This window comes from Nicotiana attenuata, unplaced genomic scaffold, assembly GCF_001879085.1.
Source record: "Nicotiana attenuata strain UT unplaced genomic scaffold, NIATTr2, whole genome shotgun sequence".
NCBI lineage: Eukaryota > Viridiplantae > Streptophyta > Magnoliopsida > Solanales > Solanaceae > Nicotiana > Nicotiana attenuata.
In genome coordinates this window covers 232,736-304,824 of record NW_017671303.1, presented here as the reverse complement: position 1 = coordinate 304,824, position 72,089 = coordinate 232,736, and the positions used below count along the sequence as shown (strand labels likewise).

Here is a 72,089-nt window from a genome sequence, read left to right as displayed (position 1 = left end):
GGTCTGCGATCAAAATTAGGTCGGGTTCTAGGAAAATTTTGGCGTGCAGGGGGTGATTGATAATGGGATGGTTGAGCATTATAAGTTTGGTAGACATGAGCGGGTTGGGAGTATCTGGATGAAGTAGGTTAATATGTAGGAGGTGGAGATGACTGATAAGTTGGTGGTGGGATGAGGGTGCTTGGTAGTTTAGGGTTGGCTGGTATGTGAGTGGGGGTGTTGGGTAGGCTTGGTATTTAAGGGGAGACTTGGTCCTTTGTGCAACCATCACGGCCCCTATGTCCCTTTTCTTGGACACACCACCGGACTGTAAAGCCTTATTCTTAGCTTGCAAGGCTTCGAAATTTGTAACCATTCCACTTTTAATACCTTCTTCAATTCTTTCACCTAATTTGATAATGTCGGAGAACTTGTGGTTCTCAATCATCATCAGCCATTCATAGTACTGCGGGTCCTGAGCCCGGACAAAGAACAAGTTCATTTGCTCCTCTCCTAAGGCGGGTCTGACCTTAGCAGCCTCGGACCTCCAGCGGTAGCATACTCGCGAAATGTCTCCGTAGGCTTCTTCTTTAGATTCTGGATATAGAACACGTTTGGTGCGTTCTCTGTATTAAACCTGAATCTGTCCATGAAGTTAGATGCCAGGCCTACCCAGCTTGACCACTTCTTGGGATCTTGGCTGATGTACCAAGACAGTGCATCTCCCTTCAAACTCCTCATGAACAGCTTCATGCGGATCCTTTCATCCTTCCCTACTCCAACCAGCTTGTTGCAATATGTCCTCAGATGGACCCTTGGGTCACCCGTACCATCAAACACTTCGAACTTAGGAGGTTTGTACCCCTCAGGCAGTTCGACATCAGGTTGTATGCAAAGGTCCTCATAGTTCAGCCCCTCGATTCCTTTGCTTCCCTCAACGCCCTGAATCCGGCTGGTTAATTTCTTAAATTCCTTGGCCAAGTTCCTGATAAGCAGATCCTTTTCATCAGACTCAGGTGTACATGAGATAGGTTGGGTGGAGTGTGGCATGGTCTCCACGTAGATAGGATTGTTATGGTGGCCTGGTGTATGGGTGTGGAAATGGTCGTTTGCGGAGTTTTGAGGTTCTGGGATGAGTAGTGGAGTGTTGTTTGGGGTATGACAGGTGTTACATTGGTTCTTTGGTGGAGCAGTGGGGTGATTCTGTTGTTTTGGGATATTTTGAGGAGGTGTAGGGTTTTGAACATTGGGGGTGCTGAGGGAAAATGATAGGTTTGCTAGGTTCCGAACCTGATCGAGCTCTTCCTGGAATTTCAACAGTTTTTGTTCAAGTTGTGACACATTCTCGTTAGGAACCTGAATACCATGGCCATCAGTGGTCTCTACCCATTTAGCTGTGTTCTCCTTCCAGATGTTGTTCAAATCTTCCATTTTATTCTTGCCTTTGTCCTTGCCTTTAATGGGACTAAGAGGAGGAGTGGGTGGAGGGACCCTGGATCTTGTGAAATAAGATGATGATGCTAGAGTGCACGAACTAACCTTTGGGGAGGGGCATAATAAAAACAAAACAAAAGGTAATCAAGTCAATGAGGATTATATTAAAAAAATATTGCAATATTTAAACACATAGTGCGGGAATGTAAAGCGTGTCCTAATTTGAGAACCTCTTTGTGCCCGAGGTAGGCCTAGCGACAAATAGACTTGGAGAACCTTTAATGCTAAATGCCTCATTTTATTGATAAAAATAGGCGAATCCCAAAATGACACTAATAAGCAATAAAAGTCACTAATGGCCATTGTCCTTATTACATTCATAAGGCGAAAAGGTAAATTCCTATCTATTTGGTCCCAGAAGGACCTTCCCCAGATTCGGCATCCTTGGCTCTGTCGAACAGCTTCCCCAATTCACGACGTCCAAGCAACAGGTATGCTCTGGCTAGACGTCCACCTTCAGTCCCTTCAGCCTTTTGACAGTCTTCAGCCCTTTTGAGAAATTTCCCCTCCAGTTCGTCGCTCCAAGTATCCTAGCCTTTTGTTGGCACTGATAGCCATGTCTTTCCATTCCTCAATCAGCTTCTGGTTGGACTCTTGTATCTCACGGTGTTCGCTCTCGCATTCACGGATCCTTTTGCGCAGCTGGTTGTACTTGACTTGCGCCTCGGCCTTTTCATCTATAATTCTGTGACCTCGAACGAACCCTGGCTGGCCCAGACCATCCCAATTGTCTTCCAACCAACCCGAATAGAAAGGGGTACAACCGGCATGATATCTGTCTGGCTCGATGGTGTCTTTCCCCATTACGATCTTGCAGTGCCACATGTGTTGGGCTTGGCACTTGTAGGGACTATCATCATTTTGGAAGTCAGCTCGGAAGTGGCTCATCTTGTCGACCCTGGGTATGACTTGATTCCTACCTGCTTGCCTCATAACTCGAAGAGGGACGTAAAGGTATGTTCCTCTTAGACCAATCAGTATTAGGAAAGGTGCATCTCTGGATCGGGCCAAGAACTCTTTTGTCGGAAACCACTCGAACACCCATTGAACCTGTTCTTCAGTCAGATTATCAAAAAGCTCAACCCATTCCTTGGCATTATCAGGCTGAGCGAACATGTCGGGGATGTAATTCATTCGCTTTGGATGGTGGAAAGCGATGTGATCATCCCAGACCCTTCGCTGAATTTCTTGTCGGTATTCGCCCTTTTGGAGATGTTCCTTGAGCCAAAGTTGAAGTAGTAGATTGCAGCCTTCGAAGTGTTTCGCTCCTTGTTGACACTTCTCTAAGGCTCGGTATATGTCTGCAATGATCATGGGTACAATGCTGAATGTCTACCCACCAATCCCCTCCATTAGGGTCTTGGCTACCATAGCCAGCCTAGTATGGATTCTCCCTTTCTTCATTGGAAACACAATCAGACCCAGGAAGCAAAACATAAAGACGAAAACCCTACGATGGATATGTCCCAAGGATGTGATGGCAAACTCGCCATGGTAGGTATGGTATGATTTGCTGTAACCGTACCTTTCATACAGGTCATCAAAAAGGATATACGATTCAATAACCAATTCTGCATTCTTCTTCAAACCCATCATTTTAAAGAAACCCTTGCCTGTGCGGTTCTCAGGCATTAGCAAACCTGGGGTTTCCCACATTAGACGGGCCAGTCCTCCTATCTCCTCTGGCAAAGGTGTCATTTCGATGTTCCCAAAGCGGAACACGGCCCTTTCACAATCCCAAAATAAGGTAGCAGCTTCTATTATCATGTTGCTAGGCTGGATCTCCAGGAGGGATGGTAGATTGCCCAGATATTTTCTGACGAGAGTTTTGTCACTAGAATGTAGATCTTCCCACCAACTTAGCAATCTTTGGTGGATATTGGTGACCATGCCGAATCTGGGGACTTCATGCCTCATATTTCTGCAAGGCAAACAAGGTTAGGCCCATACCCCCACCAGACTCGACTATTTAGCATCAACAATCAGCATGAAGCATTTAGTTCTCCAAATAAATGCACAGAACGTGATGATGTCCGTTTGGGTTTAGGGAAACCCAGTGGACTTTTGGACAAGGCTATCTTAAAAGATCATTATGTGGACAACATAACTGACCCGGCTAGGTTTGACCATGATGCATGCACAATTTAAACAGAGTGAGGTTTCTATGGGGTTTTAGACTGGTACCCTTGAGCAAACAACTCAAGGGGGAAGGCACGGAACTGTCGACTGCACCACTGATCGACTAGTTTTACCGCAAATAAGCCTTTCCGAATTAGGGGGTAACGATATAAGAAGGGCGCAACCACTCATCAAGCGTTGCTATAGTATTTTGTTTGGCTAGAGTGGAGTATGATGTTGAGCATGATTATGCAATAATTAAAAGCATGTTGACATGTATTTGCACGTAAAGAAAGCGATGAATACAGCAGTTTTGAAAATTTAAAGCAGCAGTAAAGGAAGGAAACAAGAAAGACATGTCAGTTTTGCTTTTGAAGAAGAAATTAAATGCTTAAAGAAATTAAACAAATAATTGCACATAGGGAGGGTACAAATTCACATAAACGGTATGAAATGGTAAAAGCCTAAATATCCCCAGCAGAGTCGCCATGCTATCGCGCCCTCTTTTTTTCCTCGCGGAATCGGGTTTATGACATCTTGGTATGGGACAACTCTTTCCTTTTGGGAAAGGGGTATTTTTTGAAGAGTCGCCACCTAACGATTTAAGGTGCGTTAGGGCACCTATAGGGTTCATCTATAACTACGTTTGGTAACCAGAGATAGGGCAAGGGCTTGAAATTATCCTAAGGGGAAGGTGTTAGGCACCCCTCAGGATCCACTAGTGTGGTTCTCGGCCAGATAATTTTTGTGAATTTGTACAGGTAGCAAACAAACAAGTATGGCTAAAATAGTAGGGGATTTAAGTTTAAACACACAAGTGTAAGAAAACAACTAATGAAAAACTAGATTTTTGAAAAGGACTAAAATCTAAGCATATTTGTAATATAAAGGGGTGTCCTAGGTTTGTTTATAATATGGATCGCATCAATGCAATACCCGGTATGACACTCCTCAAAGAGGGGCTACGCGTGGTATTAATGCACCGGTCATCATATCCATATCTACCCTTTCCCACCCCGTGAAGGTAATTAAAGCGAAGGATTGGTCTCGACCCCTATTGCATGTTGTTACCCGACCCTTCCTATCAGTCCCGATCCTGCCCTATAAGAAGGAGGTTCTAGGCAAACCCTCAGGTTTAAAGCCAAAATACTAAGGCGACATACAATAACAAGTAGGACTTCAATTAAGGGGAGCATGTAAGACAAACGAAAGGCTCAAATATACCTCCACGGGTAATACACATAGACAAACATCATACACAATTAAAGTCTGAATTTAAATCCTATGCATGGTATCTAAGTGATAACAGCAGAACAAGATTTATCACATGACTCAGAAAAGAAGTCCGAATCAGGTTTGCCTACTGATTTTAACAGTTGATAATTAGACACTAATCACAGAGATGATTCTGGTTTTATTTAAAGTTGATTACCTAAGGCTTGCCTAGGCGTAAAATAATGTGCAGCAGTTAAGAATTATTAAAATAGTGTGGAAATTATTTTACCCTAAGAGCATGCTGTTCTAGTTGATTTGATACGAATGCAGAGATCATTACCAACTTTATTCAGAAAACATCACAGTGTGAGATTATTTTATTACCTTTTCATGAATCAGTAATTAACTAGGCGTCTTAAACAAAGTGCAATCAAGATCCAAGAACTGATATCTAATATGCACATGCAAATGGTGGGATTGTTCAAAAACAGAATCCCTAAGGCATGATTTCTAAATGCGCACAAGAGTTGCGGAATTATTGAAATATGACTTCTGAAAGTACGAGAGTAACAGCTTTTATGCCAATGTTTTTATTGTCCTAGGAGCAGGATTTCTAAGTGATAGACATAAAACGTGGATTAGTGATAGATGAGATGCTGAAGCAAGAAAACATGGGTCCTAAGAACATGATTTCTAATGCATGTATGAACCCTAAACATGGTTTCTATTGCACAATTAGGAATATAACCCTAATAATATGTTTTCTACCCTTAACAACTATAGCATGCATATTTACCCCACCCCTTTCACTAGCCACCCCAATGTTTATTTACAACAGGTTATTACAGACCAACATTGAATTGAATTACATAAGTAGAAATGAAAATAAGAAGTTACACTACAGGGAGCCCGATTAGGACTTCCTCCCTGAGTTATGTAATAAATCATTCCAAGTGCCCATTGTTCCATAGCCTTTCTCATATCTGGGTGTGTCAGAGTTCCCTAAGGACCTCAAGGGATCCCGGGTAGTGCTCACACCCAGATTGCATAACCATGACAGAGTAAGTGCAGTGTGGAAAGGCCAGCTTTTATTTGTCTAAGTTCAGAGGGAGCTCAAGGGTCCCAAGGCAAGGTTCACATAAAAGGGGCAGAACCTAGTGGTCTAAGAGTATATGTGAGAGTGCTTGACATAGATTTAAAAGAGTTGAGTTGGAAAAACAGTTTTGAAACAGCATGTTTGAAATAAGTTTAACAGAAGAGTTGCTTAGGGAAGAACAGTTTGGAAAGGAGAAGGGGATAGGGCAACAACAACTTGGAACAAGCCAGCACACACACAGAACAAGTTCAACGAATAGTATCATTCCAACATTCACAGGCAGGGAAATAAGGGGTTGGGGACATAGAGGACCCAAATCAGAAACACATAAACATGGCTGAGAAGAGATGCATATAGACCAGCAAATACAAAGAACAAGTAGGGACTGATTGGCCTTTAGAACACAAACAATTACTTCAAAGAGTTAACAAGGGAATCATGCTTAAAATTAGAATAGTAATAAGACATAGGGACAGGGTATGGGAGTAGTCATGCAGGGGTTTATTACACATAATTAGTCATGACTTAGTGTTAATCAAGTACATTAGGAAACATACTAGTTGAGGGACATAAACAGGAACTCAAGTAGACATGCTGATTGCATTTGAACAAGAGAGGGCAGAATTTAAGCATGCTGAGTAAAGCAGTAAACAAGAAGTGCAATTAAATAACATGGGCCATTAAGTCAGTGCAGAAAGATACAGGGATTGGCAAACAATGGAGCACATAGAGTTGAGCTTCAGAATTGAACTAGGAACATACCAGTTAAGGAAGCGAAGTGCAGAAAAGTAAAGCGAGTAGAGTTCCACAGTCTAGCCTTGGCTTTCAGCCGGCTAGACAAGCAGTAGCACAAGTAGTAGAGAAAGAAGAGAGAGTTTGAGTGTATGTGTGTGTGTTCTGAACTATGTTCGTGTCTTGAGAGGTAAAACAAGAGTGTATATATAGCACTTTAGGAGCAGAACTAATAAGGTAAAGAGAATCAGAGTTCAATCAATTAAGGATCAATCAACCAATCACAGAATCAATTTCTATAGAGAAGTCCGGGAAAGACCCCTTTAATTGGGGAATAGTCAATTAACAGTCATAACAAGGTTCAATTAAGGTAATAAATCAAAACCATACCATATAGGGAGTCAGTAAGATCCCCAAATTACTGTAACTAATTAAGGCAAGTATAACCAATCAGGGTCACAAATAAGGAAACAAGTAAAATCCCAGCACACACTGATTTTAACAGGACAGTCATTTGAATCAGTAAAAAAAATCTTAGTGAATACTGATTTAAACAAGAAAGATTTCTCAAAACCCTAATAGAAATTAATCACGCAAGGATCCCGAAGAATACTGATTTTTTAATAGGGAAGATTGTTCAGATCCCAAATAGAATCAGTTAATACATTGGATTGACAGAAAATAAACAAGTAACAGAGAACAGGTGAAAGAAAATCAGTGCAACAGACAGAAGCATCCAGAATTCACGCATATATAAGAGAATCATTCAAGATAGTGAAGAATACTTAGCTTAAACACCGAAAAGTTATAAAATCTATGAAGAAAAGACTGATATGAACCCTAATTTCAAAAAGAGTAAACGAAGTCGAAACAATTAATCAAACCAAGAGATTTTAAAGGAAAACACCCAATGATACTCGAATAACTACAGATCTATAAAGATCTGAGAAGATTCGAACAATAGTGAAACTAGGGTTTTCAGAAAAATAGTAGAGATGAAGAAAAATCGGTTAAAAACTCATGGATATACCTAGATCTAAGGCAGATCTAAAGAAAAGTGGAAAATCTTAAGAGTTAGGGTTTCAGAGAACCCAGAGAAGATGAGAAAACCTTAGAACGTTACCGGTTTTAGCCGGAAAAAGTCATGGACCTTACTCGAACAACCATGGATGGTCGGAAAATGGCATGAAAGACCATGGATAGACTCTTAGAGAGTTTTGAACAAGACCTGGACTAGATCTCTTCGAGATCCTTCCATGAAATCACAAAACGAGCAACCAGGATACGTAGGAGACAAGTATACGTCTCAAACAGCCATGGGAATCCATGGATCGAGTGAGGATTAAAGGGATTAGGGCTGGTTTTGGGTGGCGGCGGCTAGGATTTGGTCTAGGTCTCAGAGAGAATTGGAGAGGAAAGGGTTTTTCAGGGCAGCTGTTTGGTGAAAATGACTTAGGGTTTCGGGGGTTAGGTTAGATAAAAAAGGAAGGTTTGTTTTGGACCGTTGATCTCTTGAGATCAAGGGCCAAGATTGGTTCCGGGCTAGCGGGTTATAAAAGTGGGTTGGGTTAATTGGGTCGGGGTTTTAATTGGGCCAGGGGTATATTTGGTTATAATTGAAATACAAATGGGGCTATTATTTAAATAGCCAGTTTTCCCTTTTTTTAATTTGTAAAAAATAGTAGGTAATTTCTGAAAATAATTTAAAAATGCTAAAATGATTTAGAATACATAGTTAGCAATTTAAAAATACAGGATCTAATTTTATGCATATAAAACATAATTAAATTTTAAAAAGGCTAATATTACAACTATGTGCAATTTGACTTTAAAAATACTAAATATAATTGCAAAAAAAATATATAAAAATTACTTTAGCCATATTTTGGCATAAATATAGAAATTCAATAGATGAATTATCAAAACATTAATTTTTGGAAATAATTTTTTGGGATTTTAAGGATAAAAGGGGAGAAAATAAATTAATTTAAAACCTTAAAATTATGGAAAAAATAATAAAAACCTTGGGCATGCTTATGTATGCATATATATGCTATTTTTAAGGTATTTTGCATATTTAAAAATATATAGGGAAAAATTGGGTATCAACAACATTGTGTCGTGCAAGTTAAGCGGCCGGTTGTGCCATTTCATCCCTTGGAAAGAAAAGGGGATGAAGTGCCACACCAGGCCGGTGTAGGGAGGTGAGCAGCGGTGTATAGTCCGAACGCCCTCCCGAGCAGCGGTGTAGATTCCAAACATCCTCCTAAGTCGGAAGAAGTTGGCCCCCTATCTCATCACCTCGAGCCAATGACAATAGTAGTAGCAGCAGCAGCAGCAACAACAACAACAACGAGCCGATATAACCTCGTTCGGTATGGGAAAGCCCTAGGAAAAGGCCGCGGAGCTCAAACATGGAAAATAACAATGGATGGGGATGAAGAGAAGAAAGGGGTGAGAGGCTATTAGAAAGCACTTGAACGAAGAATTGATTCGAGAAAGCTCTCATTTATAAAAAGGGGAGCATAACCTACAAGCACAATCAATACTCTCTGGAAAACGTAACCGACGGCGCCATCAATGTCCTTGAAAGACGTATCGGCATGCACAATCAATGCATTTTTAAAAAATGGACTGACGGCGATATTATGGCTATGAGGAATAAAAACCGACAGTGCAGTGAATAATTCTAGAAAAGTGGACCGACGGGACGTCTCGGTTATCACAAAGGCTTATGTCATAAGTATGACATCATCAACATGACATCATCGCGGGAAGTTCGGAGAGATGGATATCAAAGTCATTTCTTATCGTTCCACTCTAAGAAACGTGTGGACTATCTGTATGCGGCAAAATCAGAGGGTCCAATTTCCCGTCATTACGACACCTTGTAAGCACGTCTCGAAGGCTCGAGACTACGGCCGAGCTTCCTCCCTCGAGGGTCATCGACGCTCGACCTCAGGGTAGTACAGACCAACGGTTACGGTGAAAGCGGGGAGTTCCCAAGACACGTGACTAGGGCTGACAAAGCCTAGTGGACTAGTCCAAAAACGAATCAAGGCATTAACTAGCTGTAACATCTCCATATCTTGGTAATTAATGATTTTTGTACTATGTTAGGATTCCCCTCATATATAAAGGGGATCCTTGTCAATTTGTAAACATCTGTTGCTCCATACTAAATATACAAGAGCATTCTCTCTGCTCTCTAACACTTTCTCTTGGTCTCATTATTTCATTTATTGCTTACAGTCATTGCTTACGTTCATTGTTCATCATTTATTGCTTATTATTGCCATAAAGAGCCGTCATTGATTTTGTTCTAACTGTTAGTCGCCCATCGATTACCCCCGATAGCTCCCAGCTGAGTTTCAGACTCGACCTCGAGGCCCTCGAATAAGCAAGCTCGAGGCCCCGACTATTAATCATTCGGTTTAGTTATCACCTTGTTCTCAAACTTCTATCTCGTTTCTAAGTCTTTCACATGGCATCAACTGTCTAAACTAGTATAAAAATAGATCACATAATTTTTAGAATCCCATAATTAAATTTAATTGTTATAATCATTTTTAGGGTAAACAGAATTCATATAAACTAAGTGGCAGATTTGTGTCTTTATGTCAATGTCCAAGTACTTTGATCCTCGATTTGAAAGGCGCGAGCAAGATGTTAGTTGTGGAACATTGATTACCTTTGACACTCAATTTTTAACATTCTCTTATTAGGAACATTTCTACAATTAATAAGTCAAAATTGTTGACGCCATATATACATTGATATCATAAAAAAATTACACATTTAGTGTAATTTAACTTATTTTGGTTTGTTAGTCATTATTTTTATCAAATTATTATACAAATTTATCTGTAAATAATTATTTTAGAAGGGAGCCTTGGAGCAACAGTAAAATTGTCCCCGTGTGACCTATAGGTCACAGGTTTGATCCATGAAATACTTTATAAGTTGACATCATCAATTTATAAAACTAAATTAACTCATACAATAATTGACGTTCAAAAGCTCTTCCACATGGACGTGTTTCAAGTTACGATGATGCAAGAAAAATGAAAAAATAAATGAGAAACAAAAGAACAAAGGAATAAAAATATCATAAACTATAAAGAAAAAAGGTGATGGGAAACCTTGGACAATTGACAAAGAAATGGAGGTTGTGGTGGTCTAGTGGCCGAAGGGGATTAGCTTGGTGCATGCATGGGCTTTCAAAGGAGTAAAATATCCCCATTTGCTCGATACTGACATTTTTGGACTATCTTGTTAACTTAATTCTATTCAATTTTTTTTTTTCTCACACGATATTCGGTATTTTTATTGAGGTCTGACTAAATCAAATTCGTACAGCAAAATTTTATTTTGGGGTAAAATTATTCTCTACCAAAAATGATTCTATATTCAGAATTTAGACTTGAGATTGCTGATTAAAGATGAATGAATACTTATTGATCTGCCGCAAGTGAACACAACCTTTGATGGTACTTAATTGCTAATCAATTTGTTTTGGTTCTTCTTTTCCTTTTTAACGGCTAATGTTTCGTTCGAAATCTCTCGACTCTCTTAGAAAGGACGAAGTCTTTTTATAAAGAACTCTTGGATAAGATCAAACTTTTAGTTCAATGAATAATGTATTTGCATTTTTCGTTCACTTCGAAATTGCTTTTGGAGATGACGATCGAAGCTCAAGATTGAGGCAAAGAGCACGTACAAGGTAAAATATAGTAGTACTTTTAATATTGAGCTATTTTCGATTCTAACATTACTAAGATACAATGTATTCGATCATGTTTTCTTCGTGAACGAAAGTGAAAATAATGTATGTATACTACAATGTCTACATTAAATCATTGAATATAAAATAGTTTGTATTATACCTATACTTAAGCCACTTAATTAATCAACATGTGTCAAACAATATGAATAATTAGGAGTGGTAATGGGCGGGTCGGATATAGGCGGGTCGAAATGGATAATGTAAAAACAAATTAAAATATCCGATCCGACTCATATTAATGCGGATAGAAAATAGGTTAATCGGCAGATAATACGGATATATCTAGAGGTGTACATAGGTCGGGTTGGTTCGGATTTTCTAATTACCAAATCAAACCAGTTGTGTCGGGTTACTAAATCTAAAGACTAAATCAAACCATTAAAGCGAAAAAATGACTTTCCTCGCTTATGCACGGAAGTCATTTGTCGTAGAATTATATTGACCTTTAACTTCATATTACTTCTTTTAACTAATATTGAGACATTATTATTGATCTTTTTGAATAGTACTAAAAGATTTTACCAAATGACATTATTAATTTTTAATATCATATGTTGTTCGAAAATATCTTTCACTCTTCAAAAAGAGAAGCGGAAAATATTTTCCATGGCAAAATAATTTCCATGAAAAATGATTTTTGTCATACCATGCAAACACGTCAATAATATACAGTCCTAGCTAGACGTAGTAATTCTATTAAACTCACTGTGTCTAATCTAAACCCGCCACTGACCTGGAGTTGAAGAGTTACCAAACCGCTGCCAAACATGAACTGATTCATGGAAAATGATTCCAGTGAGCTCAGTTTTGATGTTTCCGGAATAAGATTGTATGTAACTTGTGCCTAGGTGAATTTCATTGCCAGTGGTATAGGCAATATATCCATTAGTGGTGTTCTCAATATTAACTTACTTTTGTTAGCATTAATATTGATTTGATTTTGGCTTGGAATTTTTTTGAGTTACTAACATTTATGGACTATAAAACTTATCGGAGCATTCAAAAATTATAAGTCCAATTTTGAAATAATACGTTAAAAGATAAAATTATGAAAAAGTTTAAGAAACTACAATAGAATATATAAATATTTGTATGTATTAAATATATATTTAAAATTTCTACACATCATGTAATGTCGGGTTGGTCTGGTTTCAGTTTGACTTTTTTTAGTTAAAACCAAATCAAATCAATTATGATCAGGTTTTTCCCAACACCAAATCAAATCAAACCAAATCAAACCATAATCGAATTTTTTTCTCGATTTGACTCGGATTATCGGTTTGGTGCGGTTTTCGGTTTTCAAAAACATATTTCACTTTTCTTATGAAAGAACATGATATGTGACTTATACCCACAAGTTTTAAAAACTATCAAAAATACCCAACAACTCTGAAGAAAATACATACAAAACAAGCAAAACAAATGAAGAAAATTCATACAAAACAAGCGAAACAAATTTGAAGAAAATTGCTTGTCTTCTTTAGTGCTGGGCTATTCTTAGGTGATTTGGTTGGTCCCTCAAAATTAGTTGTCTTCGTTTCATTTACGTTTGGTCCATAACATAGAGTAGGGCTAATTTAACGGGGAATTTTCGTAACTACAAGTCCTAAGAGATCAATTAACATTAATTAAAACAAATTTTATTATTACGTTTAGTACAACAAATACAAAAAAGGAACTTGCTCCTCTATCCATGCGAAAATCAAGGAGTTGACATAAAAATCTCTAAATTTTAGCTTACCAATTAATTATATCTTTTTTAGATACAATAATAACTTTCTTGCAAAACACAAATGAAGCTAAGAAAAATATCTCACCGTCGGATCTAAAAGGCATATATGCATTTGTTTCAATAATATGAATAATCTTTTACTCAAAAAATAAAAAAATAAAATAAATTAAATTAAGAAATATCATCTTCATTATACTTTATTAGGTGAAATTAAAGTGGATATTATAATGAGAACCAATAACAATCCTTTGAAAAACATTATCTCAAAATTATATTTGTTATAGCCTTTTTAATACTGGTATGTTAATGGTATGTATATGTTTGATATAGTATACTTTATATATATAATTAATTATCGTTTTAGCTAATTCGAGATCTTCCCATTCCAATAGGTCTTCATCGAATAATTATATTATTTTACACAAAAAACATACGCACCTTCTGAACCTAGATTGGCATCGAACTTTTTTATGCAATGCATTCCATATCTTATATACTTCATAACACTATAATTATTATGAAAATTATTATGGAAAAGTAAACCTTAAATATGTGTAATATTTGTATACTGCTACTGTATACATTGGTTATCATATAGTCAGAGTACACATTCGTACTTATACAATTTACCTATATGAACTATATATTATATAATTATATAAATATACAATAATATATTATATAATTTATATAATATAATATAAATTATATTATATAATATATATATATATATAAAAAAAAATTGTAAAGTATAAAAACATTGATTAACACTTTACAAAAATCCAGCATAGAACAATTTTACTATAATCTACCTTTATAATATACTGTATACACATATAAGACATAATGCATAAAACTAGAAAGAAAGAAAGTATTAATGAATATATTATACACAGTATAATATATACAAAATAATGTATATTTTGTGTCAATTACAACAAACAAACAAAAAATATAGTGTATATTCCACTATTTTGCCCTTTGGGTTTTCTCGTAGCAATAAAAATGGATTTTCTATCCATTTTTGTATCAGATGGAGTTATCAACCGAAATTAAAAAAATCTAAATTTACTGGAATCAAAGTATGGAGAAGTATTGGATGATATAAGGAGACTAGAAAGAACAGATTAGTGGAGACTGAAAACTAAGTTCGTGATTAGGCAATTTTGGCAAAGAAAAAGGTTTAGTAAAAAAAAAAAATATTATGCCTATGAACTTGTGGAAGAGAATGATAAAAATGATTTCTCCACTCAAGCATGGCAAAACAACGTATATTGGAGGGAGAGAGAGAGTATTTGATAAGTTTGAAATAGGTTGGATACTCAAAATGATTTGAGTTTCCTATTTAAGTGGCTTTAATGGAGATATTTAAGGGATATGAAAAGTTGTATATGATTTAATTAAAAATTTAAAAAGTTGTAATAAATTATATTTTATGTAATTTTCTGAAAGCAGTTGTAATTCTTTTAAATTAGTTTTAAGAAGTTTGTATTATGTGTAAATTCCTCATTTGACAAGTGGATTAATGGTCCAATTCAATCAAGACTTCAAGTTGACAAACAGTTCGTCTTCAGCTTCTTCGTTTTTTAGGAAAAAAGAAAAAAGAAACTCTTCGAAGGTAAGTGCAGTTAATTTTCAGTTACTATGTCAACTAAAGCTCAGCTCAAATTTTTTTAAATATTTTTTTTCTTAGGAATATACTAATCGTTCACTTTTCTTGGACTCTGTTGAATGGACAAACCATGTTTCTGGCCCGTGAAGATTCTTTTGGCCCAAATCCAAGTAAGATAGATCTGAGGCCCAAAGCCTAAGCTTACTTCTAAAAGGGTGATAAGAGAAACTACCGTTTATGTCTATTTATAAGTAGTTTATTACAAAAATTTGGCAATTCATAAAATTTCAATTATTACCAATATTAGCCAATTAGCTATTTGTAGCCAAAAGAGATCAAAATTTTGCTTTCTTTGGAGTGGGTGTTATTAGAATAGATTGGGTACATCTTAAAGAGCTTGAATCTCAGTTTTGGGATGATTTGGTGGAATTTTGAGGTGGTTTGAATTGAAAATTCGAATTAGAAGATGAACATGAAAAAATAATATGTGTATCACACTGTGTATCACATATATATCATATTTGTATCAAATGTGTATCACATGTATATCTATGTATGTATGTGTGTGAGATACATGTGTGATACATGTTTGATACATGTTTCGCACAAGAATTTTTTGAACTCGATTTTAACTACGAGTTTTGATACCAAATTAGTCCAAAACTCCAAATGACATCCAATCTTCCTTAAATTTTACATATAAACTCATCTATATGTTTTCAAGGAATTTTAACCATATCCATTGAAAAGGTCATTTTTGCTTAGATTTTTGGAATCTTGTATATAATTTTTTTGTATTTCATCACCTTATTTGCTATCTCATCCATGAATTTTCCTTTCTGTCTTGCATCTAATGTTGCTAATCACGCTTAAAAATATGGAAGGAGATCTTTGCGTGTGATTCCTGGAGAGAAAGAACCTTATTGATTTGGATTTTAAAATTTTTATATGTGTTTGGCTAGTTTTGGTAAGTCTATGATTAATGGCTAGAGGTTGGTAAGTTGGGACTTATTTGGGACATTTGTGTAAGATTCCCTTTTTAAAAGTACTGATACTCTTGCTTGGTAACTAAGTTTGTTTTATCAATCATAACATATAGTATAACATTTTCGACTCATTTGAACGAGTAATTTTCACCTCCAATTTTAGTTGAATTAAATAAATCTTCAGATGTAACAATTTTAGTGTCAACAAGGCTCGTTAATCAAACGTATTCTACTATTGACATAAAAAAGTAGAGGGAATAATATCAAGCTCGAAATATGAATTTTGATAAAACTATTCACTTTTCTTACTTGAAAAAGAACAACATCAAATTGATTTTGTCAAAGATGTAACTTTTTTCCGGTAAAATCAAAGTTAGAACTTGTAAGGCTGGCAACACTTTGGCGGAAACCATTTATATAAAAGTTATGTCAAAATATTGACAAGGTTACCTACACTCTGCATGCCTTGACTCGGGACTATTCATTCTTTAATTTTATGATGATGCCCAACTAAGTTAAAATTTCATTATTATAACTTTTGTAGAATTTCATCATGAATAACAATTTTGATATATTTATATAAAAGAATTTGGTGCGAATGCATGAGTACCTCATGTTGTTGCACTTCTTTAATTTTCATGCCACAGCCTACAAGTTCTCAAATTTAAACTGATTAAAGTCTTGAATTTTTTAACAGAAGCAGAGAGAGATATATAATCAATAACAAGTTGGAAACGAGAAAGTAACTCTGTTAGATTATATTAGAATATCTATGTTTTACGTACATTGAACCCTCCAACTGTAATAAATGTATAAGAACCAAAACAAAAAAATTAATCAAACAGCAACAGCCAAAATTTTTAGTCAAAGAAATGAATAAATATATATGTGCCCCTATCTCTTGGGATTTCAGGCAACTCCATGAGATGTTTTCCCATCCAAAAGTTTTGGATATGTGATATTTGGAATAGAGGAAAGAAACTTGAAGCTAGTGACCTCGTCCACGATGATTTGGCCCAGAATATGCTCTCTGTATCACTAAATTCTCTACCACTGATGAGAAAGAATAATGTAATTCCTTAAGGTTTCTTGATCCTTCCACCTGCATGGAATTCGAAAGCCACACAAAAACCAGGATCATTGCCAAGGCTTTTAGAGCCGCTAGAAAAGAGTTGAAACACTTCATTTTACGCGTTGTTACTTCTTGTGCTGTTTTTGGGTTTAAGACGAACACTTGTAAGACAGTGCAAGTCTAAATTTGGTGTAGAAAAATAGAACGGAAGCACCTCCCTAAATTCTAATTTTTCTTGTTGTTTGCGTTTCAGAAAGAAATAGTTAGTATATAAAGGTGATAAAGTAGCAGGGAGTTGGTTACGTAGAAGTGCAAGAAAGGTATGTTTCTTTGACTTTGGTTATCGTAGTACTTTGACTCATGCCAAGGCGGAGAAGACCTTTTTTCATAAGTTTGAATTCTTGGTTTCAAACGATAAACCATACTTGGATTTGAATGCGGGCATGTCAAACAATGGGACATTAAATAATATGAGAAAATCTTACTTTATACCCGTTAATTTCAAACTATTTACCCTTTAATGTCCAGACCCAAACTATTTACTACTCCTACCCATACTCCCCAAACTATTTACCCGCTAGTTTCACTTCCTATATATCTGTCAGAACATTCCCTTCGTGTTGGAATTAATAGTTTGGAACTTTTTCTTCTGTTAGACATTTTGTAGTGCAATAAAATGAGAAAGAACTAAATAATGGCAGTACCACCTAGCTAAGATGAGGTTCTCAACGGAAGAAAAAGTTCATCTTCTTTCGTTTTCCTGAACTAAACAAAACTTTCTTTTGGATCTTTCATTTTCTTCGCAATTTCTTTTTCCAAAATTCCCAAAATTTTCTTTGCTAAAAGAGCTGGGACTCAACTCTGCAAAACCCCCAAATGGACGAGGTGGTGGAGGAAGTAGAAAAGTAAAAAAAGATTTTGAAGAAACATACAAACAGACACAACAACACATCAATTCCATTCAGGAATATGGCAAATCGACAAGATTAATTTCAGAAGAGAAAAGTTCACTCCCAAGATTGAATATCCACCATTATTGGGCTTAAAGCTCAATTTTATTTTTGAAGATTTCTTGTTTGATTCAAAGTGGGTGCTGTTAAATATTGCTTATAGTACCCTCTGAAAGTTCATACTGAAATTTGATAGCATTTGGACCTGATTTGAGGTGATTGAGATCGAAATTTTCAGTTGAAAATCGAAGAAGAACACAGCTACAGTATATCGCTACGGTATACAATATGTTGTAGGAGTATATAGCTATACTGCAACAGTACACTATTATAATTTACAAAACAGTATACCGCTATAGTATATTAATATACTATAGGAGTATATAGTTATACTGCAACAATATACTATTATAGTATACAATATATTGTTATGGTATACTGTAATAATATGCAAGATACTGTAACAATATGTTGTAATAGTATACAATATACTATAATAGTATACTTATTACCCTTAAATTCACTTGCCTTTTCCCTTTTAATTTGTTTTAAGCTTTTACCCAGCGTGAAGGGCAAATTGAAAATGAAAAAAAAAAATAAAAAAATTATGGTATGCTATAAGATGTAACGACATAATCTTACAATTAGATCCTTTTAGAATTTTTTATTGACAACTGATATTATTTTAGTTTAATAATTGAATTATTTTTTTTAACTCATTGCGTATAATTGTATACCCTGTTGGTATAGCTATATACTATACTAGTATCATATGTTAGTTAATATTTTTTTGGTTTTATTAGCTACATTTTTAATTGGTACATAATTTGATTTTTCTTTAGTAATAATATAAAAAAAAGACTAATAAAAAATAGTGAAAACAGTAAATGAAATTAGATTATGAAGAGAAAAAGAATATAAAAAAAAGTTAAATGAAATTAGAAAAGGAAAAAATAAAAAAATAAGAAGAAAACGAGAAAAAAGAAAAAAGAAAAGAAAATAAGCATAGAAATAAAAAAGAATTGGAAAATAAAGAAAAAATTCCCCACAAAACCTACTATGGGTAGGAAATATAATTAGTTTATGGGTAGGAAAACAAATGGGTAGATAAGGATAAATAGATTTGTTTTTTGGGTAACTGTGTCAAAACCCCAAATAATATTCCTCCACGGCGGTGTTCCAAGGTTACAAGAAGTAGGGTATACTATGGAACGAGGTTACAAAATTTATTCACACTCCGTATCTATGCAAATCAAATACTCCCTCCATTCACTTTTACTTGTCAACTATGGATTTTGCACGCCCCTTAACAAATAATAAATGAAGTGCATAATTTACCATGATACCCATATTAATTGATGCATCTTTTTAATGGATTTGAGAAAATGAGTAATTAATACTGTGAGTATAATAGAAAAAAAGAAATTGTCTTCTCTTGATATGCTAAAAGTGAGAAGTAAAAATAAAAATTTATTTTTAGAATATTAGACGAGTAAAAGTGAACGGTGGGAGTAGATTATGACCTTACTATATATAATTGGTCAAATTCTTTTGAAAAGGATTTGCCGTTAGCTCAGCTACAAGATTTAGCTTTTTCAAGTGGGTCTTTCACATTGGCTTTTTCAGACCAAAGAATGATCAATAACCTATAAAGACTTTCATGACCTAATCCCAGGAATACATTGGTTGAGCCGTGCTTCCTTTCTTCCTATCCTATCTACTTTTCAAAGGCAAAACTCATATTTTCCAGCGCCACATAAATTGGTTTTCTCACTTTTCCCTCTCTTTCTTATGTAACATGGATTCCTACAGAAAAGGTCCTTGTCACTACATTCTTGCCTTTTACAAAGTCCAATTCTTAATAAGCTGTACACTTTTTTCACCAGTCACGACAGAAGCCGGTGGATCGCAAGTCAGATACGTGAACTTTGACCAGAGAATTAGGATCCTCACTCGCCTACTTTTTTAGCTTTTACTGAAGTCCCGTTTAGGGGTCTTTGGATAATAATCCCAGGATGAATGTGGTATTGTTCATCTTTCATTTAGAGCTCTTATTTGTATTAACTATTAACCAACAACCTCATTTCAATTTGGCAGCAAGGATTTAACTTATTGCTCTCTGGTCTTCGATCTTGCTGACGTGCAGCTCACCAAAAATGACTAGGGAAAATTACCCCACTATAAGAAAATAAAACAGAAATGGCGTTGCCGGTAGGGGTTTTCAAATACCACGAAACGCTAACAATACTTGATAGTTTGAGTTGGGACAGGAATGCTTTAACGACGTGTTAAGACACAATCTAAAATTCAACCAATACGACTAACAAATCCATGAAAGTGAGATATGCAAAAAATTTACAAATCGCAAGATTTTGAACACCAATTCTGCGATTTCAACTTTTAACTGGGTCAACAGTCCACGTATTTCAACTTTAAACTGGGTCGACAGTCCCACATATATTGCACGCTGTTTGAAAAATGCCATTGAAAAAGGTGCAAAACCATGACTGACTACAAGATCACCTACACCAATTTGGAGCAAACCATCTCAGCTTTAGTTTTGGGCAAGGTGGAGAATGAAACATTACATGTTGTTCACCCGGTACATTTAATAACTTCAACGAAAAAGAAAAATTAAATGTTTCGTACTTAATAACTTACTACCTGTCTGCATCAACATTGCATCAGCGCAGTCCACAACCACTGAAACTGCTCCACTCCAATCAGCATTCATAGTGCAATGAGGCATGACCATCTCATCTAAAAATTTAAATTATTAAAGAGAGTATTGAACCAAATCCTTATCTGCCACAATCATATGTGAACACTAAGGAGAAGGGATAGATTAGGAGTATTCTTGAGTTTGTATTCTTATGATATGGAACTACACCACTTATGTATATCCCTAGGTTGCCCATCAACTATGTATATATGTATAAATAGTCAGCCGTGTACATGATGTAACAGAGAAATAAGAGAAATATCTGTGCAGTCCCAAACAATGCTCTGGTATCCTCTTTGTGTGGTTTAACACAGAGGATATCGTACTAATTTATTTGATTCTGTACCTACTCCCTTATTCCTAATACTTGTCTGTTAACGGGTGATAATGAGACTTAAATCCAAAGCTTCTGCCTATTTGGATACTATGTTAAATTGCGTGAGCACAACATATAAAAGCTTAAGCTTCTAGCTGAAGGAAATTTTTATTTATTTATTTATTTAATTGTTGTTAACACTTCCCATTTACTGAATTCCCTCTAGGAAAAGATAACTTTCAAAAGCTTTCGCATCAACCATGGGAAAGTGAAAAATAACATTCATGTTCCACTATTCAGTCAGATAAATTACAAATATCAAGGATGTGTTGAACTTCCATACAGGACTCCAGAAAGTAGCATGTGACAAAATGCATAGAGATTCAAGCATTTCATACCACCTTATGGCATCCATCCAAAGAAGCCCCACTTGACTTCAAGCAAAGAGGAAAGACAAATGTATACCTACAAGAATTGGGATGTATACCTACAAGAATTGGAAGCAACACACTCAAAGCACACAGGTACCTACCATGATATCCAGCTCGGTCAGCTTAACCTGGGGAGACGTCTTTCGGACCCAATATACCCCAATATACCCCCACTCTGTATGATTAGGACTTCAACTCTCTGTTTTGAAGCATAAAATTGAAATTGGTGAAAGATGTAAGTGCTTGAAGTAACATATGAAATGAAATGAAGATACAGAATATGACAAATGGGATGTGGATTACAAATAACCGTCTCTATCAGATCTTGCATTACAATGACCACAGAAGGTTACAAAATCCTCGACAAAAAATGACATGCTTCAGAGCTTCAGAAATCTTAATAGGAAGAATCATAGAGGTAATGACAGATCTAGGTCCTTTCGAGCCATATGAGGAGGGGAAGAAGATAAATCAAGAAAAGGAGAACATACGTGTTCAATAAGTGAATTGCCAGGGAAGTCAAAGCAAGATTGCTAATATAGAGTGTTCACATTTTCATTAAACGCTCATGAATAAACTAGTCATACTTCAGGAAATTCAAAAGCAAGATTGCTAGTGTAGAATGAATAAGTGCTCACCTGCATGACCGAAGCCACTATCTTGGAAGAGAGAACGTCAAAGATAACAGGGCTCTACTAACTTCATGTTATGCCGATAAAAAATTGCATGATCCTCTGTTAGACCAGGTGTGACTTCTTATACCAGAGGTCCTTTGCAACTATATCCAATTTACAAGCAGAGCAAGTGAGGGAACAGCATGCAGACTTGTAGACGTAGAGCACCTGAGACTTTTACTTGGCAAAGAAGGCATGCACGCATCACTCCATCACAGGGGCTATACAAAAGCAGCCACCATAGTTCTCACTAACCGATGCCTAGAAGTTGAGATAAAAACTTGATCAGGCTAGCTCAAGAATTCACTGTTAAAACAGAATCTAAACTTGAATTTACTAGTGAAATAGAATGCGATGCATCTAAACCGATGGTTTCAAAAACTTTATCAGGCTAGCTCCCGAATTCACTGTTAAAACTGTGAAAACAAATTCTAAACCTGAATTTACCAGTGAAAAAGAATGTGATGCATCAAACCGATGGTTTCAAATTCAGAGACTTTTTAAGATGTCACTCTCATTTTATCGTATTGCTATTCCACACTTTCAATCTTCCAGATTTTATAACAATAGGCTCCGATCAGAAAGATTCCCTCACTTTATATTTTAACCTTTTTATGCAAGTCTTCTGATTCCAATATCAGAACAGAGATTCTACCGATAGTTGAAAGTTCAGTATCATTTATGTTTAACTGGTTTGCAACAAAAAAGCCTGCAGCCCTGTACTTGCTAGTTTTAAAGGAGGAACAAAAGAAGCTATTTTGCTGCAAAGAACAACTTCAACCAGAATAGCCCAAAATCAATATCAATGCAGCATTTAAACTACTTAAGTTGACGCCCTTATATTACAAGGGGAAAGGAAGACACAACTTAACGCACAGTGAGACCATTACAGGCTTAAGAAGAAGAACAGAAACACCTCTGACACTGCTTGTTAACTGAAAGATACATGGGAACAATTTCCATGCAAAATCTGTCTGCAGACCAACTAACAAGGTACTTCCCATTTACAGACTTGATGGAGTTTTTGATAGGTGTGGCAACACAGTTACCAGATATGCTGGGAAGTTTTGACCCCTATAACAACCTAGATGGGTAGACCTTAATAACATTTTCTAATATTCGTAAATGAGGTATCATTATTATTATGTGGTTATTACTGTAAGATTGCCATCGCACACAATATGCTTACGAAATACCATCACCCTCGTATATTATTATTTTGTATACAAAAGAAAACATGTTTTGGAATTATTTACATGAGAACCAAAAGACAGCACTTAGTTATTCATTAAAGTCATGCTCCACAGACCCTGAACAACACATCCACATAGTAGAATCTTACACCATTAAGGAGTAAACTAACCTTAGAACGATAGAAAGAAATCTAGAAGAAACCAGATCAATTAATGTGTTAACGAGATCAGGACAGCCCAGTTTTTAAGGAAATATAGTCAAATCAATATCTAGTAGAAATCCTTTCAAAAATGCAAACAAGTCTATATCATTCTTTTGGTGCATGTCATAAACAAGGGAAAATAGTTTACAATTTGATACCATAGCAGACTGTAACACATAAGCAGAAACCATAACGGGACCGAAATGAGTATCATGTAACAAAATCTTCCAAGGCCAAAATCCAGAAGACATTTATCCTTTCCTGCATGTATAGCTACATTTCATGATTTCCACTGAGAGTCAGAAAGATAAGACTGAGAAGAAGATTATCCTAATCATATTTTCTTTAAAACACAATAATGACGGATACACCTATCTCAACAAGAAAAACAAAATGGAACTACTTATGGTACCTGAAAATGAGGAAGCAAGTTGTTGTAAACTTCTACGAAAATTTTTGACCTTGCAGTCAACCTGATTTCACAATTCCAATAACGTTAGACCGGCCCTTCATTCATAATAAAAATAAGAAATGTATTAGCCCCATTGCAGTTTCCAACCATGTTTACTTGTGCTGCTACTCACAGTAAAACAGGTAAATATTATCAAAACAATGTAAAAGATTTCCAAAATATCCAAACCAGTGGCGGAATTAGGTGGAGGGGAGGGGGTTCAACAGAATCCTCGTCGTTGAAAAATTATACTGTGTAAATAGGGTAAAAACGAATTTTTTGGTTATATATAAGCAATAAAGGAGCACCCAAAAGTGTGGCCTAGTGGTCAATAAAGTGGATTAGAATCATGAGGTCTCAGGTTCAGTTCCCCGCGGAAACAAAAAACACTAGGTGATTTCTTCCCATCTATCCAAGCCTTGGTGGATAGAGTTACCTGGTACCTGTTGCTAGTGGGAGGTAGCAGGTACCCTGTGGAATTAGTCGAGGTGCGCGCAAGCTAGCCCGGACACCACGGTTATATAAAAAAAACAATAAAGGGGGTGCAAAAGTTGCTTTAGGTCTCAAATTCAAAAATCAAAAGTCACATTCAACTATTTTTTTAATCCCCTTATATACATTTCTGCCTCCACTACCACTGATCCAAACAACAAAGATCATCTTATGAGGCGTATGAAGGCTTATTTCATCATTGTGCTAGACAATGTATTACCAAAAGCACCCAAAAAAGGACAAAGAAGAAAGAAGTAGAAAAGACAGCTCTCAAGAGTCCCTTTAGTTATTATCTAAGAACTTAGTCACCAGCTGTTGTGGGGAATGTCACAAAGTTAAAGGTTAATGACAGGAGAAGCCTATATGAATCTTCGAAGACCTAGTACTCTATCCTAAGTTTCTCTTGGACAGTCAGCTCTTCCTCCCGTATTTATAATTAAACCTTTCCAAAAATAACAGCACTATATTTCTTTTTTTATTATGAAAGGGCAAGACCACAAGTCTGCCATTCTGTGTCCTTCAAATTTTACTTGAAAAGCTACATTAAGTGGCTGTCTAACTGTCTCGTCACCCTGGATTCTGCATGAGTTACAATAACATCAAGAAAAAAATTTAAAACAACACTGAGGAAGAGAAATACAGAAGCAAGTGCCAATAAAAGAAATGTGCTGAAGAAAATGAACATATATACTGCAGATAAGTCAGATGTATGCGTCAGTGGTCTCTGGTATATACCTTCTTAAAAGGCAAGAACAAATGTAAACCTCTTCAATATCTTTTGAAATTTTTAATTTTAAATACTGCTTGATAAGCTCGCATAAGCAATTAACAGCCTCAGCCCATCCATCAGTGCCCACATCCGGGACAATATAAATCTGAGACATAGTCCTTTGCAATACAGAAGATAACTGTTTTTTTGCCCCTGCTCTTTGATACATCTCTGCCAAAATCCACAAAATCTGACAGTTGCTGGCTTTGAATATGTCAATCCATTCTGGTGGATCTCCAACCCACAAGTCAATGCTTGAAATAGAAGGACCTGTACTGATCTGATTATTAACACATACCAACGATGCATCAAGTGAAGATTCCGCGTTCCTGTGTGCAGGAAGGAGTTCAAGAATATCTGTCCTCAAGTCCTCAGGCAATTCTTGAAAAACCGAGGTGTCTACTTGACTTAGAGAAGAGGGCATTAGACCGTTGTCTCCTGAGACGGGAGCGCTACTTAAGTCCAGATTTGGTACACTAACATCAGAAACTGGCTCACTTTTCATATCAACAAAAAGCTTATTAGGATAAGAGACCACCACTTGGATTTCCTCTTCATTATACTGCTGCTCCTGTGATAGCCACCAGAAATCAACACTATTAAGTTGTAGAAACAAGATAACCATCACTGAAATTAAACTAGGAAATACTAAGCCACCCCAAGAAAAGAAAAAATGGAGAAGATACCTCACATGCAGCAAAAGCTTCACCTGATGCAGCAGGGCAAGCAAAAGAAACGTTTTCTTTTTCTGATACACCAAATTTAAAAAATATGAGAATTGAGGCAAAAGCTTACAACAACATGATATATACATAAGCTAATTGGGTAAACAGACTTCTGTAATTTTATGGAATGTATCTTCACCTTTGCTTCTCTTTTCAGTAATAAAATGAGCCAATTTTCCATCATACATGTCATTAATATCTGAAAAGACCTCAGGAGGAAGAGACTCTATAACTCCCATGTCAAGCTCGTTCATGGGAGGAAGAGTTCCCCTCTGTCCAGAACCAGCAGTACCAGAGGGTGACGCTGTAGTCATTTCAGTAAAAGGTGTACTTGAATCACCGTGCAACTGAGCCTGACGTTCATCAACACCGTTTTTACAATTATCTGCAGTATCAGAGAAGTAGATTGAATCCAAAGATTAGTCCAGCATGTCATCAGTGGAGCATGAATTCAATACATGTTTGGTGATACTTTTTAGTTAAATTTGTTGAAAACAAAGAAACCGATGTTGGAATAAGTTGAAATGAAACAACATAAACTATCATACTGAACTCTTTAACAGAAGCATTAAATAATAGATTTCAATCCATCAGAGCTGCAGCGATAAAAATCCTATTAAGTTTCTCTTGTGTGGCCAGAGAAAGGAGCAAAACAATCTAAGACAACAAATTATGATGTCCTCAAGTATTTCTAGGACACGCAAATTAAAGAGATTCCTATAAAAACCTTTCATGAGCTAGAACACAGCCAATGCAACCACCATGGAGTTTCAGTACCAGTTTAATTAACAATACTTCAATCATACAATTGGCATGATCAGAGGCAATAGATATCTGGACAGAAGCAAAGAAAGCAAGTAGGGAAGTCAAACCTGCATCAGCACCTTTCTCATGACTACTACTCCTTTTTTTGTGGCCGGTCTTAGCAGAGGCAGCAGTGAGCCAAGATCTGATGGAATATCTCTCTTTCCCTGGATATACGTCAATGAAAGTAGTAAAAAACCAGTTCATAAATGGCATACGGTCATCATCAAAACTTCATAACTGGCCTAGAGATAGATATATGAAACACAAAGAAAATCCCAAGCATTTTTACAGGAAAGGGAAAGTAACTAGAAAGACAATTCTTGTCAGAACAAAAACCTTGCTTGGAACTATCCGCAGTTTCAAGCTTTGAGACCTGCAATCCCATGCCTCTTATGTCCTCCGCATCTGCACAGCAACAGTTAAACCAGCAGTCATATTAGAAGCAGAAACAGGGTAACCTACAAGTCATAGCATTTGGCTTATTTATGAAACAAAGATATTATTAATTTTCTTTCTCTTACATTGAACAAAAAACCTATATGAACATCATAGAGTTCTATTTTTCGCATTTCATATGGCAAAAAAGCTTATTTAAAAATTACACTCAAAAACTATTTGTTTGACTCTCATAGCAAATCGATAATCACTCTGGTTCAGATGTATCAAGATGGAAAACCAAAACTAGGAAGCAACAAGAAGGATAAACCAGACTAAAATGACAACAAAGCCCAAAACTTTGAAGTTAATTGGTCCCTAGAACATAGCTAAACACGCTATTTATACTGAATGACACTGAGATCAACTAAAATTTTATAAGATAATCTATTCCCATTCTGGCATTCGCCCTAGAATGATGTTAACTAAGCATAATTGAATTACATTTGAAATATCGAGGCCTTCTTTAACCATAGATGGATTGAAGCAAGAGCACCCTCTTTTTTATTGTTTCAACTGCCATGACTCACATTCATTCTCAGTTCAAATTAATACAAACAAATTAACGTAATGATTGTTCTTGCATCCATTTATCCCTATAATTTGATCTCCTTTCAATCTTGCTTTACGAAAAGGCAGGAAAAACTCATACATACATATTTAATGAAACTTACTTATTTATTTCAAGGACTTAAGTTACATGCAGTGCCAAAGTGAAAACAAGTACACCATCGTTTCATTTTATAATCAGGTTACTCACCATAAATCAAATTAACGGTCACTTATCCACACTAGCTGTAGATGTTTCACAGGTAACCTTATAATTATTGTTTGAACTGGTATGATTCACATTCATTCTCCCAAGTAAATACAATCGAATTAGAGGCATATTGGTTACTCTTGCATTCATTAACCTTAATAAAAAATTTCGCTTCGATGCTCTAAGAAAAAAGGGTATAAGCAACTCATACATAGACATCTGATTTAAAATATACATTTATTTCAATTATTTAATTTATACACACTAGCAGTGTTATTAGCGTAGTTTTACCGGTTGTCCAGAGGTTACTTAAATTTTATCAAGTTACCAATCGACACTTAATAAAGTAAATTACCTAAGAGAAGCCCAAAAGTACAAAAACTTTCAAGTTATCAGTGCATATAACTTAAACCCTTGTGTTTTGGTGTGTTTGCTGATAGTTGTGTCTAAGCCAACTTGCAATTCACCTCCACTACACCCGCCACACAGGCACCGAACTTTGCAAATCAAGGCTTAGGCATATGTGAAGAAATCACTAGTGTTTTCTTTCTCTCCGTTGGAATTTGAACCCTGATCTCCAGGGTTCGCGCGCAGTTCACAGACCACTAGGTCAGAGCCATGGGTGCAAACTTAAACCCTTATGTTGAAATATAACATTGACTTCGGCAAAGCAGTTACCTATGTGTGAAGTCATAAAAAGCTGTGAAACGACTCTCTCAAGCACATCAACACTATCCGTAGCCATTGGCACCTACAATAGCCACAATGCAATTAAAACTAGGAAGTAAATAGAAATTTCTCCCGTTAGATAACATAGATCACAAGGTTATCACAGAAATACTAATACCGTGACAGAATGGCTCAAGTTATCACAAACGCCACAGCCCAAATACTTTACTGGCTCCCCTGCATCACTCCTCCTTTTTTTTATCTGTATTGATAGATTAGGTGCAAACACAGCATGAACATCCAACCATACAACACATTCAAAACCCCAGTAAGAATGCAATCTAGTTTCAGCTAAAAGAGCTCTATCGGATCTAAATAAGAATAATCAGCTTCATAGGGAAAGAAAAGAAAGAGAGAGAGAGAGAGAGAGAGAGAGAGAGAGAGAGAGAGAGAGAGAGAGAGAGAGAGAGAGAGAGAGAGAGAGAGAGAGAGAGAGAGAGAGNTAGGAAAATGGTTTGGTTGTTTGATAAAAGAAGAGTCATTTATGAGCTATATACGAGGCTAAATGACAAGATTGAGTTAATACTGAGGACAATGAAAGAAAAAAGACACTGAGGAGACAGACAAACTAAGGGAGTAGTCGTTTCAGCTTTTGAAATTGTCTGTTCCTGATAAAATTCAGATGCAGGAATTCTATTTAAATTCAATTAATCCACCCTGACTAAAAATTATATAGAGGGGTACCAATTTTAGGTGAATGATATTTTTGAGGGAGTCTTTGTTTATCACTTGATTTAGTTTAAAAATTATATAGCTTTTAAACATGTCAATTCCTCTCTCAGAAAAGACAAGGTGGCCAACATTTGATTCAGTAAGCGCGTACCGAATTAGAACAATAACCAGACAATTTGTTATTCTTGACATTTTACTAGGAAGAACATGAACTAACTAGGACGATGGAACGAGAAGTAGAGAAAATGTCTGCTTTCATATTGGGATAAGTTCACTCGTAATGCTTGATGTAATGTTTCTAATCCCTATTTGGTGCGAACTTTTAAGGAATGTGGGGATGAACAAGATCCAAAACCTTTAATCAGGGGTCTCGGATTCGAGTATTGGATAGAAGCTTTTTTTGTAGAAAGTGTTTTTTCTTTAATGAGCCCTACGTAGTGCAAATCCAAAGTAGTTGGTCCATCGTGCGGGTGTCAATGAAAATTTAAAAATCGACGAAATAGACCGAACCAATTTTTAGGTTTCTTTTAATAAAACCAAAAGTTTTTATATAAATCTATAATCGTACCGATAATTAGAGTAGATTTTTTATTGGCGTAATGGCTTCCTGGCCACTTAAACTTGTACCCGATTTTAAAGCCGATATACAAACTTACATGATTCCCATTTTAACACTCGAACATGACGGAATGAGTACAAATAAATACATCCATTAGTACGTGTATATCAATTGCGCTGACATGTACAACACATCATATACTAGACTATTTATTACTTGACATGTGTTATTTGTGGGTCCTATTCTTAAATACTAAATAAGCAAAAAAGAAGTCACAAATTTATAAAGAGAGAGAGAGAGAGAGAGAGAGAGAGAGAGAGAGAGAGAGAGACCTTCAAGGTAAATTTGCGGCCTTTCACTCCACACCCCTGCAAACGTAATGAAACCTCCTTGCAAAGGTTTAAAAGAAAATGATGTACCTGAATTCAGAAGGCGTTTAGTTCCTATAAGCATTAGCATAAAGGGTAAACAAGCAAAGATTGTTTGTGGAGATCTAACGTCTTTCAGATCCTTGAACCTTACGCCCCAGTTAACGTCTGCACCAATGGATTTGCTTTCCTGCAAAAGGTTCTAGAGAGCTTTAATATATTTGGCTTGAAACTGCATGACTGATTCAAAACAAAAATGACAAACTTTATGATGCAGATTTGCAAGATGTAAAACATGTAACTAGCTTTTGCTTCCTTTGGACAGGCACTAGAAAAGCTTTTAATATCTCTACAGAAATCTTGTGCAAGTCTTTACGTACTACTTAGTATTTTCAACCCTAAAGCAGAATTTTGCTCTGTAAATATCACACACATACACACACACACCCCAATACCACTTGTGCCTCTGCTTATATTGGCACCAGAATGCAAGGTAGTAGCAGCAACAAGCACAGGAGGCAAAAAAGTACTCATCAATCATTAAGCAAGTCTCGAATATTCAAAACAACAAGAAACAGCAGAATAAAGGAGTTAACGGGAATTCGTGAATCAGTTGTGTGACTATGACACAATCCAAAAAGAAATGCATACAAACTAGAGGGTTATATACAGTAAGATAATCTGTGTCGTCCTAACCTGTATCATGCCAACCAACCGATCATCTATCCCTCTACTATAGTTCCATAGCATACTTCCAGTTTTATAACCAAAGTCCTTCTGAAGAGTTTCCTGGAAACACAACAAATAAGTGGGAGATTTCATATACAAACAAACACACGCACAACTTTTTTTTAATAAAGAAAGAAGTTTCAACAAGTGCTGTAATGTGAAAAGAAGTCCTGAGCAATTCCAAGAGAAGATAACTAACCAGCGATCTAACAAGTTCTGCAATGTTTATGACATACTTTTTTTTCTCAAAAGAACATCCTCCATATGAATAAGGGATTTCTTAAGCACTGCAATGTTTATGACATACTTTTTTTTCTCAAAAGAACATCCTCCATATGAATAAGGGATTTCTTAAGCACTGATTAGTTTTCACAATTAGTAAGGCAAGATACACTCATTTTACATTTGAAAACATCTATAAATGATGAGTTTAACAAAACATCGCTAGCAGAAATAAACTCCAGGAGCTGAAAAAGCTAAATAGCCATAAATGCAGCCTTAAATAAACAATGTATCTCCTATTTATCTCCTATCTCATCAGCTCTGTAGCTAACGACAATTCCAACGATTCTTGACTTTACATGGGCGGGAATGTGCACATGAAACTGGGGGGATAAGTGGCAAAGAGGACTCTGACTCAAGGAGGCAGCATGAATAACAAGCCTCACTTTTGTTTGATAGCTATCCAGTTGAGATTGCCTGTTAAACATGAAATATTCATGGAGGGCTATGGATAGAGAAGGCACATAAACAAGTAAATTTAACATAACATTGCTCTTTTGTAACGAATGATAGTATCTGTCCAGATGGTGCGCATCTCGAATAGTCCACCGTGTACCTGCTACCTCCATTGGCAGTATCAAATAACTCTATCTACCCCCCCCCCCCCCCCAATAGCTTAAAGGCAAATCGTAAAGAATTCAACAAGTGTCATCTCAGCTGGAATTCAAACCTTGGTTCCCAAAGTTGTCACTCCAGCGCTTCAACTGCTAGGCCACCCATTTGGGCGGAACTCTACATACAAACTCTTACAAATATAGCAAACATACCCTTTAGTACTTTTGCAGTACCTTCTTGGTACTACCTTTAATAAAATACCATTTATCAAGAACAAATATAACAAACATAACTGAACAAGAAGACTCCATCATCTATCTTTGTAGCACGAAATTTAATGATTCATGAAGTCCTCTTATAGTTTTTCTTTCAGTGCAATAAAAAAGAACGTATATGAGAGAAACCAGATCAAAAGAGATGCAAAAAAGTGCTTGCTCTGCACATATTGAAGTGTGTGACCATCTCATCTAAACACTTAAGCTGTTAGAGAGAGCACACTTTTATTTACTTAATTATCTCTTTGACATGCCCCCTCACGTGCAGGCTTCATTCATTTTTTTTCATTGGCCAAGCACGTGGAAATCCATTATAATGGTAGCGGTGAGACTTGAACCCAGGACCTTTGTCTGCTCTGATACCATATTGAAGTGTATGACCATCTCATCTAAAAGCTTAAGCTGTAGAGCACACTTTTATTTACTTAATTATCTCTTCAACAGCACAAACTATAAGTAGATAGGAAAATCTACATCATGAGAGCAGTCACCAAATTATTTCAGGAAGAAACAAATACTAAACAATGAAAACCTTGGAAAGCATACGCAGCTGCCCGCAAGTTGTGATTTGTCTCCTGTTCAACTTCTCTTCCAACACATGACCAATTCCAGGAAGTGATTTTACGGGAAGTTCACACAGGTGCTCCTCCACCTGATATAGCCAACAAGATAAATCAGCACTGTATATCACAATGATTATTTTACTTCTCCAAAATGATCTTCAAGTCTTTGTTTTCCTCTTTTTCCACTACATATATTAGACACTAGAATATAAGATGATATGAAAAACGGAAGTTAATCAACAACGATCTAACCAAGAGAACTACATGTTTGCTACAGAATAGTATCGGTGACGGGGCAAAATTATGTGATCAAAAAAGCCATTCTCGGTGACTTATCCTTTGAGAAAATAATTCAAGGATTCTGTTCCTTTTTTTTTGGATAAGTTGATAAAAAGATTAACTTCTTTTCTAATTAAAAAAATCAAGGATTCATGTCGATTTCCATCTAAAATCCAGATTTAGTAGGTTATGCTTGAACAGGATGAGACATAAACAAAGTGAAGCAAAAACAGCCCAACATCTCATGTAGCAATAGGATGACGAAGCCTTGCAAAAAATCCACTTTTCAACAGTGGAGCCTATAAAATCTGATTGACTTGTGGCATGTCCTTTTTAGAAGTACGTGGCAATTCAAAATGCATTGGGCAAGAAGAGATTAACTTCACATAGTTAAAGAGAAAGCAATGACATGTAACCAATAAATATGTAGCTACAAAATAGAGTTTGTAATATAGTAAAAAAAAGATGACAGAAATCAAGATATAAGCCCTTCCCATTTTATAAATGAAAAAGACAGCTAGAACAGAAGCTACCATCTCAGCAGGGATGTAACATTGCCCATCAGGTTTTGCAGTCCTAGTAGCAAGACGTGCCATAAGCATATTCCCACCAATACCAGCACTAGCACTACAGCCTGTCGCATCAAGAATCTCCTTTCTGATCATTGAGACAAAAGCTTGAATGTCCTCTACTCCAGAATCAGTGGCATCTAAAAATGCTTCATCACAACTTACGGCCTGCATTCAGTAGCTATTGCCAATCAAGAGATACAAACATAGCAAAGTTGTTCAAAAAAGAGTTCTGAGGCCATACCTGCACTTTGTTGCAGTACTTGTGCAAGATGTTATAAAAGCTATCAGCAACCTGCAAGCCAAATCAGATTCTATAGGATCCAATTCCAAATATAGGAAGAATTTAATTAAAAGGGGAAAAAAGAACAAGAAGAAGAAACTGAATAGCATTCCCACCTCCTCATAAGCTTCAAAGTCGTAAGAAAGAATGACAAGGTGAGGGCAACGTGACTTGGCATCTCTGACAAACATTCCAGCCTTTACTCCTATGAGACAAAACTATGAATGACAATCAAGTTTCCAACACAGAATGATGTTTACTAAAAGGTAGACTGACTGAAAGACTCACCATGACTCCTAGCAGGATAATTCGCTGATGATATTTCTGCTGTTCCACGTGGATTATCTGAATGGCAAATGGCAACAGGTTTGTCCTTCAACTCAGGGCGATTTCTAATGACCACAGACACAAAAAAGCAATCCTGAACAAATAAAGTTGAATTAGTTGTTTTAGTACAGAGAATAATCTACAGATATAAGTAAAGTAGTATATCATTCATGGCATTCCTTCAGCTCGAGGAGGGTGAAAAGGGGGAGGAGCCAGAACATAGAAGCAGTAATAACAACATAAAGAGAACAAGTTAGGTTTTCGGACCATCGCAGCAGAAAATTACCATATCCACATGAATAATGACCGTCTTATTTGCTGTGGCTGAAGAACTAGTGCCTGAACTTGAGCATCTAAATCCACCAGGAGAGCTAGGAAATCGTTTACGATACCGGTTTCTCCAGGTGCCAATGAAATGCAACCTAGAATGCTAAGCACATGAGGAATATGTCAACCACTTCAGCACTAAGTGCTTTTAATATTTCGCTATGCAGTTATTTATCAATATATACATATATTTATGTATATATTTATCAATATCAATATATACATATATTTTTGTATATATTAGTTATGACATGCATAGCTGCAGCAAATAAACAAATTCAAATTAATATATCCACAAGAAAAAGCAGGTAATCTCATCGAATCAGAAGGCCCCAACAAATCTGGATGCCAAAGGAAAAGGAAAACGAACTTGGGAGTAGAGATTGTTCATTGCAATTGTGTATTTTGGGGATAAATACAAGATGTTCAAGCAAGAGCAAAGCCAATATCAAGATATCAACGTACATACCTTAAAGTAATTTTCCACAAAATTAGCATCAACTAGAGTTGAATGTTTCTGATTAGGAGACCTAGGAATCTTTAAATTTGATGGGCCCTCATTAACAGGATCACTCGTCCAGTCGCTACAAGCTGATGCACAGTTGTGAGGACTGGAAGGTGCTGATAATGGAGCATGGCTTCCATCTCCACTTGCAGCATCACTCAGTTCCTGCATTGCCACGCTACAAGTTGACTCTTCAACTCTAGCTACATTGTAGTTCTCTTGCATTAGATTGTTAGTTTCTGGATCACAAGGCTTCAGATCTTCTGCAGATTGCCACTCTTGATAGGATATAGGGTCTTCTATTGGTCCAGCATATGACATTGGACTCTCAACACTAGATGTGGCTTGGACAGTTGAACATGTTGCTATATCATCAGAAATGGAAATGTTTTTCGTAAAGAAAGCAGATAGCTTAGGCTGGTTATTAACTTCACTTGCAAGCTGATCAAGCTGATAAGGAACCCCTGAAGACAACACAGAGGACTGATGTTAAAGAAAATTAAAAGTACTGATGTGAGTCACATAAAGAATAAGAAAATACCAATCAGCAAAGCTACAACAAAATGATGAAACAAAACTGATGCAGCAGCCCAAGGCTCATAAAGAACTTGACAAAGGCGCATGCACCTCGCAATAAACTTTTTGTCTTAAGGCAACAAGGTAGTCTTCTTAAGATCATTTTCATGTTCCCCTTCAAGTTGTCTCTTCACTAGGTGGAGATAGGGCCTGAACTTGTAAACTATTGCAATGGAGATATACAATACAAACATAACTAGATGACACATAAAACGAGCAGTTTCTTGTTCACCTCTTTTTATCCCCCTTTGCCAATTCAACAAATAAAAAGAGGCCTAAGAGGAAGGATAAGCACAGATTGTCAGATTCTCTCTATAGCTTCTGTAAACAATATCCTTTCACCCACAAAAAAAAAAAATCAGGGAAGATCACCTATAAAAAGAGCTAATGCATAAACAAGTGGTCAACTTGCTCGTTTGCATTAAAAAGGAAGTCATGGAAATATAAACTTACAATTCAGAAGCTTATTTGCAGCGACAGAATCCAACACCCATGTGGGTTTGACTACTGGAAGTCCCCTGCTAAATGACCTATATCAAATTCAAACAAATCTTAGAAGAAGAAGAAGAAGAAGAAGAAGAAGAAAAATTACAATTTCTATTTCAGCAGAGATACAAAAATAAGAAAGTGACAACCTGATGAACTTGGTTTTACAACTGACCTCAAATTCTTGACCTTACTGTCAGGAAGATTACTACAGATTATATGCGTAACACGACGCCTAGAAAAATAATTTTCAAAACGGCCTCCATGCTTCAGCATATATCCTCGAAGTTCCTGATGAAGTTGATGAGATCAATAAACTGTAAGAGAAACAACCCTATTTCTATGTGAAAAACTCAAGTAAAATACGGAAACGAAGACGATAAGTCTACGCTCAAGGTATTGATTGCACTAAAGATGGATGTTTGTATAATGGTTTACATGCAGATTCGGTAACTCTTCTTACACAAGTAGAAACTCTCAAGTCACGGAAAAGTAGAATACAAGTAATCATTTGTTTCGACAATTCAAAAGTTTGAGAAGGTTTTCTATTGAAGAAACAATATTAGACATCATGTGACTCATGATCTTTTAATTCTTAAAATTTCAAGCAATCATATTCCATTAATCCCCGTCACGAAAATAATGACTAGGAAGAAACCGTAAAGCATTAAACCTGACTGGAAGGAACTGTATATCCGTCAACAAAAATGGAAACGCCATGAAATATAGGTTTTGAAGAAACTGGACCACTATGAGAAGTGCTTGACGCCTCCGCATCAAACTGCTCGTGAAGCTTCTGATTCTTCACGGCCATGTAACTACAGCAAAGTTCAATGATAAGATCAGCAAATTGGCAGGGGCAACGCACCAGCAACAATTCACATAGCATGCACTATACACATTCAAATCTAAAGCGAGATGAAGGAGTGCATTTATGAAGTAAAAATTGTAAAAAACAGAGCACTTGGCCAATAATTAACGCTTGTAAAGTAACAAAAATAATATTTCTTTCTGATCAACACATTCTACTAGTGGCCGTCTTAATGATGATCACCTTATTGAAGTCAACTCGAAGGAAAACACTCTTCAGCCCATTAAACTGTTAAAATATTCAAGACTGTGTATAAAGATCCTAAATAATTTACACAGGATTGTGAACTAGCACAACATTAAAATTTCGCAAGATTAGTGTAAACAAAGTTGAGTAATTTACCTTCCAAAATTTGAGAAAGGTGAACTACTGAAGGCAGGACGAGAAGCAGAGCGAGAATTGGCGCCCCAAGCCATGCCTAGGGTCTTCTGACTCGTCTTCCTCTTCTTGTTGCTCCGATTGCTGCTGTTACTCCGAGGGTTTGAAGTAAATGAATTTGAGGTTCGTTTCGAATTGGACCCAGAGTTCGCAGAGCGTGAAGGTTCCATTTTCGTCTTCGATTGCTCAGAGTTGTGGCGCAGAAATTGAAACGTTGATCTGGTTGGGGGTTTCCAAAATGAGGCGGGATATATATATATATATATATATATATATATATATATTATTTCCTGAACCCGCGGAAATAAACGCGTCTTTTATTTTTATTTTTCCTTTTCCTTATTGGAGAGGGTGAGCCTTTGTGAGATACCTTTTTTTTTTTAAAAAAATATTCAATTTTACCTTGAAATATTATTTTTAAATTACTCTAACTATATATTAAAACCAAAATTATCTTATAAAGTTGAGATGTTATAATATCCTTAGAAAAATAGATAAATTATTACTTTAAAAGCAATTCTATTATTTTGTCCATTATTTTATAATATACTATTTTCCGTTGAAAAGTTTTAGTCGAAGGGATAATAGCACTTTTGGCTTATCAATTATTGGTAAATTCTTATTTTGGTCATTTCTAATATATTTCTAAGCACATTTTAACCTTCAAGCAATTGGCATGTGTACTTTTGATCTCTCTGTATGTGAATTTTGAAAACTTTATTGAATTATTAGGCATTAGATCATTTAATTACCATATTTGTTAAGTTAAATTTGTATTATTACTTCATATTTGTAAGTAGCATAGTTTTAGAAATAGTTTAAATATATTATATATCATACATTAAAAGGATTAAAAGCATATGTTTTAATTAATTGAAGGTTAATTATGTTCTGTCATATATCATAATAACCAAAATCAATTATACCCTGAATTTTGCTTTAAAAATTAAACTCCCTCCTCTACTTTGAACAATTATCATTCTCCCCTATACTTCTCAATTGACTTTTTAAAATGCTTATTTTAACTCTATGTTATCAGTATTTATCTCTTTCTCTTTTTTACTTTTACCTTTCCAATATCATTATATTTTTCTTTTTTCTAATATCTATGCTATGAACTTACCGATATAATAACTAAAGTCAAGCATATAATTTATTAGTGTTCAATAATGAAGAGGATGAGTAGAATAAAAATTAAAATAAAATAATTTGCTCTTATCGATGATTTTATTAAAAAATAAAATTTTAAAACTCTATTTATACAATCGAGAATAAAAAAATAATCAGAACCTTATGGACATATACTCAATGCAGATAACATAAATTTATAATTATTAAAAGTAAATACAGATTTTATAATAAACTCCTAAAAGATTATCTATTTACACTGAAAAAATTTAACTAAATATATACTTAATATATGCAATATTAAAATAAAATCATGAAGTATATAGACTTTGTGACAAATTTATAAAAGGACTATTAAATTTATAATTTTAACAAATTTAAATTAAAATATATGATAAAGTATAACATAATTTAAATTATAGGTAAAATCATAAAAATAACATATAAAATAAAAAAGAGTATTGAGGGAATTAAAATTGACAAGGGGCAAAATAGATATTGTGTGTGATAAAAAGGGAGAGCGAAAACTATTAAAGTAAAGGAGGAAATTGGATTTTTAAAGTAAAGTTGGTTGTTATAAATCATTTTCACCCGACCCAAATGTTGTTATCCTTTTTTTAATCACATCATTAAATCACGCAATCTATATATTACTAAAAGGAGAGGAAAAAAGCATTCTTCTTATGCCAAGTGGCAGCCTAGAAAAAAACTACATGGCATAAGTAATTAACAATTAGTTATCTATATCTATATATTATTAAAAGGAGAGGATTGCACTCTCCTTAAGCCAAGTGGCAGACTAGAAAGAAACTGCATGGCATAGTAGTTAATACTCCCTCCGGTCCACAATAAGTGATCAATTTTGTTTTTCAAAATTACCCTTATGTACGTATCCCGAAAAAGTCATTTACTCCTCACATTTGAGAAGAGGAGTAAATGCTACTATAACTATGCTGCAACATTTAATTAAGGGTAGTTTAGTCACACTAACTATTTTTTGTCTAGAATTTAGTATTTCCTTAATGGGTGTACTCAAAGCAAATTGGTCACTTATTGTGGACAGGAGGGAGTAATTAGTTATCTATATACTCCTTCCGGTCCATAATAAGTGACCAATTTACTTTTTATTTTGGTCCAAAATAAGTGTCCATTTATATAATCAAGAAAAAATTCAATTTGTTTTCCCAAAATTACCCTTATGTATGTATCCCTAAAAAGTCATTTACTCCTCACATTTGAGAAGAGAAGTAAGTACAACTATAACTATGGTGCAACATTTAATGAAGGGTTATTTAGTCACACTAACTATTTTTTTCTAAAATTTAGTATTTCCTTAATTGGTGTGTCAAAAGCAAATTGGTCACTTATTGTGGACCGGAGGGAGTATTATTAAAAGGGGAGGGAAAAGCACTCTCCTTAAGCCAAGTGGTAGCCTATAAAAAAGTTACATGGCATAAGTAGTTAATAATTAGTTATTTAGTTAATAATTAGTTATTGGTTATTGATGACTTATATGAGTCCACAAAACTATAGAGTACCTGGTCCTCTATGAGACTGATACGTAGAATGCAGTAACGACTAAATGTAAAGAAGGCCAGAGATTTTCTACGTGGAAAATTCCCACACAAGGGGATCAAAAAACCACGACCTACACCTGTAGGCTTTAAACTCAACTAACTTGTAATCTACCTATTACAAGCCACTTTGCAAACACCCATTTGCAAAGACTTCAAACTAACTTGTGATGCACCACCACAAGCCAATCTATAACTCTCCTAGTTACAATTTAACTTATGACTATTCCTAGTCACAACATAAACTCTAAAGTTTACGAATTTGGTTTGTTCCTAAGACAGCGCTTCTAAGAAAGCAAACTAGGAATTACAATGTAGAACAATTAACAAGATTACAACTCAACTATGGACGTACATAAGACTCGGTTAGAAACTGATCCTTAGTAGAGTTGTCCTCTTGTTCTTGACACACCACTGACTTCAATGCTAGATGAACTTTGTTATGCTTGAGAGAATATCACTGAATGCACGAGGAATAGTGTGTCTTGCACCAGGTTGTTTTATCACAAAAGATGGCACAATGGATAGTGATGTCAACTCAAGGTGTATACTTCTTTCCAATCAGAATTGACTGTTGTACAATCTGCACAGCCACTTCAGGGCAGTTGCATTCCAGCTGGATAGTGGGCTTTGTACTTCCTGTCAAGACACACCAACAGAGCGGGTCCTAGTTGTGTTCCTCTTCTGTAACAGTTGCTAGATGGTCACTTTCTTCTGTCACGTTCCAGCTGTGTACTTGACTTGTACTTTTTGTCAGAGAACCCTAAGACAGCAGGTCCCTGTTGTGTTCCTCTTTATCCTGATTGCGTACAGTCATTGACTTGCTTGTGTCAGAGAACCCTAAAGGACCAGATCATCAGGTCCCTGCCCTTGTTGTGTTCCTCCGTTTGCTGATTTTCAGGCTTCGATTAGTTCACATGAAATATATGTCCTGTGTGTCAGGTGCTCTATATGGTTCTTCATGACAAGTTTGTTAGATCATCAAAACATAAAATACTGAAAACCCATCAATTTCCCCCTTTTTGATGATGACAAACTTAGGCATGGACGATATTTATTTAGAGCAAAAATAACCAGATGAGATGCTAGTAGTTCCCCCTTAATCTAAGGTCTCCATCATTCTCACACGTAAGTTCCCCCTTAATCTGATATCTCCCTCATTCTCACACTTCTTCTTTTCCCCCTTTGGCATCATTAAAAAGGACAAGAATTAAAAAGAGAACCAGCAGGTAAGAAGCATAAAGAAGTCTAACACAGCTAGCTCATGCCACATATGTGCACACAACATGATAGAAAAGAGAAGCCAGAGGAACACAGGGTTGTACAAGCAACGAGAAGGAAGTTGTTTCATTAATGTTTACATTGGACCGAGTAATTTAGGAGCAGTAATGGTTAAGTACAGCATGCCATCACAACAAAACATGCAAACAAAAGTAAAACAGCAGCCACAAGAGGTTGGAGCAAAAATAGCTTGACACAGGGAGGATCCCAGGGGACACTAAAGGAAGGAATCTTGGAAGAAGAGACGGCCACAGTTTTGAGAACCAGGTCCAGACGTCCAGTCTAGCATTTGCGGACAATTGTTCTTCAAGTAATTGAGCCCGGAGTGTCTCATTTTCCTTTGTCATTCGTGTAATCTCCTCATGTACAGAATCAGGTCCTTTAACTGCTTGACTGAGCTGAGTTTTTAGTATGGCATTTTGAGCCCTCAGCCTTCTTATTTCCTCAGAGGCTACATTTTGAGCGCTGATCAGTTGAGAGATGGTCGAGATGCTTCCACCAACCTTTTCAATACATTCACATTCTTCTAGAGTGGTCTTAAAGAAGGTTTGCTTGCGTGTGTCCACTCTGGGATTCCCCAAGGGAACCTTATAGAATCTGAACACCTGAGTGAGGAGAAAGCCATAAGGTAACCCATGATTTTCACCCTTGAAATTTGCCACCTTCTGCATATGGTCTATCATGATTGCAGGCAGATTGATTGGGACAAACTCATCGAGCGCTTCCATTAGGACCATGTTCGATCTTGTAGCAATAGAGCGCCTCTCAGAGCGGGGCAAGAGCACTTTATTAACCAGTTCGAAGAGAAGCTGGTACTTAGGAAGCAAAACCTTCTTATGCACCTGTTCCCCCTATTGAATACCTTGTTCTTTTAGGATGGCTCTCCGAAAGTTTGCTCCACAGACACCCTTAACTGAGAACATACCTTCACACAGAATTCTGAGAATCTTTCCCAACGTCGAAGCGTCGAGTACACTGTCTACCACATTTACAAGCGCACAAATGTGATCCCCCTCAACAGTGAAGAGAGATGCGTAAAAAGTTTGTACTGCATCTTCGTACACCAAAGGCACTCTCTCTTCAAACAAGTGTTCCCATTGTTGAAATTCCACAATCTCCAAATTTGTCTCATGCATGTCATCTCCGAAATTGCTGGATCAAATGTACGACCCCACAACACTTTTTGAGTTCTTAATCTCTGTTGCCAAAGACCACCATCACGGGTCATATACTTTATTGTACCAGGTTCCTTAACAGTTTCCGCTTTGTGTTTGCTGGACCCTTCGGCAGACTTTCCTTTCCAGTTTGCCATCCCTGCAGTATTGTCCTCAGACACGACTAGCTCAGTTAGACTCCGTTTAGACTTGCTACTGTACTTTACAGATGACCCTTTCTGTTTCTCAACAGTTTCATCGATGGCCTTTTTCATAGACTGTTGAATTGTCATAGTTTGTTGTACTGAGGAACCAGGTTCCTTGGAAGCATCTTGGTCTATTTGGTTTACTGACACTCTCTTGATGAAGTCCTTTGGATTCATTTTCCTCTTTTTCCTTGTCTTGACACTCCTCTTACTTTTATGAAATGAGGACTCAGAACTCTCTTGCTGTAGTGACCTGATAGTGAGTGATTTGGAGGAGGACTCTAAGAGCTTGGAGTGAACAGGAGGTGCAGGAGTGAGTTTGCATGGAAGAGAATCAGGTTCATCAGAAGGCTTTTCTGAGAATATCTCATGAGCCAGGGACTCGAGGAGTGCTGTGGTTCTTACATCTCCTAGGAATGGAATTTCTTCCCCCTGGTACTCAGACGAGAGATATGCTCCTTCATTCATCAGACTCTCAGCAGTTATAGCCAGATGTTATGAGCCGCTTCCTTTTCTGGTGACTCTTTGAGAGTCACTGAGTCCAACATGGAGGTGTTCAGATACTGGTCAGGATCATCCGTCAGGGGGTTTTCTGACACTTGAGGATAAAAACCTCCTGTATGTATTTTGATGAGATCGTGGGATTGACTAGACATAGGATTCTCAAAATAATGGTAAACAGGGTTTATCAGAAATGGAAAAACCGTAGGAGTGGAGGAGGAACCAGGAGTTAGTAAGGTAGAGGGTGTGAAATAATGACGCTCTGGGGATGATTTCAAGGATAATGATGAAGTGGGAGTGGTGTCAATGGTGGGAGAATGAGACGATTGTTCAATCGCCATTAGATGATACTTGGTAGACGAGTAGTAGAGAGAGATGAAGAGAAGATCCCAGCTGTACAGAGTAGATGAAGGTTCATGACTTGCCTTGAGAGAGAAAGAAGGTTTTATTGGAAGAAGGGCTAATGATGAGTGGAGAGCGAAACAGGTTCTGAATAGTTCTGAAAACGGCGGTAGGTTTGTGGGAAAGTGTTACCGTGCAGAGGGGATGAAAGGATTTGAAAGACAAGACATGACACACAGACGCTGAAAAGTCAGCTGATGTGGCATTTGAATTAATTTTGTTAAAAACATTTTTTTTGTTTTAGGAGGGCATGCAGAATAAGCAAATTACTACTAACCTGAGATACAAGAATCTGATGCCAGAGCAGTCTTTTGAACAAAGTTTTAGCAGCTCCCCTCTCGCAGTTCATAGCCATACCTTTAGCTTCTATGATCGTCATGCGTGTTTACCTACAACGGTATTGATGTGAGTTAGGCTTGGTCAGAAAACACTTTAGCTACCTTTACCTGATGGTATCTTACACAACCAGCAGATGGAAGATCAGGTTCTTCATTAGATTCTTGTGACCCCATCTTCACCTTGATTTATCCGGAATATTCTCTTCTTGAGGCTTTGATGCAGATATCTGGAGTTTGGTCTTCTGTTCTGCAATGCTTTCCACCGATCAATCCTTTCTTCATATTGACCCTCAGAGGATGGTCTCACCCTTCAATGTGTTTGCAATTTCTCTCCAGTTGTTGATGAGGTCATTTCATTTTGCTTCCTTGTCTCCCAGAAGATAAGGCATGAATCATGACAGGTGCACCAGGTTCTGTGTGAGACGTGGTGGAGGAAGTTGAGTTGTCTTTTGCCAGTTTCCTTCATCTTGCTCACTTTATCATCCTCCCTATTTGAAGCCTCAGATACTTCCCAGAGACAGGATTGGTTCATCATATTGATCATCATCGTTTCTTTCTTGGCAAGGAAAAGTGTCTTGTTGAATACCCCATGAGCATCTCCTGCCATTTAGTGCTTCCTTTGTTGGGGACCTTTTGACCTTGTTTTGTGGGTTGTTCCCCAGAAGGATTTCTTCACTCGTCTATTTGCATTGTGCTTCCCAAGCTGATCCTTCCTGTTGTCAGGAGCAAGGCATTTTCTTCCAATTGGCGGTTCCTGGCGAGTTTTGATTTAGGAAGGACCTGGTTCGACACCTGTTCTCAAGAGAGAGCAGTGTTCATTCCTTTTGCCCAGAATTTTGGTGATTCCATAGGCGATGAGCACTATCCATGCATCATTTTCCAGTTCCGTCTTTTCCTACTCGAGTGCCAAGGGAACCTCTCTGCCTTTTCATTCACTGAGAATGTACCCTTTACTTTCTTCTCAAGGATACATTCCCTTCCTGCAGGGCTTTCAGTGAGAAGCATTTCATGATGTTTCCAGCTGCGTGCTTTAGGGATCTACTCCCTGCACATGCACATCAAGGGTTAGATTTAGGAACCCAAACTAGTTTGGGTCCCTTGTTACTAAAAAAAGGATGAATGAGGGATTTCCTAGTCCACGCAGGTAGCATCCGCTTTTTGCGAGTGGTACCTGGTCCTTTGCTAGTAGTCACTCTATCAGTGAACGCTTTGTTCTTCTGAGCAGACTGAACCCTGGCCTGACAATTTTCTTTAAAATGCCCATTGTTTCCGCAGTGGGTACATAGCCAGTTATCAGGTACAGTGACATACTTGCTGTGTGGGTTGTAGGGAGTTTTCTCCCTTTGGAACCCGATGCCCTGCTTGTTCCCACTATTGTTGAGATACATGGCAGTAACAGCATCTGAGGACCAGGTCCACTTCAAGGATTTCTCAAGATCATTTCTTACTTTCTCCAACTCAGCTTGGAGTTGCTGATTCCTCTCGAGTTCACTGCAAAGACTGGTTTTTACAAAATTATACTCTTTTCCAAGCATGATGTACGCCTCACTGGCTACTTCCTTCCCTTTCCCAAGACTTACATTCCTATGTTCTCTATTGAGTCCCTCAATGGTTTCCTCTAGATCAGCGCATATTGCTAACAGGTCATCCCTTTCCTCTTCAGTAGATGCAACTTTTTCTTCTAAGGTGTGCTTCTCATTGTTAAGGCCTTCTATTGTTTCTTTTAGATCAACAACTACTACAATCAGGTCGTCTCTCTCATTTTCCACACTAGTTATTCTTTCATTCAAGGCCTCCTTTTCTATTTCAAGATTAGCTATGGTCTCATCTCGGTCTACTACACAGACCACTAGATCATCTCTAGATTGCTCTGCCTCTCCTAGTTCTATTGTGAGGATCTCCTTATCGTTTATAAGGCTATAATAGGCATCAATTAAGACATTTGATAAAGACCTTAGCTTCTTGGAAGAATAGGATTTCAGATTTCTCTGAACATCCTGGAAGCTTACCTCATCGTCTTCATCTTCTTCATTATCATCATCTGACTGAGCCATCAGCGTGAACAGTGAGTCGTACTTCATTGCTTCAGTTTCCACTGCCATCAAGGAACTTTTTTCTTCATCTGATTCCCTTTCGGATTCACTTGAGGAGTCTCCCCAAGCAGCAAGAGCCTGCTTAACGATATTGTCAACAACACTTTTTCTATTGAATCTTTTCTTTGGAACCAGGTTCCTTTTTCCTGCTTTGTCAGGATTTTGCTTGTACTGCTCCTGTTTCGCGAGTGGGCAGTCTTTGATGAAATGCCCTGACTTCACACATCCGTGACAGAGATCGTTGTTCCTTGTTTTACTTGAACTGCCCCACTTTGGTATGCCACCATTTCTTCGAACTATTTTTTGAAATCTCTTAGTAAGAGGCCATGTCACTATCTTCATCACTTGAATCACTCCTTTCAGCTTTAAGCACCAGGTTCTTTTCCTTCTTAGGCTCTCTTCTTTTAGTGCTTTTCTTTCTTTTCATCTCGTAAGTTTTCAGATTACCAATCAACTCATCCATGGTCAGAGTCTGTAGATCTTTAGCTTCCGTGATGGTATTTACCTTACTTTCCCAAGACCCAGGTAGGACGCTGAGAATTTTCCTTACGAGCTTATTTCTGGGAATGACATCTCCAAGTGAATGAAGCTCATTTATGATGGAGGTGAATCTAGTGTGCATATCTTGTATAGATTCATCATCCTTCATCCTAAAGAGTTCATATTCTGTGGTGAGCATGTCAATCTTAGATTGTTTGACCTGAGTGGTTCCTTCATGAGCGGTTTGCAACGCCTCCCATATTTCTTTGGCAGTTTCACAAGCTGAGACTCTGTTGTACTCATCAGGTCCTATGCCACACATCAAGATCTTCNGCCACTTTGCAAAAACCTTATTGCAAAGACTTTAAACTAACTTGTGATACAACCACCACAAGCCACTTTGCAAAGAAACCTATTACAAAGACTTTGAACTAACTTGTGATGCAACCACCACAAGCCACTCTATAACTATCCTAGTTACAAAGGCTTTAAACTTATGACTATTCCTAGTCACAACATAAACTCAGAGTTTACGAATTTGGTTTGTTCCTAAGACAGCGCTTCTAAGAAAGCAAACTAGGAATTACAATGTAGAACAATTAACAAGATTACAACTCAACTATGGACGTACATAAGACTCGGTTAGAAACTGATCCTTAGTAGAGTTGTCCTCTTGTTCTTGACACACCACTGACTTCAATGCTAGATGAACTTTGTTATGCTTGAGAGAATATCACTGAATGCACGAGGAATAGTGTGTCTTGCACCAGGTTGTTTTATCACAAAAGATGGCACAATGGATAGTGATGTCAACTCAAGGTGTATACTTCTTTCCAATCAGAATTGACTGTTGTACAATCTGCACAGCCACTTCAGGGCAGTTGCATTCCAGCTGGATAGTGGGCTTTGTACTTCCTGTCAAGACACACCAACAGAGCGGGTCCTAGTTGTGTTCCTCTTCTGTAACAGTTGCTAGATGGTCACTTTCTTCTGTCACGTTCCAGCTGTGTACTTGACTTGTACTTTTTGTCAGAGAACCCTAAGACAGCAGGTCCCTGTTGTGTTCCTCTTTATCCTGATTGCGTACAGTCATTGACTTGCTTGTGTCAGAGAACCCTAAAGGACCAGATCATCAGGTCCCTGCCCTTGTTGTGTTCCTCCGTTTGCTGATTTTCAGGCTTCGATTAGTTCACATGAAATATATGTCCTGTGTGTCAGGTGCTCTATCTGGTTCTTCATGACAAGTTTGTTAGATCATCAAAATAAAAAATATTGAAAACCCATCAATTTCCCCTTTTTGATGATGACAAACTTAGGCATGGACAGTATTTGTTTAGAGCAGAAATAACCAGATGAGATGCCAGAAGTTCCCCCTTAATCTAAGATCTCCCTCATTCTCACACTTTTCTCACACTTCTTCTTTTCCCCCTTTTGGCATCATTAAAAAGGACAGGAATTAAAAAGAGCACCAGCAGGTAATAAGCATAAAGAAGTCTAACACAGCTAGCTCATGCCACATATGTGCACACAACATGACAGAAAAGAGAAGCCAGAGGAACATAGGATTGTACAAGCAACGAAAAGGAAGTTGTTTCATTAATGTTTACATTGGACCGAGTAATTTAGGAGCAGTAATGGTTAAGTACAGCATGCCATCACAACAAAACATGCAAACAAAAGTAAAACAGCAGCCACAAGAGGTTGGAGCAAAAATAGCTTGACACAGGGAGGATCCTAGGGGATACTAAAGGAAGGAGGCTTGGAAGAAGAGACAACCACGGTTTTGAAAACCAGGTCCAGTCTAGCATTTGCGGACAATTGTTCTTCAAGTAATTGAGCCCGGAGTGTCTCATTTTCCTTTGTCATTCGTGTAATCTCCTCATGTACAGAATCAGGTCCTTTAACTGCTTGACTGAGCTGAGTTTTTAGTATGGCATTTTGAGCCCTCAGCCTTCTTATTTCCTCAGATGCTACATTTTGAGCGCTGATCAGTTGAGAGATGGTCGAGATGCTTCCACCAACCTTTTCAATACATTCACATTCTTCTAGAGTGGTCTTAAAGAAGGTTTGCTTGCGTGTGTCCACTCTGGGATTCCCCAAGGGAACCTTATAGAATCTGAACACCTGAGTGAGGAGAAAGCCATAAGGTAACCCGTGATTTCCACCCTTAAAATTTTCCACCTTCTGCATATGGTCTATCATGATTGCAGGCAGATTGATTGGGACAAACTCATCGAGCGCTTCCATTAGGACCATGTTCGATCTTGTAGCAATAGAGCGCCTCTCAGAGCGGGGCAAGAGCACTTTATTAACCAGTTCGAAGAGAAGCTGGTACTTAGGAAGCAAAACCTTCTTATGCACCTGTTCCCCCTATTGAATACCTTGTTCTTTTAGGATGGCTCTCCGAAAGTTTGCTCCACAGACACCCTTAACTGAGAACATACCTTCACACAGAATTCTGAGAATCTTTCCCAACGTCGAAGCGTCAAGTATACAAGCGCACAAATGTGATCCCCCTCAACAGTGAAGAGAGATGCGTAAAAAGTTTGTACTGCATCTTCGTACACCAAAGGCACTCTCTCTTCAAACAAGTGTTCCCATTGTTGAAATTCCACAATCTCCAAATTTGTCTCATGCATGTCATCTCCGAAATTGCTGGATCAAATGTACGACCCCACAACACTTTTTGAGTTCTTAATCTCTGTTGCCAAAGACCACCATCACGGGTCATATACTTTATTGTACCAGGTTCCTTAACAGTTTCCGCTTTTTGTTTGCTGGACCCTTCGGCAGACTTTCCTTTCCAGTTTGCCATCCCTGCAGTATTGTCCTCAGACACGACTAGCTCAGTTAGACTCCGTTTAGACTTGCTACTGTACTTTACAGATGACCCTTTCTGTTTCTCAACAGTTTCATCGATGGCCTTTTTCATAGACTGTTGAATTGTCATAGTTTGTTGTACTGAGGAACCAGGTTCCTTGGAAGCATCTTGGTCTATTTGGTTTACTGACACTCTCTTGTGAAGTCCTTTGGATTCATTTTCCTCTTTTTCCTTGTCTTGACACTCCTCTTACTTTTATGAAATGAGGACTCAGAACTCTCTTGCTGTAGTGACCTGATAGTGAGTGATTTGGAGGAGGACTCTAAGAGCTTGGAGTGAACAGGAGGTGCAGGAGTGAGTTTGCATGGAAGAGAATCAGGTTCATCAGAAGGCTTTTCTGAGAATATCTCATGAGCCAGGGACTCGAGGAGTGCTGTGGTTCTTACATCTCCTAGGAATGGAATTTCTTCCCCCTGGTACTCAGACGAGAGATATGCTCCTTCATTCATCAGACTCTCAGCAGTTATAGCCAGATGTTATGAGCCGCTTCCTTTTCTGGTGACTCTTTGAGAGTCACTGAGTCCAACATGGAGGTGTTCAGATACTGGTCAGGATCATCCTCAGGGGTTTCTGACACTTGAGGAGTAAAACCTCCTGTATGATCTTTGATGAGATCGTGGGATTGGCTAGACATAGGATTCTCAAAATAATGGTAAACAGGGTTTATCAGAAATGAAAAAACCGTAGGTGTGGAGGAGGAACCAGGAGTTAGTAAGGTGGTAGAGGGTGTGAAATAATGACGCTCTGGGGATGATTTCAAGGATAATGATGAAGTGGGGCTAGCGTCAATGGTGGGAGAATGAGACGATTGTTCGATCACCATTAGATGAATACTTTCTAGACGGGTAGAGAGAGAGATGAAGAGAAGATCCCAGCTGTACAGAGTAGATGAAGGTTCATGACTTGCCTTGAAGGAGAAACAAGGCTTTATTGGAAGAAGGGCTAATGATGAGTTGAGAGCGAAACAGGTTCTGAATAGTTCTGAAGAGCGGCGGTAGGTTTGTGGGAAAGTGTTACCGTTAAGAGGGGATGAAAGGATTTGAAAGACAAGACATGACACGCAGACGCTGAAAAGTCATATGATGTGGCATTTGAATTAATTTTGTTAAACACATTTTTGTTTTGTTTTAGGATGGCATGCAGAATAAGCACATTACTACTAACCTGAGATACAAGAATCTGATGCCAAAACAGTCTTTTGAACAAAGTTTTAGCAGCTCCCCTCTCGCAGTTCATAGCCATACCTTTAGCTTCTATGATCGTCATGCGTGTTTACCTGCAACGGTGTTGATGTGAGTTAGGCTTGGTCAGAAAACACTTTAGCTACCTTTACCTGATGGTATCTTACACAACCAGCAGATGGAAGATCAGGTTCTTCATTCGATTCTTGCGACCCCATCTTCACCTTGATTTATCTGGAATATTCTCTTCTTGAGGCTTTGATGCAAATATCTGGAGTTTGGTCTTCAGTTCTGCAATGCTTTCCACCGATCAATCCTTTCTTCATATTGACCCTCAGAGGATGATCTCACCCTTCAATGTGTTTGCAATTTCTCTCCAGTTGTTGATGAGGTCATTTCGTTTTGCTTCCTTGTCTCCCAGAAGATAAGGCATGAATCATGACAGGTGCACCAGGTTCTGTGTGAGACGTGGTGGAGGAAGTTGAGTTGTCTTTTGCCAGTTTCCTTCATCTTGCTCACTTTATCATCCTCCCTATTTGAAGCCTCAGATACTTCCCAGAGACAGGATTGGTTCATCATATTGATCATCATCGTTTCTTTCTTGGCAAGGAAAAGTGTCTTGTTGAATACCCCATGAGCATCTCCTGCCATTTAGTGCTTCCTTTGTTGGGGACCTTTTGACCTTGTTTTGTGGGTTGTTTCCCAGAAGGATTTCTTCACTCGTCTATATGCATTGTGCTTCCCAAGCTGATCCTTCCTGTTGTCAGGAGCAAGGCATTTTCTTCCAATTGGCGGTTCCTGGCGAGTTTTGATATAGGAAGGACCTGGTTTGACACATGTTCTCAAGAGAGAGCAGTGTTCATTCCTTTTGCCCAGAATTTTGGTGATTCCATAGGCGATGAGCACTATCCATGCATCATTTTCCAGTTTCGTCTGTTCCTACTCGAGTGCCAAGGGAACCTCTCTGACTTTTCATTCACTGAGAATGTACCCTTTACTTTCTTCTCAAGGATACATTCCCTTCCTGCAGGGCTTTCAGTGAGAAGCATTTCATGATGTTTCCAGCTGCGTGCTTTAGGCATTCACTGTCCATAGTCCATCGCAATCTGCTTCCTCTCACTGCTCCTTGCACATGCACATCAAGGGTTAGATTTAGGAACCCAAACTAGTTTGGGTCCCTTGTTACTAAAAAAAGGATGAATGAGGAATTTCCTAGTCCACGCAGGTAGCATCCGCTTTTTGCGAGTGGTACCTGGTCCTTTGCTAGTAGTCACTCTATCAGTGGACGCTTTGTTCTTCTGAGCAGACTGAACCCTGGCCTGACAATTTTCTTTAAAATGCCCATTGTTTCCGCAGTGGGTACATAGCCAGTTATCAGGTACATTGACATAATTGCTGTGTGGGTTGTAGGGAGTTTTCTCCCTTTGGAACCCGATGCCCTGCTTGTTACCACTATTGTTGAGATACATGGCAGTAACAACATCTGAGGACCAGTTCCACTTCAAGGATTTCTCAAGATCATTTCTTACTTTCTCCAACTCAGCTTGGAGTTGTTGATTCCTCTCGAGTTCACTGTAAAGACTGGTTTTTACAACATTTAACTCTTTTTCAATCATGATGTACGCCTCACTGGCTACTCCCTTCCCTTTTCCAAGACTTACATTCCTATGTTCTCTATTGAGTCCCTCAATGGTTTCCTCTAGATCAGCGCATATTGCTAACAGGTCATCCCTTTCCTCTTCAGTAGATGCAACTTTTTCTTCTAAGGTGTGTTTCTCATTGTTAAGGCCTTCTATTGTTTCTTTTAGATCAACAACTACTACAATCAGGTCGTCTCTCTCATTTCCACACTAGTTATTCTTTCAATCAAGGCCTTCTTTTCTATTTCAAGATTAGCTATGGTCTCATCTCGGTCTACTACACAGACCACTAGATCATCTCTAGATTGCTCTGCCTCACCTAGTTCTATTGTGAGGGTCTCCTTATCGTTTATAAGGCTATAATAGGCATCAATTAAGACATTTGATAAAGACCTTAGCTTCTTGGAAGAGTAGGATTTCAGATTTCTCTGAACAACCCGGAAGCTTACCTCATCATCTTCATCATCTGACTGAGCCATCAACGAACAATGAGTCGTACTTCGTTGCTTCAGTTTCCACTGCCATCAAGGGACTGTTTTCTGCATCCGATTCCCTTTCGGATTCACTTGAGGAATCTCCCCAAGCAGCAAGAGCCTGCTTAACGATATTGTCAGCAGCACTTTTTTGATTGAATCTTTTCTCTGGATCCAGGTTCCTTTTCCTGCTTTATCAGGATTTTGCTTGTACTGTTCCTGTTTCGCGAGTGGGCAGTCTTTGATGAAATGCCCTTGACTTTCCACATCCGTGACTAAGATCGTTGTTCCTTGTTTTACTTGAACTGCCCCACTTTGGTATGCCACAATTTCTTCGAACCATTTTTTGAAATCTCTTAGTAAGATAGGCCATGTCACTATCTTCATCACTTGAATTACTCCTTTCAGCTTTAAGCACCAGGTTCTTTTCCTTCTTAGGCTCTCTTCTTTCACTTTCTTTCTTTCTCTTCATCTCGTAAGTTTTTAGATTACCAATCAATTCATCCATGGTCAGAGTCTGTAGATCTTTAGCTTCCATGATGGCATTTACCTTACTTTCCCAAGACCCAGGTAGGACGTTGAGGATTTTCCTTACGAGCTTATTTCTGGGAATGACATCTCCAAGTGAATGAAGCTCATTTATGAGGAGGTGAATCTAGTGTGCATATCTTGTATAGATTCATCATCCTTCATCCTAAAGAGCTTATATTCTGTGGTGAGCATGTCAATCTTGGATTGTTTGACCTGAGTGCTTCCTTCATGAGCGGTTTGCAACGCCTCCCATATTTCTTTGGCAGTTTCATAAGCTGAGACTCTATTGTACTCATCAGGTCCTATGCCACACATCAAGATTTTCTTGGCACGGTAGTTCTTTTCTACAGCTTTTCTGTCAATGTCGTTGTACTCTCTTCTTCCTTTTAACACCATTTGCCCAGTTTCTTCAATCTTCTTCATGGGAACATGTGGACCATCACATATAATGTCCCACAACTCTGAATCTTCTGCCATACTGAAATCATGCATCCTGGTCTTCCACCAACCGTAGTATTGACCATTGAATCTGGGAGGTCTATAGGTTGACTGTCCCTCTTCAAAGTTTAGTGGAGCAGCCATTTGAGGATCCTTCCTAGGTGTTAGCCTGATAGAAAATACCTGCTCTGATACCAATTGATGACTTATATGAGTCCACCAAACTATAGAGTACCTGGTCCTCTATGATATTGATACGTAGAACGCTGTAACGACTGAATGTAAAGAAGGCCAGAGATTTTCTACGTGAAAAAATCCCACACAAGGGATCAAAAAACCACGACCTACACTTGTAGGCTTTAAACTCAACTAACTTGTAATCTACCTATTACAAGCCACTTTGCAAACACACTTTTGTAAAGACTTCAAACTAACTTGTGATGCACCACCACAAGCCACTCTATAACTCTCCTAGTTACAGAGGATTTAACTTATGACTATTCCAAGTCACAACATAAACGCTAAAGTTTACGAATTTGGTTTGTTCCTAAGACAACGCTTCTAAGAAAGCAAACTTGGAATTACAATGTAGAACAATTAACAAGATTACAACTCAACTATGGACGTACATAAGACTCGGTTAGAAACTGATCCTTAGTGGAGTTGTCTTCTTGTTCTTGACACACCAGTGACTTCAATGCTAGATGAACTTTGTTATGCTTGAGAGAATATCACCGAATGCACGAGGAATAGTGTGTCTAGCACCAGGTTGTTTTATCACAAAAGATGGCACAATGGATAGTGATGTCAACTCAAGGTGTATACTTCTTTCCAATCAGAAGTGACTGTTGTACAATCTGCACAGCCACTTCTGGGCAATTGCGTTCCAGCTGGATAGTGGGCTTTGTACTTCCTGTCAGGACACACCAACAAACCGGATCCTAGTTGTGTTCCTATTCTGTAACAGTTGCCAGATGGTCACTTTCTTCTGTCATATTCCAGTTGTGTACTTGACTTGTACTTTTCTTCAGAGAACCCTAAGACAGCAGGTCCCTGTTGTGTTCCTCTTTATCTTGATTGCGTACAGTCATTGACTTGCTTAACCCTAAAGGACCAGATCATCAGGTCCCTATTGTGTTCCTCCCTTTGCTGATTTTCAGGCTTCGATTAGTTCACATGAAATGTATGTCTATGCGCCAGGTGCTCTATCTGATTCTTCATGACAAGTTTGTTAGATCATCAAAACATAAAATACTGAAAAACCTATCAGTTATTGTTTTTGAATTTAAATATCTATAAAATAATAAATTAAATATTTTATAATAAAAAACAAAAATTAAAAAAAAACTATTAATTCAAATTGGAAAGTAGTTTCAAGTTGAATTTTTTAATTATTTTAATCTATATTTATATATTATTAAAATGAGAGAAAAAAGCCCTCTCCTTAAGCCAAGTGGCAGCCTAGAAAAAAGCCACATGGCATAAGTAGTTAATAATTAGTTATTTAGTTAATAATTAGTTATTTAGTTAATAATTAGTTATTGATAATTATTTTTGAATTTAAATATCTATAAAATAATAAAATAAAATATTTTTCGAAAGGCGGCGGGGGAAGGAGGGAGACACTGGGCGAGATCTATCGGCAGTAAATTCCCCATACAAATAGAGGCACCTATCAAAAAGATACTTCGAAGGCTTCGGGATCGAGGTCTCATTAGCCGAAGAAGACCCTCGCCAATCCACGTGGCCTGCTTGACGAACGTCAGCGACAGAGTCATTGTAAATTGGTCTGGCATCGCGTTTAGTCCTCTGTCCTACTACATGTGCTGCGACAACCTTTACCAAGTCCGAACGATTGTCGACTACCAGATTCGCTGGTCTGCAATATTCACCCCGGCCCACAAGCACAAATCCTTGGCGTAGATGTATTGCGGCATTCTCCTATTCATCAACTCGAACCTCATTCTTCTGCAATTGATGTTACGGATTAGCCTCACTCTTCAGGCCAGCAGCTTTGCTCAGCATTTTCTGTCGATTGTCAGCCTGTTCAGCCAGAGGCGGACCCATGTGTATGGGTGAGGGGTCATAGGACCCCGTAAACTTCGGATGAAATCCTGTATATATATATATATATATATATATACCTTAAAAATGGTTAATTTAAAGCAGTTGACACCCTGAACACTAATAGCCTTTAGGGGGCACTGGTTGAGCAGAATAATGTGCCTCCGTCGCGTAAAAATTCTGGATCCGCCTCTGAGTGCGGCCCTCCCCGAGTCCTGCATAAATGCGGGATGCTTCGTACATCGAGCTACCCTTATATTAAACAGCAGGACTTNATGTGCCCCCATCATGTAAGAATTCTGGGTCCGCCTCTGTGTTCAGCTGACCTCAGAGGATTCCTGTCACCTGGACCCGGAGCAACTCGTCCTGATCTTTATTATATTAGGATGCAAGGAAAGGGAAAGAAGGTGATAAGCAAGAAGAGGAAAGAAGAATGTTAAAGAAGTCTCGGAATTCAAGTACCAACAAGAGTTTGGTCCTATATATTTCAGGTATGTTGGACCTTCATTTACTGATCTATCCAATGATTTTCTGATGGGATAGGTCTGTCGTTGTGACCACAATATCGCATTACCATGGCGGCTGCCTTGTTTGGAAAGTGGTTGATAGGAACTTAAGACTGGGCACTCAGAGTTGTTGATGGTTCAACCTTCACTGTGTCACCGGGCACCAATCCGCAGGCTACTCTGTTGATGCTTGGCCGCTAAGTGCTTTAATATGCATTGATTGCGACTAACCGGGAGCTTGCGTATGTAAACGAAAGAGTAGACATCCCCCTTGATAACTGAATGCATCTATTTTTGAAATCTCAATAAAGCATGTTCCCAAAGATGATTTTCCGTTGCCGAACATTGATTTGCTTGTGGACAAGACTATGGTGAAAGTATGCCTACTACTCTACTCGGTCTAGCTTCCTCTCTTCGTATTTTATTTCTCAGCCTTTTCACAGACTTGTTTCAAAATTTCATTATATAGAAAGGCTCTTCCAGTGAGTGATGACACTAGCGAGTAAACTGCAAAAGGGTCTTGCTTGGTATAATATAAGCGGATTAGTTAGTTATAATTAGCTCAGATGTGACTTCTTTACTCGGTTTCGGTTGCTTGACTCAATAATGGCCCTTCAAAGTCATTGACGTAATATTTAGGGAACGATATAATAAATAAAAAAATTGTCAATCCAAATTGGAAAGTAGTTTCAAGTTGGAGTTTTTAAATTATTTTAAAATAAAAAACTAAAAAACTAAAATTATAAAAATAAAAAACTGATAATTAAAATTTCTTTATTTTTTGATAAATTTTTTTTCTTTTTAAAAATAAAAAGTTTATTTATTCAGAAAATATTGTTGAGTATAATAGAATAAAATAAATAAATATGTATCTTCTATTATATTACAAAAGAAAGTAGCATACAAAAATTAGAGATTTTATTATTGGGTATATCTTATTGATAAATAAGATGATAGATGAAATTTATTAAGGTAATACAATCTAATATGTTCAAACAAGCCTGATCACAAATTAAGTTAATTAATATTTTTTTATATTGACCGTGTATCGTGCAGGTACGACTACTAGTTATGATACATTGATAAGATTTGAGGTGAACACCATTTGCAGTCAAATATTTACTCAATTTTAAGATGGATGATGCATTTCTTCCTAGGCCTTTTTTACGGCCACATTTGCATAGTTTAATGTTCAATGTCCACGTATGATTTTTCTTTTGATTTTTAAAAAAATAATTCATTAACTCAATTTCTTCACATAACTTAAAATATAAATATCATATTTATTTCAGATTTTATTTTAAATTTCACAAAAAGAATTCGACCAATATTTTGTTTCCAAATGTTGTCTTATGGATTGTAGCTGGGGTAGAGCTAGTAGCCCGACTCCTGGTTCGGGCGAATCCAATATATTTTGTTCAAATCATGTAATGTATTAATAATAAATTTATTAAATATGAATAAATATTAAATTTGAACTAACACTTGAAATTGTTGTTTAATTGGCTCTGCCTCTGCCTGTAAATCAATACCTCAAATGATCATGTTGCGACAAAAGGGACCTATTTCTTAAAGCATATCGGTATATATCTTGATAGGAATTTTTGAATTGACTTTTTTTGTGCCCATATGCCAAGAGTGAGAGCTTCAAATTTTCTAACAAAAAAGTCGCGTCTCTCCCTCGTCTTGGCTGAGGGCTTTCTCTCTCTACCATGAGAGCTATTTCCTCCTTGTGAGGTCTCAATCCTTGTTGCTAACCACTTAATCTCCACCTCTCAAACCACACTTTCTAAAACTTTGCCAATAGGAAACCTAATAATTACCGATTTCATCCTCTGCGGGCATCAATTTGTGCAAATTCCCTATTTTCTACTAAACCCTAAATCAATTTGATTTCTAGAAGAACTCTATATTTTGGTGCATAGAGGTTAAATATACTGCTGAATCAACTCCAATAGGATAATCCTTCAATTGGAAAGATGGCTGATGAAATTACTGAACGCTTAAATAATATTATTCTTACTGAAGAAGAAAAGGATGCTGTGGCAATTGAATATCCAGATATTCAGTCAAGTATGAAGGATTGTGAGGTAAGTCTTTTTGGCAAGGTGATTTATGATAAAAGGTGAATTTTCAGGGAGTCAAAACACCATGCCATTGGTTTGGGGGCACCCAGTAGGACTGCAGATAAAGGAAATCGGATGGAACTTTTTTCAATTTATTTTTAAAGATAAGGAAAGTAAGGATAAAGTATGGTTTGCTACACCATGGTTGTATGACAAATACCTTCTTAATGTCCATCCTTTGGAACCAGGTTTGAAGAGTGCTTTCCATGTGTTTAATATCTGTAATCTGTGGGTTCAAGTTTGGAATATCCTGTTACATTGGATGTCAAAGGATGTTGGGCGCAAAATAGGGCATGCTTTGGGAGGTACCGTTGATATTGTAATCCCTGAAAATGGAAGCAAAGAGAGGCGATATATGAGGACTAAAGTCACGGTGAATATTAACAGGCCACTACCTAGGAGAAAATTGATCAAGTTAGGCTTGGAAACAAACTGGGTTGAAATAAGATACGAAAATCTACCTTATGTTTGCTACTACTGCGGTATGCTAGGACACAATGATAGAACTTGTGTACAAATAGAGAAGGATATAAGATCAAGAAATCTGAAAAGTGACCAGTTTGGGACATGGTTACGAGCGAAGAATCATTTACTAGCTTCAGATAATCAGTGCCGTCAAGGTGTAAATACTAATAATGATGGGCATACTAGGGTGAAAAATCATTACTTTGAATTGGTTGAGGGAAAAGGAGTTGCAGGAAGTAGTAAAAGTCTGCTAAATTTGGCAGAGGGTACTACCTCGGTTGAAATGCAGCCTGACATAAGAAAAGAGGATCTTCAGGGAGACCAAATGCAGCCCATGGAAGCAACAAATTATGGATCTAGAGAGAAGGAGAGTGCAGAGGTTTGGAATAACACTGGGGTTGGAACTTCTGATGGTATTAAAACTAACTCAATGCGAGGTTTGAATATTGGCTTGGAGAAGAATGATGTGCAGGAGCAGATGCCAGTGGATGAAAATATGTTGAATGACATAATAGAGCTACAACAAAACTTATTGCAAGTTGCCTCACAAATGCAGGATGCTGGCAACTAAAAAATGAAGGAATTGCAAGATAACATAGACAAGGTATGTCCAGATCCTTTATTGAGCTCTCCTAAGTTACAACTACATATAGTGAATAATTCTCAACTACTCGATAATTCAAAACAAAACTCTTTAACTGTTAGTACTATTACTAATAAGAATACAGGGGACATAAAGAGAAAACAATGAAAACGAAAGGCTAATATTAAGGGTTGTTCTGATGATGTTAAAGGAAACAATTTGATAGGTTTGAATGAAAATCATCTTATTGAGGTTGCTGTGATAGAGGAAAATATGCATACTGTGGGGGATAAAAGAAAAGAACAAACTAATTTTGATACTGAAACGGAAGTTAAAAAATAAAAACAAGTGGTGGAGCGGGAGGCCAGCCCTAAATGGCTTCCCTCCATGCAATGAAAGCTTTAGTGTGGAATTGTAGAGGCCTGGGGAGGTCCTTAACAGTTCCCCTTTTGAAGGAGACAGTGCGTCTCCACTCCCCAAATATGATTTTCTTAAGTGAAACAAAAAATAGAGATAGAACAGTGCAGAGAGTTCAGAGATAACTGGATATGGCACATGCTATTACTGTTGAAGCAATGGGTTTATCAGGTGGACTAGCCTTATTCTGGAATGACAACGTCCAGGTATGTCAATATCACACTTCTTCTTTTTGTGTTGAAACTTTGATACATGATGGCTTATCTGATTGCAAATATTGGTGTATCTTTGTGTATCTAAGTACGGATAGAATTAATCGTCGATCTCAAATGCAAGAATTAATTAAAAAATCTTCATACTGGGACACCTTCTGGGTCTTAGCTGGTGACTTTAATGATATTCTTGATGATTCAGAAAAACAAGGAGGAAGAACTAGAGATAATTGGACCTTTAGATACTTTAAGGATTTTATTTGGAACTTAGGTTCAATTGACTTGGGTTACAAAGGAAAACCTTGGACCTGGTGGTGCTATCGGAAAAATGAGGGTATTATTCTGGAAAGGTTAGATAGGGTCTTAGTCTCCCCTAATTGGAAAGTAAAGTTTGAAGAGGCTAATTTAACTCATCTTGATACTAAGGATTCTGATCATTCCTTGTTAATTTTGTCTTCACATGCTGAACAAATTAAGAAGAAAAGACGTTTTTACTTTGATAAAAGGTGTTTGATCGTGAAGAGGTTCAGAATATTGTATCTGAAGCTTGGTCCGATGACTATATTGGGTTCGAGCAATATCGAGTTAACTTTAAAATAAAGAAGTGTCGTAGATCATTAGTGGCTTGGGTAAGGGGAGGAAATGGTAATGCTAGGAAGAGAATTATTAGTATTAAGAAACAGATTACAGACCTTAGAAGTGATGCTAATAATTTTGATTGGAATAAACTTAGGTTGTTAAAAAGGGAATTAAGCCAAGCTTATAAAGAAGAAGAAACTTTTTGGAAACAAAAGTCTAGAGTCTTATGGTTGCTGGATGGAGATAAAAATACGTCCTATTTTCACATGGCAACCTTAGAAAGAAGAAGAAGAAATATAATTAGGGGTTTTCAAACATCTGAAGGGAGGTGGGTGAGTGATCAAACTGAAATAGTTCAAGAAGTTGAGGCATATTATGATACACTCTTCTCTACATCTAACCCGACAAATTTCGAAAGTATTCTAAATCATGTCAATGTAACGATTAGTGACTCTATAAATCGAGAACTCATAAAAGATGTTAGTGAAGAGGAAGTAAATAATGCGGTGTTCGCTATGCATCCTCTTAAAGTGCTAGGTGTGGATGGAATGACTCCTTTATTTTTTCAAAGATATTGGAATATTATATCAAAGGAGATTTATGAAGCTGTTAATGGTTTCTTCACTACAGGATACCTAATTCCTTTGTGGAACCATACTTTAATCACTCTCGTACCTAAAGTTAAAAGCCTACTTTGGTATCGCAATTTAGACCCATAAGTTTATGTTTTACCCTTTATAAAATTATTGCAAAAATTCTTGCTACGAGAATGAAAAATCATTTAACTAAGGTTATATCTCCGACTCAAGCAACTTTTGTTGGACATAGACAAATAACCGATAATGTTATCTTAGCACATACATTTATGCATCTTCTAAAAAATTAACGCAGAGGTAGAGAGAAATTTATGGCGATGAAATTTGATATGTCAAAAGCTTATGACAGAGTTGAATGGATATATATCCAAAAAATGCTTTTGCAAATGGGTTTTCATGCCAGATTTGTAGAATGGATTATGCAATATATTTCTACCCCTACCTATAGTTTTAATATAAACGGGAAGGTAGTTGGATCAGTTAGGCCGACTAGAGGAATACGACAAGGAGATCCGCTATCACCTTATCTCCTTTCAATATGGGCAGAAGGTTTCTCTACTTTGTTGAAGATTTCTGAAACTCAAAATGAAATTCAAGGTCTAAAGTTAAATAGACATGGGCCGAGCCTAACTCACTTATTTTTCGCAGATGACTCTTTTATATTCTGTTCAGCTAACGCTCACAATGCAGTCCATGTAGCTGAGATTCTAAGAAAGTATGAGCAAAGTTCTGGGCAAGTGGTTAATTTAGATAAATCAGCTATTTGTTTTAGTAGAAATGTAACGGAGGAGGAGAAAGTAGAGATATTTTCCTTACTTGGACAACAACAAAGAAGTGAGATGGGTATGTATTTAGGATTACCAACTATCGTGGGACGCTCAAAGAAAAAGATGTTAGAGTTTATTAAGGATAGAGTCAAGACAAAAATAAAAGGATGGAAGGGTAAGTTTTTAAGTACAGCAGGGAAAGAGGTAATGCTTAAATCTGTACTTGCAGCAATCCCTACCTATGCCTTGTCTTGCTTCCAACTCCCTGATGGACTGTGCAAGGAGATTACATCTTTTTTTTTTAATCTTTTGGTGGGGACAAACCGAAGATAAAAGGAAAATGCATTTTGAGAAACGGGAAAGATTATGTGATTCTAAATCAAGAGAGGACTTAGGATTTAGGGATTAAAGGCTTTCAATATGGCTTTGTTAGCTAAACAAGCTTGGCGTATATTGTCGTACCTTATTCGTTGTTAGCAAGAGTACTTAAAAGCAAATTTCCACACTCAACTTTCCTTGACGCTTCTACATCATCTACTGGATCATGGATCCGGAGAAGTATTTTGTGGGGAAGAGATCTATTAGTTACCGGACTAAGGTGGAGGATTTCTGATGGGGAAAATATGAATGTTTGGACTGATCCTTGGATTCCAAGAAATAATGATTTTACTCCAAAAAGTATTCAAATGCAAAATAATTTAGATCTTAAGGTTGCCGACTTAATTGACGAAGATACGCATACCTGGAAACTTCATAAAATAAGTACGACTTTTGAACCTGAAGATGTAGATGCAAGTTTGTCTATTCCAATATCCATCATAGGTCTTAATGATAGATTACTGTGGCATCACTCAAAATCTAAAAACTATGAAGTTAAGCCAGGTTACTATTTAGCAAAGGGTTTGGCGGGTAAGACTAATAGGAATTCGGAAGCCCATGAGAGTTGTCATTCTTTCCTAAAAGCTTCTGGGATTATTTGTGGAACTTAAAAATTAAAAATAAATTTAAACATTTTCTAAGGAAGTGTGTGATTAAATCTATGCCCGTTAATTGTACCTTAGCTAAAAGATTATAGAACCTGGATAAAACGTGTAAGATTTGTGGTCTTGAAAGTGAAGATATAGAACATATGCTATTTAGATGTCCCCGATCTCAGCTTGTATGGAAACAAAGTCCTGTTAATTGGCCTGATATTGAAAACATAACTGACTTTTCTGTGTATCCTGTTAATTGGCCTGATATTGAAAACATAACTGACTTTTCTGTGTGGTGGTACAACTTGTTCTTAAATGCTAAACATTTTCCTGAATCTACAGAATTAGTATATTTGAGTGTTCATATCATGTGGCAAATTTGGAAAGGTAGGAATGCTTGGTTCTTTAATCAGGAAATGTTAGAGCCAACTGATATTGTTTCTAAAGCTCTTTTTGAGTATGAAGAATATAAAGATCTATTAACTAGTTGCCTCGCTGCACGGCATTCAACTGGAAATGAGTTTGTGCCTAAACTAACAAATTTTCAAGATGATGTTTTATTATTTACGGACGCAGGATTACGGTGTGCTGATAGACATGCGAGTATTGGTGTCGCGGCTTTGAATAGCCTTGGAAAACTGCTTCATGCCCATGGATCCCCAATTCAGTATGTTGGGAAAACCATGACTGCTGAAGCGTTTGCCATAAGAAGGGCACTGAATGTGCTATTACTCTTGGATGGAAAAGTGTAAAGATTTATCTGATGCTAAGAATGTTGTTGATATGATCCAAAAAACAGACGGCTACTTCATGGGAGATAGAAGTGTTGTGTGAAGACATTTGGAAGCTATCAAGCATGTTTGATCACGTCGAGTTTCTTTATATTTCAAGGAAGTTAAACAAAGTAGCTCATAGTTTAGCTAAAATTTTTATTTCTTTGTTGAAGGACATCTCCTGGGAGAAGTTTTTCCCAATTTGGGTTGTCCAGGATGCAAGAGAAGTTTTTCCCAATTTGGATTGTCCAGGATGCAAGAGAAGTTTTTGCCAATTTGGATTGTTCAGGATCCAAAGAGTACATTTGAACTTTGTTGTTCCTTGATGCAGTAATATGGAGTCTTTGTTTTGGAGGAAAAAAAAAGCTTCAAATTTTCAATCTTATCAAATCGTAGCTATGATTTATATTAACTCGACGAACGACAACTGGGCAACTACTACAATATCAATGATTTATAATTACCCTTACATTTAAGGAGTAGCTGTTATCGCTTTTAAGTTGCAATATTTAAAGTTCGAATGCTATCAACTAAAAAGGAAAAAGAGATGAAGAAAACACAAGCGGAATGGAGTCCAAAAAATCCTTGTTCGATCTGATAAGAGTAATACTTCTACACTTTTCCATTTCCCTAAAAGGTCTACAATTTCCAACACCCAGCTGTGTTTCCAACCACCAAGTTTTGTTGCCTTTTACACTTTCAATTTTCTGCAAACCAACAAAACTTTTACACTCCTTTCACCGTTTGAAAAACCTGCTAGCTGCCCTTCCTACTATCATTTTCACTATACTACATTAGTAGTTATCATGTCCTTTTTATATCTAAAATTGGGTTTTCCTTAGCTAGCTGCAAATATATATATAGTACTGTCAAATCAAGCCACCAAAACAAAGAAAAGGAGAGAGAGCAAAAAGAGGGATGTGATTGTTCATTGGTTAGAATTGAGACGAGTGATATTGTTGGTCATGGCGGCAGGTGACCAAAAATCAGCACCATTAAGTGTAGTATCAGCTACATGTAGAGTTAGCTCTATTGGGACAAGACATAGTCCTTTGCTCCTTAGCATCGCTTCCTTTCTTGATCCTTCCATTTCTCCGTTTTCTCCACCCTCCTGTCACATTTTTCCACTAACTCATTAGGATTTAACTTACACTTATAGCCAGTTTGGCCAACCTGGAAATATTAGAGAAGTGATTTTTCTCAAAAGTGTTTTTTTAAAAATACTTTTGGTGAGAAACAATTTGTGTTTGACTAATTAATTTGAAAAATACTTTTAAAAAGTGATTATCGTTTGGCCAAGCTTATAAAATAAGTGTTTTTCAGCTTGGAGAAACTTGGCCAAACAAACTATTATACTTTTAACCAGCTGCAGCGGAAAATATGGGATTAGCACACGTAATATCCACAATAAAGTGGGATTATAACACCAACTTTTACAGCAAAAGAGTTTTTTCAGATCAGTTTATCTAAAAAATAATCATAAGTAATTAACCGTCTATCAAAAGTGAGATTAATATTTTGAAAAGTAAAACAGGTTATATGTTATAACAAGGTTAAAATATACTCCATATATATAAGTTAAGTCCAATGCATATTAAGACGCATCATGATCAACCATCTACATATTACTAGCCAAACACTTCATTTTAATAGTAGTAATTAAAATCTATAAGAAGTTAATTAATGACCTCATTGTCATATACTTTTACTAGTTATTAAAGATTTCTCAGAAATAAATAATCATCCGTTAGAACCTAAAATTAAGAGTATTCTAAGAGTTTAGCCGCAGTAAATTTTACCTAAACACACCTAGCTTGTTAGTAATTCTTTTACCTTTTTGTCAATATTTACTGGGAGCAAGGTGTTAAGGTAAGGACAGGGGAGGCCCACATAGGGACAAAGTTGTTGTACGTACTAAATAGGAGTAAAAGAGAGCACTTTTTAGTGAAAACACTTTAGAAGAAAAAATTGGTCAAAATAAAAGTACTTACACGTAATGAAGGAGACAGGCGCTGCAAATAAGGAGAACACAAGACTTGAACCTGATCGTGCAAAAACCTGATATATCCCATCGCTTCATGTAGCACTGATGCTGTGTCTGTCTGTAGTTAATCAATATCCATTTTAATGTCACATTAATAAAGATCAGGTTATCTTACTATATATAATTTGACAGTGCAATATTTACTTAGTACAACATGTTAAATATCTCCGTAGTGTATATTTTAAATTGCAAGAATTGACTACAATATAGGACCGGTGCACGCTAAGCTCCCGCTATACGCGGGGTAGGGTGGGTCTACTGTACGCAGTCTTAGCCTGCCCTGCATTTCTGCACGAGGCTGTTTCTACGGCTTGAACCCGTTGTTGGGTTTGTTATTAATAAATAATAACAAAAGAGGTGTGAATGGAAAATGGTGGGAAAAGAAATGGAGGAAAGTGAAATTTTGAATGAGTTCATTTCACTTATGCACTTTGTCCCTCATTGGTAGAAGGAAAGAAAATCTTTGTGTATATAAAGAGAAGCTCATCTTTTAGCTCTTAAAGAGCTAAGAAGAAGGCAAGCCTCGCGCCGTCGTCGTTGTCGCTGGCTCGGCTTCGGATTTGTCAAAGATTGATTGATTAATCTTTTTGGAAAAAATTCTTTTCAAATAATTAATTAAATTAATTAAAGAAAATTCAATCCGAAATAACCCATGACCCGTGACCCGATCCGACCCGGCCCGTTTTTCTTTCCCGGATTATTTTAAATCCGTTTTATATTTCCCGCAATATTTTGAACAGCCATGGCTGTTCTAAAACAGTATCACACCTGTTCCAACAACTATGGCTGTTCTGAAAGGTTGCAAACCTCTTCAGAAACAGCACCAAGTTGGTTATAAATATACCTTCAAATCCCAGAATATTTACTTATTGAATTTTCTGAATCTCCTTCTTCTTCTGCACAAAATATTCCAGTGTGTTTTACGACCATCGAGTGGTTTGCCGATCACCAGAGTTTTAGGTACCGATACACTGGTGAGTTAAATCGTTCTATCTGGGAGGATATATTCCAGAACCTCGGGTACTTGAGGGAAATAATTTCCTTAAGGACACACTGTGTATTCAGTGGGCTCGATTTGTTCCTATAACGTTTTTAGAATTTATTTTGAAGAAATTTACTGTTTTTCGGAATTAAATTTCTACTAACTTTCTGTTTCTGTTTTTCAGAAAAATTATTATTTAATTTATTTACAGCAATACACGTATATAACACCCGTGACCTCCTCTACCAGTTACGCCAAGGAGCCCCTCGACTATAATATAGGAAGACTGAAGGAAAAAACTTAACCTTGCCAAAGGGAGATACAAGCTGTTGTAAAGCTGTGATTCTCTCACCAAGCTTCTCTTTCTTAACCTGCATTATTATTGTTCATAACCTTAAAAGTTTACCCCAAAAAAAAATAGAAAGAAGTGAATGCTTCTTCACTTATCATGCAAATGATCATTTGTTTGTTTTGTTTTTCATTTTTTTCTGACCTTTGCATGGCCTGTCACATTTGAATTTTCTGCCTTTGTCCTCTTGCAATTTCTCTGATTTCCAGCAGGAACTGTTTTTGTTTTTTCAACCGACTCTTTCTCTGCTCCATTTCGCTTTTTCTGCAAAAAGGACAAAAAAATCCAGAAACCCAAAAACCAAATCAACACAGAAAATGCAAGAAAGAAAAAAATTACTCTCTTCTCCCAATTTATGTGGCACCAACAGATGCAACAAGTCTTAAACATTTGTGTGATTATAAATTATCTCGTTAAAGATAAAAAAAAATTCTGCATACATCGGATTTGTTGTTCTTGCTGTTGCTACTTGAACAAGCTGAGGGTGAATCTCCAGTACTACTGCATGTGACTCCAGATTTCTGGATTTTTGCTGGTGAATTAATAGAACAACTTTCAACAAAAGGATTATCAGCACAGGTTTTGGTGTAATCACCAAAACAGAGCATTCTTGGTGAAGATGAAGTGAAGTTAAAACATCCTCCTAGTGTATTATCATCATCGCCAAATAGTAATTCTGAATAGTTCTCTCCGTTTAGTGTCTCTTCCTTATACCCTTCTTGATCATCCGCCATTGTTAATTAGAGCAATAGTACTAGGAGATTAATTTCTTTCTTTATATTTTTTGACTCATGGAAAAAGGAGTTTGTGGGTTTGTTTATGGGAGTAAACGACGGAAGCTTCTTTTAAAGTTAAACATGGGCAGGGACAAAGATATATAAGCACTGTGTTCTTCTCTTCTTACTAGGACTATTTGGCTTCTTATATGGGACCGTTTTCCCCCCACCAACATTTTTTACATTTTCTAAAACAATTAAATAGAACTACTACAAACTTACAAGAATTTAACATCTACGAACTAATAGAGTAACAAGTTTTTACATTCTTAGATCACGTAAAAGATAATTAAAAATAACTATTCATGATAAATGAAGAGGTTTTTTATTTATAGATAATAATCTGAAAAATAATCGATGTATAAAACTTTAACTCAAAATAAAACAAATAATATGTTTATAGCATATTAGGAGGGTGCTTGGCTAAGCTTATAAGCTGGTCAAACTGGCTTATAAGCATTTTTTGGCTTATCTACGCGTTTGGTAAACACTAAAAGTGCTTATAAGCTACAATCAGCCATAAGTCATAAGCTATAAACACTTTTAGTTTGACCAACAATATTACTAGTTTATCCTTAATAATATTTTCTAATTCACAAAATACTCGACCCGAAATAAATTTCTTGACTTTCTCTTCATTCCATATTCGTTGTTAATTCTTCTTTTTACAAAGAAATTTATAATTTATAATTTTTGAAAAAAATTCTAGGATATTTTAGTCATTTTAACAAAATAGCTTATCAACACTTTTTAATCAAACACATCAACTGCTTATTATCAGTTTCAACACTTCTATCCAGACACGTAAATGCTTATTTTCAAAATCAATTTCAACACTTAAAAAAACTTTTCAGTACTTCAAGCTTATCAGCTATTTACAATCAGCTAATCCAACTCTAGACCCGGTTTGGACAAAAGATTTTTTTCGAAAAATTTTCTACTTTTTTTCGAAATCACTATTTGGCCATAAAATTTTCAATTTCACTTGATAATGAATTTTGGATTTTTTTCAAAAATTTGAAAAACTTCAAAAAACTGTTTTTTAAAATTTTCACTCAGATCACTCATAAAACTTCAAAAACACAACCCAAAATTATATTTATGTCCAAACACAATTCTAATTTTCAAATATCATTTTTACTTGAAAAAAAAAATCACTATTTTTTGGTTGAAATTTTCCAATTCTTATGTCCAACCGCCCACTAAATTATACTAATATTGTAAAATTTCTTTGTGTGATCTACTGTATGTAAGTTTAATTCAAATAGTATAAAATAATGATAAGGAGTCCTACGTAGTACAAAGGGAGTAATAATAGTAATTATATGAGTTTTCAAAACAAGGACGTGTCTGTCGTATTGGTCTCTAAATTTGTGTAAAAGAGAAGGGAGAAGGGGTGGGGCGTTACGGCCGTTGCAAAATCTAAGGGGACTTCGGTAGTATCGTCTTTACTCCTGTTCAGTCTCAGTCAAACTTCCGAAGACCGAACTACCAACCATTACCCAAGAAAACCGTGCTACGCCTTTGGTTCCTCTCTATATATAAGTCCACACTCCAAAGTTTTGTTTGGGGAATAGAACAAAACCCAGTTTTGTTTGATCATCACTAGTTACTCTTTGCACTCATCAATAGTCACTACTCAGGGGTCGTCTGGTTTGGAACAAAATTATAATCGAATTACTCCCCGTCTAGTATTAACAGTTATGGTTACTAAAAATAGTTGTCTGAAATTATTTGTCATTTTAGAAGTTCAAGACAAAATTAATTATTTTTTTTCCTTTTTACCCTTAGTCCTCCCTCCGGTCCAAAATAAGTGATTTTTTGGATGTTTTCACACAAATTAAGAAATTCACATTTTAGCATTAATTAGCAATGGAATTGACCATATTAACCTTTACTATCTCACATAAACACTCTTAACACATATTCCAACACAATTTACTCCAAGGACAATGTAGGAAAAAAATAATTAATTCATTCTTGAAATCCGGAAAAATCACTTATTTTGGACCACAAGAAAAAAGCCAAAAAATCACTTATTTTGGACCGGAGGGAGTAATAATCTATATACTATATTAAAAGCACGAAGCCTTTAGCGAAATATCGTTCACCTTTTTTACCCCTTTAAAATAGAGTTCACATTGGACAAAATAGTCATTTGATTATTTTTCTATATTTAGGAATAATCATTTAATTAATTTCCTACTATTTAGGAACAATCATTTAATTATTAATCTAATACTTAAAACTTTTATTTTTCAGTTTCTTTTAGATCTAAAATTTCAAACACTTTCAACTAAAACTTTAAAAGTTTTTGTTATTCAACTTAAACTAAAAGTTTCGTCTTTCTACTAACTTAGGAAAATATTATTCACTTTCAAAGGAAAATATCATAGAAAATCTTTTAGTTATAAATTTTTTGACAGATTAATTCTACAAAAATCGTTAGGTAAAAGCGTGCAATTTGATTTTTCTTTTTGATTTATGAGTCTTTATTTTCTAATAAATCATTAAATTATCCATAATTTTATTTTGTATAAATCCTTTCATGTTTCAGATTATGTACCAAAAATTTCTATAAAAGAGCTCAATTCTACGTTTTCATCATGAAAACTTTGCCTTGTTCGAGCACCAACTATAAATTAAGAACTTTCAGGTTCTTCTTTGAGCAATTTTTTATCAGTGTAACATATAAAAAAAAGGAAAAATGACTTTTCAATAAGGAAGCAATTTTTCTTTTAATAATAAAAACTAAATTAAATGAACGAAACAAGTACCCATTAATAAGGAATAAAATTCTGCAATCAATAAATTCTTTAAATATAAAAGAAAATAGCTTTTCAAGAAGTATTCTCTAGAGATAAGGTGTTCTACCAATAAAGCAAAAATCTATAGGTATTCCTAATTTTCTAGAGAAAGTAATTATCTATACTATATTAAAAGCACGAAGGCCTTTAGCGAAATATCGTTCGCCTTTTTTACCCCTTTAAAATAGAGTTCACATTGGACAAAATAGTCATTTGATTATTTTTCTATATTTAGGAATAGTCATTTAATTAATTTCCTACTATTTAGGAACAATCATTTAATTATTAATCTAATACTTAAAACTTTTATTTTTCAGTTTCTTTTAGATCTAAAATTTCAAACACTTTCAACTAAAACTTGAAAAGTTTTTGTTATTCAACTTAAACTAAAAGTTTCGTCTTTCTAGTAACTTAGGAAAATATTATTCACTTTCAAAGGAAAATATCATAGGAAATCTTTTAGTTATAAATTTTTTGACAGATTAATTCTACAAAAAATGTTAGGTAAAAACGTGCAATTTGATTTTCTTTTTGGTTTAGGAGTCTTTATTTTCTAATAAATCATTAAATTATCCATAATTTTATTTTGTATAAATCCTTTCATGTTTCAAATTATGTACCAAAATTTCTATAAAAGAGCTACAATTCTACGTTTTCATCATGAAAACTTTGCCTTGTTCGAGCAACAACTATAAATTAAGAACTTTCAGGTTCTTCTTTGAGCAATATTTTTATAGTAGTTGAATTTTACATTCACGCGTTTATATTAGTAGTTAAATTTTGCATTCACATATTTATATTAATAATTAAATTTTGCATTCACGTATTCAACAAGTACATTTTTATTTAGGTATTCTTAATTGTGAACCTTGAATGAACATGAGCTTGTTTGGCCAAAATCTCAATTTGTTTAGTTGTTTTATAATTTTTAGAATAACTCTTATGTATCAAGGAAATAGAATAATTCACATTTTGCTTGCGAGAAAGAAAAAAAGATCTTTTGTTAGTTAGATGATCCTTTGTATGTTTCTAGATAGACTTAAGAATATATATTTCTTTAAAGATTTCAAAAAAAAAAAAAACTCCAAAATCTTCGAGAGTTTATGTGCTCTTGATGAAAATAAAAAGAAATACGACAACTTGTGAAATTAAAGTAAATAAACCTTAAGTTAAAAATATTGACTAAGATGATTGAGGACTTCTATTATCACCGTTTCTTCATTTATTGAGTTGCTAAATATAATCAATAATTATCATTTTCAGTAACTCACACTTTTTTCTTAAACTTATTTTGTAACTCAAACGTAATTAGTTAACATAGTATTTATGTGATTTTAAAAATATATACTTATTGAGACGGGATACACGCGCAACGCGCGTATCGTATAACTAGTTATCTTTGAAAACTACAAACACCTCAATTATGGACAACTTTATTCAAATATCGATGGAGAACAATTAAATATTAAAACATGAATAAGAATAAAGTAGTCAAAATCCCATCTTAATTAATTTTTCTTGAAGGACGTGTACAAGAGAATCATGACAGATAATATGAGATGGAGAGAGTATAATATGAAATAATTAATACCGAGATAATAGTACGAAATTTACATTAATTAATATCACAATTAAAGGACCTTTCAGTGTTACAGGTAGGATACTAGTGTGTGTAACTGTGTTGT

The 72,089-nt window shown here is 36.5% G+C and overlaps 3 protein-coding genes across 10 annotated transcripts; 1 reads left to right on the top strand and 2 right to left on the bottom strand.

The window, feature by feature from the left end:
* Positions 1–19,961: 19,961 nt before the first annotated feature.
* Positions 19,962–37,316, bottom strand: LOC109207413 (DNA repair protein REV1). Of its 8 annotated transcripts, none has more exons than XM_019370321.1 (26): positions 37,048–37,316; positions 36,508–36,652; positions 36,010–36,125; positions 35,802–35,878; positions 34,737–35,236; positions 34,227–34,370; positions 33,902–34,034; positions 33,730–33,818; positions 33,575–33,625; positions 33,295–33,498; positions 32,452–32,571; positions 30,775–30,867; positions 30,209–30,268; positions 30,043–30,129; positions 28,598–28,681; positions 28,429–28,501; positions 26,892–26,960; positions 26,621–26,719; positions 25,888–26,133; positions 25,710–25,771; positions 24,990–25,594; positions 23,724–23,784; positions 21,880–23,584; positions 21,343–21,440; positions 20,437–20,532; positions 19,991–20,295 (listed from the first exon to the last, which is right to left on the bottom strand). In XM_019370321.1, exons 1-23 carry the CDS (start codon positions 37,251–37,253, stop codon positions 23,522–23,524), a joined length of 3,387 nt encoding a protein of 1,128 aa, XP_019225866.1. In that variant the 5' UTR covers positions 37,254–37,316; the 3' UTR covers positions 19,991–20,295; positions 20,437–20,532; positions 21,343–21,440; positions 21,880–23,521. The 8 variants fall into 8 exon arrangements, with proteins under 8 accessions (XP_019225864.1, XP_019225869.1, XP_019225866.1 ...); XM_019370320.1 differs by having other exon boundaries at positions 20,437–21,440; positions 21,880–22,176; positions 23,470–23,584; XM_019370319.1 differs by having other exon boundaries at positions 19,962–20,295; positions 20,437–21,440.
* A 20,617-nt stretch (positions 37,317–57,933) lies between these two features.
* LOC109207408 lies at positions 57,934–59,116 on the top strand. The gene is made up of 2 exons (XM_019370314.1): positions 57,934–58,027; positions 58,092–59,116. Exons 1-2 carry the CDS (start codon positions 57,934–57,936, stop codon positions 59,114–59,116), a joined length of 1,119 nt encoding a protein of 372 aa, XP_019225859.1.
* Positions 59,117–64,348: 5,232 nt separating this feature from the next.
* LOC109207410 (transcription factor bHLH113) lies at positions 64,349–67,710 on the bottom strand. Its single transcript, XM_019370316.1, has 5 exons — positions 67,262–67,710; positions 66,966–67,085; positions 66,778–66,843; positions 65,438–65,548; positions 64,349–64,557 (listed from the first exon to the last, which is right to left on the bottom strand). Exons 1-5 carry the CDS (start codon positions 67,553–67,555, stop codon positions 64,375–64,377), a joined length of 774 nt encoding a protein of 257 aa, XP_019225861.1. The 5' UTR covers positions 67,556–67,710; the 3' UTR covers positions 64,349–64,374.
* Between the last annotated feature and the right edge of the window lie 4,379 nt (positions 67,711–72,089).

What these genes read in the sequence shown, in the direction of transcription:
- LOC109207413 (XM_019370319.1), bottom strand. Translation starts at nt 37,253, where the DNA reads ATGGAACCTTCACGCTCTGCGAACTCTGGGTCCAATTCGAAACGAACC. An exon ending in TACTGAAAAGAGAAGCAAAG is followed by an intron (nt 25,772 to 25,887) that starts GTGAAGATACAT and finishes TTGGTGTATCAG; the next exon opens with AAAAAGAAAACGTTTCTTTT. An exon ending in TGTTCTTGCCTTTTAAGAAG is followed by an intron (nt 23,785 to 24,989) that starts GTATATACCAGA and finishes TTGTGAAATCAG; the next exon opens with GTTGACTGCAAGGTCAAAAA.
- LOC109207408 (XM_019370314.1), top strand. Translation starts at nt 57,934, where the DNA reads ATGGCTGATGAAATTACTGAACGCTTAAATAATATTATTCTTACTGAA. An exon ending in ATATCCAGATATTCAGTCAA is followed by an intron (nt 58,028 to 58,091) that starts GTATGAAGGATT and finishes GTGAATTTTCAG; the next exon opens with GGAGTCAAAACACCATGCCA.
- LOC109207410 (XM_019370316.1), bottom strand. Translation starts at nt 67,555, where the DNA reads ATGGCGGATGATCAAGAAGGGTATAAGGAAGAGACACTAAACGGAGAG. An exon ending in ATGTGACAGGCCATGCAAAG is followed by an intron (nt 66,844 to 66,965) that starts GTCAGAAAAAAA and finishes ATAATAATGCAG; the next exon opens with GTTAAGAAAGAGAAGCTTGG. An exon ending in TTGTATCTCCCTTTGGCAAG is followed by an intron (nt 65,549 to 66,777) that starts GTTAAGTTTTTT and finishes GATTAACTACAG; the next exon opens with ACAGACACAGCATCAGTGCT.